Genomic DNA, 72,089 nt, shown 5'->3' with positions numbered 1-72,089 from the left:
TCAAATTTGTGATCGTCCTAGAGATAGAGTGAAGGACTATTACCAGCATTTCAATCATGTCATTCAAGGTACCTTTAATGCAACTCCATCTGTGAATAATTCTGAACTTTTCAATGCTTCTCTTCTAAGTGAAAATTAGTACCCTAACTCTGGCGCTACACATCATATCACCAATGCTCTTGAGAATCTCCATATTGTTCAACCCTACCATGGTTCAGATCGGGTTCAAGTTGGCAACGGTGTTGGTCTTCCCATTGGTAATACTCGTAACATAAATATTGGTACATCTTCTCTGGTCTATCTGAATTATGTTCTTCATGGGCCCTCTATTTGTAAGAATTTATTATTGGTCTCCCAATTCACTAAGGATAATAATGCTTTATTTGAATTTCATCCTAATATTTGTTATGTGAGAGTCATACAACGAGGAGATGTCTTCTTCAGGGCAGCATCAAGGATGGATTCTACCAAATTCAGTTGAACGCCAATCACTGTCCCAAAACATTGGTTGGAGAAAAGACTTCTTTTTCGAATTGGCATTCATGTTTGGGGCATCCTACCTCCACAGTTGTTAAATTTTAATTTCTAATTTTGAGTTACCAGTTATTTCATATGATTTTGTTTATGTTTGTGATGCTTGTCAGAAAGGGAAAAGTCAAAAACTCATTTTTCGCCCATTAAAATAAGTTTCTGATGGACCTTTGGACTTAATATTTTCTGATATTTGGGGGCCCTCTCCCATGAAGTCTCTTGAAGGGTTTCAATATTATGTGATTTTTGTGGATGATTTAAGCAAATTTATTTGGTTTGATCCTATAACTGTTAAATCTGAGGTTGTTGTCCTCACACTCATGAGCAAAATGGGGTTGTTGACCACCGTCATCGGCACACTGTGGAAACTAGATTGACTTTATTAGCACATGCCTCTTGCCCTAAAGATTTTTGGATGCATGCCTTTGAAACTACAATTTTTCTAATTAATCGTTTGCATACTCCAGTGCTGAAAAATCCTCTTTGTATTTCAAGTTGTTTAAAGTTTAGCCTGTTTATGATTCTTTAAAGATTTTTGGTTATGCATGATATCTATTTTTTAGATATAACAAACATAAGCTGGAATTTCGATTTGCAATACATGTCTTCTTGGGATACAATTCCGCCATAAAGGATACAAATGTTTTAATCCTATTCCTGGAAAAATCCTTATTTCTCTCCATGTTGTGTTTGATGAAAGACAATTTCCTTTCCTTGACAATGAGGTAACTCCCTCCCCTACCCCACTGCTTCTTTCTATTTTAGGGCATCCACCTTTAGTGGGAAACTCTACCCCCATTCCCTCAATTTTAGGAGCCCCACCTCAGCCAAACTCTCCTTGAGAATCCTTCACCCCTACTTCTCCCATTAGGTCCTACACCTCCTCCCCAATAGCCTCTTCTCCTAGTCCCCACGTTTCTAGGGTTTCCCCCACCCCCTCTGCCAAATCCTTTCCCTCCTCACCTCCCTTGGCCGAATCTCTCTCTCTTGTTCGTCTAGTTGTTGACCTAGCCTATGACTTCTAGGCTACTCTACCAGCCATCACTTCTCAACCTTCACAAAACATTCATCCCATAATCAATTGATCAAAAGCAAACACTAAAGCTCTTCTCACCCAAGTTGATCACACCCACATTGAACCTACTTCCTTTAGTATTGCCAATAAATACCCTTACTGGAGAAAGGCTTTGGATGAGGAATTCAATGCACTTTTGAATAATGGTACTTGGTCTCTTGTTCATTCTCCTTCTTCTCATAATGCCATTGGATGTAAATGGGTTTTTCATATTAAGCGAAAGGCAGATGGTTCTATTGAAAGATAGAAAGCCTGCTTTGTGGCTAAGGGTTTTAATCAAAAGGTTGGCCTTGACTATAATGAAACCTTTAGCCCGATGATTAAACCAACTACCATTTGACTTGTCTTGGCTCTTGTTGTTTCACAGTCTTGACCTATTCACCAATTAGATATTCAAAATGCCTTTCTTAATGGATTTTTGCATGAAACTATATATATGAAGCAACCACCTGACTCCCTTCATCCTAACCATGTTTGCAAACTTCACCGGTCTCTTTATGTTGTAAAACAAGCTCCCCATGCATGCTTGGTTCAACCGGCTTGGTTCCTTTCTTGTTGAATATGGGTTTATTGGCTCTAAAACAGACGCATCTTTATTTATATATTTTCCCCGGATTTGCTAATACTATGTTTATTCTAGTATATGTTGACGATATTATTCTGAATGGCAGTTCTAATGCTTTATTGGCCCAATTCCTCAATGATCTTGGCTCTGTTTTTGCCCCAAAGGACTTAGGCTCTCTTTATTGTTTTTTGGGCATGTTTGTCACTAAATCTCTTGATAGCCTTCATCTCTTAGAACCTCAGTATATTCAAGATCTTCTTAAGAGGGCAAATTTGTCTGATTGTAAGTCTGTCTCTACTCAGCCTTCACTCTTGACAAACTCAATAAGTTTACAAGAAAATTAATGGTGGATCCTACTCTATATCAGAGCATCATTGGTACTCTTCAGCATGCAACTATGACACAACCTAATATTTAATTGGCAGTCTATAAAGTTTGTCAATTCATGCGCTCTCTTCTTGTTGATCATTAGTCTGCCATCAAGTGTATCTTACACTATTTAAAAGGAACTTCCTCTAATAGCATTTTTATTCATCGTCACTCTCCAAATTCTTTATCGGCTCTCTCTCTCTCTCAAAAATGTCTCTCTCAAACCCTAATTCATGGCTTCTAATAATAACGAATTGATAATGATCTCAAAACAGCCTCAATCTGAAACCAAAACCATTAATCAACTCAAATCCAAACCACTCCAAATATAAACTATTACTTTGCAAATTGACTTGATATTTTTCAGTCTGAAACCGTTAAGCCCAAACCGAAACATTGACACTCCTAATATCAGTACTCAGAAGTGAGTTATCCTCCTAAAAATGTGATTGGAAAAATATAAGAAAAACACAATCCTCTACCTCACGAATGGAGAATCCTAACTCATTTAACACAACACAATCTTTTACCCCAAAAAAATAAAAAGAAATAGATAAAAAGAGCACGGAACAATCCGATGACCATCGGATCAGCTCACAATAGATTATCCAAATCCTTAGGTTTTCCTTTTGGCAAGCATCTAAATCCTTAATTAGGTGGTGTTGTGTTGTATGGAGAGATCAGACAAACTTTTGTACCAACATAAAACCAAACATGACCCACCTCAGCTAATAGATGAGCTAAATTAGCATGGTCCAGTGCACTTGTGTGCCTTTGCATCAGCCACGAAGCTCTCGCACGCAAACAAGCCCATGGAGCACGCTGAGGAGTCACCTTAAAACCAAACAACCAGAGGAGAGAAAGAGAAGAGAAAGAGAGAGGTGCTTGGTGAAGTTGAAGCAGAAAAGAGAGAGATGGAGTTTGTGGAAGGAAGGATTGAAGAAGAGAAGGTGTTTGAGAAGGGATTTGTGTTCCCAAAGACACTGAACCCTCCAAAGAATGTTACTGAGGGAGGAGATTATGGAGTGAATGAATTGGTGGAGATGGTGAAACAGAATAAAGAATTGCTGGATCAGCTGCTGCAAACACACTCGGCGATTCTGTTCAGAGGATTTCGAATCGCTTCTGCTGAAGAGTTCGGGAAAGTTGTGGAAGCGTTTGGATGGGAAGAAATGGAATATGCTGGGGTTACAACTCGCCTCAACGTTGTTGGTAGGGTCCACACCGCCAACGAAGCTCCTCTGCACAAACTTATCAATTTCCATCATGAGATGGCCCTGGTCAGTTCCCTCAATACCGGTTTGGTTTTGGGTATTTGGTTCGATTTTGGTTTGATCTGTGGATTCGGTCTTCTTTCTATCCGCTTTGATTTTGATTCTATTTCGTATTATATATATGAATATGATTTTTCTGTTTTACCTGCACTGTAATTTCCTTTTGAAATGTTTTTACAGGGTTTGATTGGCTCTTATATTTGAAAATTTGTTTAGATCAAGCAATTTCCTTCAAAGATTTTCTTCTTCTGTGCTCAACCATCACCAGAAGGGGGTGAAACATCGATAGTTCCTAGCCACATCATTGTAGAAAAGATGGAGGAAAGAATGCCAGAATTCATGACCAAATTATCGAAAATGGGTTTCGTTGTTCGGAGGTGTCTTCCCAAAGAAATTGATAATGGTGCAATCACTAGTCAGACATGGAAATCTTTTTTTCAAACAGATCATAAAGACGAAGCAAAGAAGAGGTATGTGAAAACTCACAATCATGCTTCGTCAAAAGATTTCTCTAAAGGTTTCTTTTATATCAAATACACTCATATGTTTCACTTAACAGCTTAAGGTCCCCGTTGATAACTCACCAAAAAACAGTTTGGCGTTTCTTGTTCCAAGAAACAAAATTTGGTTAAAAACTATTTGATAAAATTATTTTATTTCTAGCGATTTTTCTAACATAAATTGAAATTTATGAAAAAATTTCTTTTTGAGAGACACTTTTTGTTGTTGCATATGTTTCTCGAAGCAGAACTTGGGCACTCTAGGTTTAACAGTAATAGCTTAAGTAGGGGAATTCATAAAATTTAGTATCATAAATATAAGAACCCTGCTAAAACTTTCTTATAGTACGACAGAATTCTTACATTCTTTGCTTCTCAAAACCCTAATAATAGGGATTGTCGATTCTTCATCTTCTCTATCTATGATGACCAAAATTTGTCTTCGTTTTCTTTATTTTCAGTGAAACCCTAACCCTTGTTTTTGTGAAAAGAGTACATATTCTTCATCTTCTCTATTTCTGGTTATTATGGTAAAACGCCGGTTGATATTGTTTATGCTTCTAGAAACAAGTTTTATCTTCATATTTTTTATATTTTTGAGTGCAAAGAAACAAATTTTATCAAACGCCTATAAAAGTGTTTTTGCTTCTACAACACCCAAAACTGCTTGAGACATTTCTCAAAGCATAAACACCTAGTGGGTTGTCATCCTAAGTTTTTATATTGACCATTTATTTTCTTTTCTTTTTCAACTTTAAATGGACCATTTCAGCATACTACTAAAGCATAGTCAAATCGCCAACACATTCCATGATAAATCTATTGTGTAAATTTCAATTATATTTGAGATTTGATTTTGGGGGTTTTCAATAGGGCTCAAGAAAGGTTACCTTATGGCTCAATCAACTTCAACCAGGATGGAAGTGCAGAACTCATATATGGACCCATGAACCCGGTTCGAAAATTTGGAGAAAGAAAGGTCTGGTTTAATAGTATTTTGGGTTATGAAGATGACTTTGTTTTCACCTTTGGAGATGGAAGTGCTATTCCAACTGAGGCCATGGACACCTATACACAAATCTTGAATGAAAATTGTGTAGACATCAAGTGGCAAAAAGGAGATATCTTATTAGTTGATAACCTATCTGCTCAACATGCTAGGCGTCCTGGGAAGCCGCCACGTGTTGTTTTAGTGTCAATATGCAAATAAATTAGAATTGAATCATAATAATATATGCAATGTAAGCCATTTTTATGGATCAATAATTATAGTTTTATCATTTTAGTTGTCATTAAAGGAGATTAATTATCATTAAGTGTAATATTAAATTTTTCTATCCATTGTACATTGAAACTAGAGCTCTTTCACTTAGTTTGTACTGGACCCGTGAAGTGTATCGGTATTGATTGAGCCTAGGGGTGTCAATTTTGAACCAAAATCGAAATCGGCCTAGTAAAAACCAAAATTAGCCTAACCAATAGCTTATTCGAATGGATTTGGTTTTAATGATTTGTTTATGAATCAGATTTGGTCTTGAACTGGTTGAAGTGGTCGAACCAGTTGGTATGTACTAAAATTCTATGAAATTTGGCTCTTTATTGAAATAACTACTCTTTAATATGTAGATTAGTCGACAAGAATATTACTTTCTCAACAAAGAAAAAAACGATATTCAATGGTTATGGTTCTTAGATTTGGATATGATAAGCTTATTGATCCAATTATTGTCTTGATGTCAAGGAACCGAAACTATTTAGGAACTGTACCAATAGATACTCGTAATTGAGGCCGATACCGACACCTAGCCTATCCTAAATCGAGTATTTAGAATCGGATGAAGGGTAAAACCGTCAAAAACTTAACAGGAAAAGTAGAGAAAAAATTGATTTGGGTCTCATTCCATTAATCAATTGCAATGAAGTATACGGAATTTCCAGGCCCATTTATTTCATGACTTCAACCAAGCCCACTTTACAGTGGTACTCATCATGGGCTTTAGTTTTTAAAAAAAATGGGCCTTCATCATTTGTTCAAAATCAGATGTCCGTTTGGGAATAGGACTAGCAAATTAGGGACGGATAGAGATGAGACAAACACTCATCCTAGCCCTATCTATTAAAGCCAGAATAATTTGGCCTTAACCAGCACTTTACAAAGTAAAGGTTTGGGGTCCTTTTACACCTCTCCATCATGCATTAGAAGGCGACCCATGAGGATTATTGAAGGTCTCATATGTCGGCCAAATTGTAGATATACAAAATTAACGAAAATTGGAAAGACATGTAAACAAAACCTGAGCCAATAGAAGAAGAATAAACGAAAATCGTTGAGGCAATAAGGAAAAAGGAAGAATCGTTGAGATACGTCAGATGCTTTCCTTAAAACAGATTCGTCCCCTTCGGAGTGTGCTTGAGGATTTAACAGACGTTTGTCTCTCAGGATACAACGATGAACAACGGTATATTAGCACAAAGTAGATCGCTACGACAAACTTGATATGTGTCTTTCTTCTATTACCGGAATACCAAAAATAACAATACTCTCAAAATACTTATATGACTCTCAAAATGACTATAGCGTGACTCTAGAACTAAACTAGAGAATAGTCCCAAAACCTTCTACTCGTCAAGGGGGAACTGCAATAAAACATTAACAAGACTTACAAACCATTATGAAGACTCTCAAGACAATCTTAGCACGACTCTTAAATCACAAGAAAGAAAAATCCCAAAAGACTATCTTCATCAAGGGGGGGATCCCAATTTATAGCGGAGAGCTTTGGTAAGTACAATGAACATACCATATTACCATCAATGTCTCATTAACAAGTTTGGAAAAATGAAAAGTTTTTGTCATTTACAACCAAACTTGGAAACGAAGAGTTTAGGATCTTAATGAATCAACTTTAAGAAACGAAAAGCTTCAGTCATTTATTAACCAAGCTTAAGAAATGAGATTATCCTTTGGAATGAAAGTCCCGTAACATTTCATTCATGAACCTTGCTTGGAAAATGTAAAGTCCAAACGTTCATTAATATTTCATACATGAACCATCCTTGGATTTGAAACACTCAATCAACCATAACTATCTCATGCACTTATTTCCACAAAATCTCATCTTAATTAACGATTTTTCATTCATTTATGCTCATTTTCCAACAATCTCCCACATGAATGAAAATAGATAACGAATAGAACAAAGACCCGACATGGTGATAGAGTTTTATGGTTAATCCTAGGATAAGTAGGTTTTATCTTTGACCTTGTAAAAGTATATTTACTTTACTGGTTAATCAGTAGACACGATGTCTTTGAACTGTTCGTCATTTGTGTAAACAATGATATACCCCACACAGGCATTCCCCTGGCACAATTTCAGTTCTCATGATTATGTCCTTTGGCCATAGACATCATCCTGATTTTGCGAGAGTTTCTAGAGAATTGAGCCCTCACACTTCTCCTTTGAAGCAGCCCCTCATCTCTCTTACATAGGTGATATTTTAATGAGAGTAACCCACATTACTTTGTTTGAATCCAACATTTGTCCAATACATAAGAATCATTAAAAGCATAAGCTTAACCTATTCCTTACGAAAATCACTGTTTTCATCTTAGAAATGGGTAGAGGATCACCCCATAATGATCTAGCTCGATTTTACAGTTTAGTTGTCATATTGAACCTAAATCTTAGGATCTCGAGTCAACTAGGTTAGGTTTCCAAAGTAATCAACCTATTCATTCATGGGCTTGAGTCACATTCCTTTTGATTTTTTATTTAATTTGATCTCAAGCAACCTTTAGTCAGTGGATCCGAATTCCTTTCCTTTTGACCTTATATAGTCAAGTGTCATGACTTCATTCGAGATCAATTATCTAACGGGTCACGATAAACTACTCTTGACTTATCATTGTACATCACATTATGTGTTTTCTCAATAGATGCTTAGCTATACATATAACAAGCACAAGTAATGCTAGCAACAAAAATAAAATTTTCTTTGTCCGTGTGACTTTGAGATATTTAATATATCTAAGGTGGAGATGACCAGCCATAAAGTCCATCCCTAAATGAGATGCTAGACACTTAGCTTACCTTGCCAATTATTAAACTACCATAAACTAATTAGAGAACTACAATAAAGAACTACCATAACAAAACAAAACCAAGATGAAAATAGATTAGTTTTATTAATAAAAAAAAAACAATTTGCAAAACCATTTTACCAATAAATATTTTAAAAAGCAGTCTGTAGGTACGTGTACATTTTCATAATTGTCAAATTACTAGCAATAGAGCATCAACACAATCTTTACTTAGATGAACTCCACATATTTAAAGTGCATTGACCATTGAGGGACTAGTCCTCAACTCTCTCATAGTTTGAGCAATTTTAACATGCACATCTTAAACCTATCATAGTTTAATAATGTATGTTTAAGCAACTAATACATTAGGATGGGTGCGGTCATGTCAAGAACAATGTAATGGTTTAAACCGGATGATTACAGAGAACAAGTCCATAACATTCAAATAGACCAAATATTCACATCAATCACTATAAATAGTAAATGCTATAAAATAACATTAGATGTACCCAATATAAATGTGCAAGATACATAATAACCCATTTTGGAATATCCTCCTAAGTGTTCCATATCTGTTTGGCATCTTTGCCACATTTATCCAGGGCTACAAACTCAGATGTCATTGTGGATCTGGTTATCACATTCTGTTTTGAAGGATTTTCATAAGATCCACTATCAACAGTCATTGACTAATAAAAAATCTTCTATCACATGACTACCATGATTTCAAGTTGTTTTATTTTTACATGAAAATTTACATAAACCCCCACCATCTGGGTTTATTATGTGTAAAGCTTTAAGTCTTATATTTTTATATGTCCGCCATATGTAGGTCATAACCACTATACAAACGGCACTAATGAATTAGATTGCATGGATTATGCTACATCATTTATCTCTATCGGCCCTTTATCATGGCCAACTATGAATTTGATATAATTCACATAGTCTAGATACACTTAATAAATTTGCAACATACAACCTCATATGATTACAATAAGATATAATCAACAAGAAAAATATTCTAACACAACCTAAATTTGTTATATATGCATAGTGCTACATACAAATGAATATATTTCCACTGCATATCACATTTTTCAATAGACTAGTAAAGACACGTGCATATGCACGTGTGGTGTGTTCACGTGGATTAGCATCCATTCATAAACGTAGTGGTATGTTTTATCTAGTTTTTTGTATTTTTGGTAGCTGGGTATTCTTCTTTTCTTTGCTATAAAATTTTGGTATTTGAGGATTAACTTAGTAAGGTTCCTGTTTAAAATAATACCATTAATTTTCTTTGTTTGTTTGATGTGGAATTTGTCTTAAGAATAAATGATTTGCAATAAATTTGTTTAAATACGGAAAAGAGGGAGGAATCATGATTTCAGTAAATGTGTTTAATTTTACAATTGTAACAATGAAAACTGTTGTTTGAATGAAATTTGTTTTCCTATAATTCTAAAAATTTATGTACAATAATTCTTGTTTTTATTTCTTCATTCATAGCTTTCACGTTCTGCATTCTCAATTTTCTCCGATAAAGTTTTGATGTAAATCAGTATGTATGCAAATAATGAGAAATATTTGTTTAGTTTTTAGATAACCAAATTGATGTAGTAGAGTTAGTTACTTTCTTTGGAGTATTATGTTGCTTCTTTTCAGTCATTCGATATTGATTGGTTTGTAATCTTGTAATAAATTTTTCAATAATTTTCATCTTGACCCCCCGAGGTTTGGTCCATGTCATTTTTAGTCCTAATAAATGGACACTTTACATCTGCCTCCCCTGAGGTATTCAATAAGATCAATTAAGGATAATTTGTGGTTTTTATGACCAAAATACCCTCACATCTATTCTACTATAAAATTTGCATATTTTCTTCACAATTAAATCCAACGGTGAAAATTAAGAGTAGGGTGTTGACTAGATCTGCTCCTGTACTCACACCTTCCCATTACCGCTAGTTGGCCGTTAGATTTTAGACATGTGGATCATTCCAATCGAATGAACATAAATCCATATTAAAAAATACACATTTTTAGGTCTCAATTCTCTCTCATCTCCTTCATCGTCTCCATCTTCAGTCAGGCACACCGTCATCTCTGCTTTTTTCCTCTTCAACTCCGGCTGCAGAGTCTTAATAAAATGAAATAAAAAGATAGACCTCCTCAAAAAGAAGACAAACAAGCAAATCTAAGGATGGAGATCTCAACGGCCACGCACTTCGTCCTTCCAAGTCCACCATTTCTGTTCGAAAGGGTAAATCTATTTCCGCTTTTGAAAACTCCATATTGGTTTTGGAAATAATGATTTGTCTTTCAGTTTTGATTTGTTTCTTCTTCTTCTCCTGCAAACCTCAATTCTCAATGAATTAATTATTCCATCCACCTCAAAAATGATTCCACAACATTTTCTTCCGCTGTCATTCGTCGACATACTTACATATCGAACTTAGCTTGAAGAATGAATAACGAAAAATGAGTTATCGCCGGACGCGCTTCCATGAAAAGATGGATAAATCAAGCAGTGTTGTCAGAAAATGCCGTAATCATCTCTGGTGCTTTATCATCTCATCCGTTTCTTTATGGTTGTTATTGTTTACTTCCATTCTTCTTCTTTGGTAAGTAGCAAAGTCGTTCGATCGTAGAGAAAGAGTATTCTATTGCTGTGCGGAACCATTGGTTAGAGAACAGAGAGGAAACCTTTACAGGGAATGAGTATTATATAGCTGTACCAAGCCATTCAATGCAGAATAGAGACGAATCCGTTTTAAGAGATGAAATGAAGGTGCAGAAGCATCGGAGGAAAAATTCAGTCATAGGTGATGACGAAAATAAGCCATCCAAGAATGATATCATCACCTCAGAGGCCGTTGATCAAGGATACTGTCGCCAGCATTAAAGAGGAAAAAATCAGATACGGTGGTGACACCGAAACAAAGATGTGGAGACGATGAAGGAGATGAGAGAGAATTGGGGACCTAGAAATGTGTATTTTTCAGATGGATTTATGTTCATCAAATTGGAATAATCCACGTGTCTAAAATCTAACAGTCAACTAGAGGTAATGGGATGGTGTTAATACACGAGTAAACACCCAACTCTTTTGATTTTTACCGTTGGATTTAATTGTAAAGAAAATATGCAAATCTTATGGTAGAATAGACGTGAGGGTATTTTGGTCATAAAAATCACAAATTGTCCTTAATTGATCTTATTGAACACCTCAGGGGAGGCAGATGCAAAATATCCATTTATTTGGACTAAAAATGACATGAACCAAACCTCATGGGGTCCATATGAAAATTACCCTAAATTTTTTATGAATGTCATTAGTAGTATTTAGTTATGTTTTTAGTATTGTATGTAAATTCAGGTGTTAGTATTACCTTTGAATGAGAACTTCTTTGTAGACCACGTTATTTGTGTACTCTTCTATTTTGGTTGCTTTCGTCTTTTTTATCCATATTTTTGTGGTTGACATTGAGATTCTTCTTGATAATGCAACATATAGTTGTTCATGTGAGAATACTGGTTTTGGGAGATAGATACCAATTTTTGTATTGTTTGCCTTTGTGACTTGTTAATTGTCATTGCAAAGCTTAATCGAATTTGGAACTGCTCTCTTTTTAAACCAATATGATATATTTAATTCTATGCTAGGCATAATGGTATTCTTGGTATTAGAACCAGTTTTTTTTTGAACTGACCAACTGCAATTTCAGCTAGGATGACATTACTTTAAAGTTTTCGACAAACCAATTAGGATGACATTCTTTTGAATTGTAACATACATTTACAACTGTTATAGGTGATTCAAGGGTCAATAATTTTTTAGAATGGCCCTGTTACTGAAGTATAGTAAAATTTTCCAGTTAAAATTTGGGTAATTGGCTACGGAATGGTTGTTACAGATAATTTTCTATCAACATAATTTTCTATCTCTAGATGGTACTGACCAATATCCATACTAAAATCTATAGATAAGAATGCTAAAGTGAATTTTAACATACCTTTACAACTGCTGTATGTAATTTAGGGGTGGAGAAATTCTTAAAATAGCTCTGTTACAGAAGAATAGTAAAATCTGTGAGTTAAAATCTGGGTAAGTGGTATGCAGTTGTTGTTAGAGACAATTTTCTATCAAAATATTTGTCGAATTGGGTTCAATACTATGAATACCAAATTCTATAGATAAGAATGGTAAAGTGAAATTTAACATACATTTACAACTGTTGTAGGTGATTCAAAGGTGAAGAACTTCTCAGAATGGCCCTCAAATGTTCAGTATTTTACTCAAAGTATTTCACTCTTAATGCAAATCATTAACATACGTTTACAACGTTACAACTGAGATATAGGCAATTCAGGGGTCAAGAACTTCTCAGAATGAAACTCAGATGTTCATTATTTGACTAATACTTTTTTCAATTCAAGAATTTTTAATTCTGGATGAATGGTGTTATGTTGTTTAGTGCTTATGTTGTTTTCTTTAGGAAGTTCAACAATTACGTTGAAAATATAAACAAAAAATATAATGTATGGTTGTGTATGTATGAGATTAGTTTGAAACTTTTTCCAATTCAGGAGCTTTGAATTATGGATGTCTAGTGTATGTTGTTTATGTTGTTTTCGTTGAGAAGCTCAATAATTACATTAGAAATATGAACATAAATTATGGTGTACGTTGGGTATGTATCGGATTAGTGAAAAAATATTTTTTTTTTCTTTTAAAAGTTCAACAATCATATGTTGTGTACTATTAGTAATATTCCATGTAATTTATTCGGAGTTAGTAGTATGATGCTGTCATTAGTAAGTGGCTTAATTTATCGTTTGTTGTTATTGGTATGTGCTTTATTGTTATGATGTAATTAAATAATTTACTTCATCCTATGTAATTTCTTTAAATATTGTACTACAATGTTGTTATTGGTAAGTGCTTTATTTTATTATCAGAATAATTTACATGAGATTCTTAAATTTACAGAATCCTATGTAATTCTTTTGAAGAGATTAAAAAGGCTCATTGTTTTTAAGGAAGCTGTTTTCATTGATTAACATTTGTTAAATAAATAATTTCTTTGAAATGATGTAATTGTAAGTGACCATTATAGATGTCATTTCTTATTAATGTAAACATCTGTTTGAGTGAATACAGAGGGGTATTAGAGAAAACTTAAATTTTGTCATTATGTCCCTTGAGTTCATACATTATAATTGACCATTATAAACATCTTTTATTATTAATGCAAAGATCTAATTGAGTGAGTACAAAGGGATATTTATGAAAAACTAAATGTAACCATGTATCTTAAGTTCATACTTTTATAATAGTAGTATGAAAGTATAGTCATCTCTATCCTTTTGTACTTCAAATAGTTCTTGAAGCCTTTTCATGTAAAAGGTAACTTCTTAGTTATTGCAACTACTTAGAAAGATTTACTCAGGGTCATTCTCTCAGCATGAATTTCATGGATGATTAATAGGAATTCTAGAACTTGACTCATCACGATTTCTAAGTCCACCATTTTGAAATTTAAGAACTGACTCATCAAGAACTTTTCCTCATCAGTATCCTCAAATCTTTATTCAATATTCAAGGACTTCCATAGTTCTTTTTGCGGAATCATTAAGCTATACTCACAATAAAGTGCATCAATCAAACCGTTTAAAACATAGTTCCGGCATAGAAAATCAGATTGTTTTCACAAGTCGACAATCTGTACCGCTGGTGCATTTGACTCGTCCTCTCCAACAGTAGGAAGATCATATTTTAAGAATCATGCGAGATTCAGTGTTGTTAAACAAAATAGCATCTTTTGTTTCCAAGTTTGATGTTCAACCCTCCAAACTATCCAGGTGGGTTTCTCATGGTGATTTAGTTAAAGTCGTAGGTGCATTAACTACACTCATGTTGTCATCATATTTTTAACCTTATAATTTCTGAAACATCAAACATGTCATTAGCATGCCTTAATAATTCTAGCCATCCATGTAATCTTTCCATCTACTTACACTCAATAGAAATAGTACATAAGCTAGACAACAATAGATAATACTTCTAATTGTGGTCAGTATCCAATTTCAAGAACATATTCTTTTTGCTATTTAAAATTGGTGTTACTCATATTAATCACACTAGAATAGTGTCTAGCCACATGTTTATGCAATTCATCCGACCCAAAATGCAATTACGGAGTTATTACCTCTAAAACATGCTCTTTGGAAATAATAAGGTATTTAGGTATAGAAAACATGTGAACCAAGTAAATACATTTATTCATGAAAATTGTAATCTAGATGAATTGCTGTAGTTTTTAAAGAATCATACATTTAACACTTGTCGTGAAACAATGAATTCAAAGGTTAACAACTTTGATCATTTTGAGATTTTGCATTCAACCCAACAAAAACAAATGACATAATTATATTAAATAAAACATGACAATGTTTGATAAGTACCTTGAACAAAGTATCTCCCAAAAGAATAATATGTAGAAGATAAGCTTTAAAATCTTCTTTTGTGCCCAGACTCCTTAACAGGTTTAGGCCATCACAAATCAACACCTACTAGATGAATTAGTTGAACAAGTAAATTTAAAACACCTAGTATACCAAAATAATAAGAATCAATGTTTTTGCACAGGAAGATGTGAAACCATATAAACAATACACAACATCATATTATCTTCTTTTCAACTTTTATTCTCCTTATGGTTAATATATTTAGAAAGTAAAATAAATAAATTTATAACCTATAATGATAGGTTAACACTTCCAACAACCAAATAGTGAAACAAAAAAACTTATGGTAGTCAACCATGTATATTCATTCTCAAAATTTAAACAAGATTTTCCTGTCAAAGCTAAGAAATAACCACCATGTAATATCTCAATGAGTATGACCATTTTGAATTAAAAGTAGACATAACTATAATTGCAATATATAGCGGTCTTATACTAATGTGTCAAACATCTTAAGATTGATGAAAATATTATATGGTCTTTCTTCACTAGATCTTGAGGGGTTCTCCACAATTTCTAATTTACATATGAAGCATTCAACAAGAGTTTATCATCGAAAATAGAAGCATCAAACAACTTTGATAGTAGTTCATGTTTCCAGAAATTTAAATGAGTATTAAAAAAAGACCCTTCAAAGTTTCCATCTTCTGAGGCAGAGGTTGGATTTGTTCTATTCTATTGAATTAAACTTCAAATCAAACCCTACTTAGAACCTTCAACTCCATAGGTGGCCAAGACTAACTTTGGACTCGAGGTTATCCTTCACTAAACCTTTCAAATTACGATTCACGTTTGAGAGTTGTTAAATCATAAGCCTCTTACTTTCCACTCATGAGATCATGTCAATTCACTGGTTGATTATGGTTTGACGAAGCCATGCTGTGGAATTAGGCCAAACAAAGTTTTAAAATCATATCAACATATAGAGTCTTCCTGACGCTTTTGAACTACACAAGTCGGAGGTGAGACCTGCTGAATTAATATCTAAAGGTGGACCCACCACTATGTGTGGTTCAAAAGTGTCAGAGAGCACATTGTTTTTTCCCAACGGAGAGGATGCTTTGAACAAGAACCCATGTCTTATACCTTAAATAATCTGTTTTAAGATTCTTGGTCAAATTGTAGATATATAAAAGGAAAATAAAGAATTAACAAAAATTGGAAAGACATGTAAACAAAACTAGAGCCTATAGGAAAAGAATAAAAGAAAACCGTCAAGGCAATAAGAAAAAATGAAGAATTGTTGAGGTACGTCAGATGCTTTCCTTAAAATAGATTCGTCCCCTTCGGAGTGTGCTTGAGGATTCAACGAATGTCTGTCTCCCATGATACAACGACGAACAATGGTATACCAGCACAAAGTAGACTGCTACGACGAACTTGATATGTACCTTCCTTCTATCACTGGAATACAAAAAATGACAATACTCTAAAAATATCAATATGACTGTCAATAGGACTTTAACATGACTTTAGAACTGAAATAGATAATAGTCCCAAAACCTTCTTCTACTCATCCATGGAGAACTTCATTAAAACATTAATAAGACCCAAAAACCATTATGAAGACTCTCAAGGCAATCTTAGCATGACTCTTAAATCACAAGAAATAAAAATCGTAAAATACTATCTTCAAAGGGAATTTCAATTTATAGTGGAAAGCTTGGTAGGTACAATAAACGTACCATATTACCATCAATGTCCCATTAACAAGTTTGGAAAAACGAAAAAGTTCTTGTCATTTGCGACTGAACTTGGAAACGAAGAGTTTTCGGTTCTTAATGAATCAAGTTTAGAAAACGAAAAGCTTTGGTCATTTATTAACCAAGTTTGAAAAATGAGAAGTTCCTTGGGAAATGAAAGTCCCATAACATTTAATTCATGAGCTTTGCTTGGAAAATGTAAAGCCTAAACGTTCATTAACATTTCATACATGTATCATCATTGGGATTTGAAACACCCAATCAACCATAATTATCTCATGCACATATTTCCACAAAATCTCCTTTTAATGAGCGATTTTCATTCACTTATACTCATTTTCTAACATCATCTTTATTCTTTTTTTCATAATTCAAAAGTTGTCTCCTCTCCTAATATGTGATAAAAAGGTGCGATGAAAACATAGACTTCTACCTCAAAGCCTAAATCTCGTACTTGTTTTGGATTTTTAAGGGGGGGGGGTTGGGGTAAAAGTTAGATCCCTAGTTTTAACAGTTTAGCTTTTAATATTCTCATATCTCATTAGTGTAGAAGAGCTAATTGGGAAAATTTAACGAATTAGCTACTTTTAGATTTCCTTCTACTAAAATAGCCACTCAAGGTTTCAGTTAATAAAACTAGTCAAAACTAACTTTGGGTTTACAAAGCTAGCTAAAACAATTATTTTCATCTCCTATGGACATTTTTATCTCTAAAACTAATTATGCCAACACATTAGGCAACCACAAAAGCAATGAAAACAAAAGACAATGGAGAGTTTAGGATTGTAGGAAGAAGATGATATGTCTGTATAGTTAGTTTTAGAGGTAAAAATGGGCCAGTTTGGTTATATGAGTCTGGAGATTTCGAATATCTAGAGATTTCAAATCTATGGAATCATAATTTATAAAATTAAATATTTGGTTGTGGAATGAAATCTGTGGATTCATCTTAAAAAATTATTTGATGGACGTGATTTTTGTGAATGTGCAAATGTATAGCTTTGTTGAAATATCTGGATTTCACCCCTTACCCATAAATCTACAGATTCACATTTTTAGTGTTAAAAGGTGAATCTCTAGATTTTTACAACCAAACGTGTATAATTCTCAGATTCATGAATCCAGAGATTTCAAGAATTCATGTAACCAAACAAGCCTTTTTTTTTTTTGGTAAAAATAAAAAGTTTCATTAAAAAGATATTAGTGTCGAGAGCACTTACATATAGTGCCTATACTTAGACTAAAGTCATGAGCCTGTGTGGTTGCAAAATTTGCATGTTTTTCAAAAAACAATTGGAGAACTGGATTGGGGAATGCAACATATTTCATATGTTTAGTAGAATTAGCCAACTCCATTAGTGTTGGTAATTTGTCAAGGGGCTACTTCTCTGTTGTTGGGCATGGCAGGAGCTTTGTAATCATGTAGTGATTAGTCCAAATTTCATCAATTTTTATCCCCTTCTCTACAGCTTCTCCCATCCCCACTTGTAGTGCAAAAAGTGTGGTGTCCAAAATCCCTTTAGTCTTTTTTCCAAAATTGACGGTCTGTAGATACCCGTCTCTGCAAATCCCAGTACTCTAACCTGTTACTCCTAGTTGCTGTTAAGGTAGCCCTGCACAGATCAAAATGTTTATATTAATTTGAGGAAAATAACTACACCAATTTCTTTCTATTTCATCATCATTACCAATATTGAGTTCATTTTCATGGTTGACCACAGATACCCTATTTTCATTTATTAATTTCAATTCCTTAATCCAATGGTTTGTATTTTTTAATACAATCACTGGCCAAACAGCCCTTAAGAAATGAAAAATCATGAAAAATCATTAGTTCTTTAAATTTAAAGTTTTTTTTTTTGGGTCAAAAGTTCTGTAAATTTAAAGTTGAATTTGCTAACTGAAAGATTGAATGACTACTGGTGTAAAAGGAAACCTTACGATATCTAATCATATGATTTTCGCCAACTAATTTCGCTTAACTGGGTGTATTCGAATAGGTAGGGAAAGATCACTATCGTTCATTTCGAATCCACCACCGTAAAATGTGGGACCCATTGAAACACCTAATCCACCTTCCCCGTCATTTGACAAATAGTAGTCAATGGACACTTTTATCCTGTCCTAATCACCTTGCTTAATTTAAAAGTGAAGGAATAGAAAATATTGTTTAAAAAGAAACTTGAAAACAAAATAAGAAAATAAAAAAATAAAAAAGACTGGTGTGAGAAATGGTGTTCAGAATCTCAGATGACTTGAAAGACTCGAGGCGTCAGGGAAGACTTTTAAAGACAACTAACACAAAATTTCTTCTCCACCCATTCCACACTGCATTTGACGGAAGCATAGTTGGTGCCCAACTCATCTCTCTGAAGTCTGATCGAAGAAGTAGTAGCCACCGGAACAAACCCAACCCAGCCTGGTGAAGTTATAATCCATCCTGCACACCAAACAGAAAAGCCCTTCAATTTCATCATCAATCCCTCTTGGAATTGTTTTCTTCAAGATTTAATTTAAGTTTTCAAGACCCAGAATCGAATGGTTTCCTTTACTTGTATAGCTAGCTATACTTGAATCAAAGAGAGAAGAAAGAGTAGGAGTGGTACCCAACTCCTTAGATGGGTCTTCTACCTTGGCAGCGAGGGACAAGAACAGCTACGGCTCGTGATGGAGTTGGAATTGGTGCTCAAAACCCCATTAACAACAAGAAAAGATGGTCTAGTCTGACGCCCATCTTTGCTGCCATCGTCGTTATCACAGAGATTAGCTTCTTGAGTCGCCTCGACATGGCCGAGAAAGCTGCCATGGTCCATAGTTGGACCAACTCCTTCTATTCCTCGGATTCCACTTTCACCTCGACTGGCTCTTATTCGTCTGTTCGTGGGGCTGCGTCAATTTTGCCACTGCCAGAACAGGTAGATTCTTCTTCATCTAGTGTTGTAAAAAACGATGGGACTGAGAATTGCGAGGAATGGTTGGAGAGAGAAGATGCTGTGACCTACACACGAGATTTTCTGACTGAACCCATTTGGGTTTCTGGTGAAGAGCAGGTTAATTTTTCTTCTTCTTCTGTTCTCCTTCCCCGCCCCTCAACTGTAGTTGTTTTGATATGTATACTTCCTTTATACTTTTTCTCCTGCGAGCATTGAGGGTTCCTGATTATTGGTCAGAATAAAAATCCCCTGGTGGTGGATCAATTGATGGGGAACAACACCTCACAATTAAGAGGAAATCAGTTCAGTTCTCATTGAAAGTTGGGACCTACCAATTTGAAACGAGAGAAAAACGTTTGTCAAACTAGTTTTATATACTGGGAGTGGGGTCAATCATCATACACAAATAAAATACCAGAAAAAGTTTGAGTATGAATTTACATATGAACCCTCATGAGTTTCATGCTATTGTGGAAGCCATCGGCCATATCTGGTATATAGGTTCTGTCATTAGAAGGCATTTTGTATTGAGAAAATGGAGAAGGACCACATTTCTGAATGTGGTCAAACCCAGGACCTACTCTAAGAATGCATGCCAGATGCAGCCTAATCTTGGCAACATTGATTTACTGCAGTGTTTTTTCTTGTTATCTCATGTATTAAATAGCCTAAGACAGTGGGTACACTTGTACCTTTGCAGTTCTATCTCCTTGCAAGTTGAATTAGCTTGTATGCTTGCTGAAATTTCAACCCTAAAGTTTGTGTTATCAGGAGATGAGAGGATCCAGTAAATAGAATACAGAAAACCCTTGGAAATTTTTTTTCTAGGGATGGCTGCCTGGAAACTTTTAGGAAATGTTCAAGAGCCGGCAAAGAACTTCCATTTGTTGCTCCGAGTTCATTACTTGTTTAAAGTATGTCTGAAAACGAAATACATTCAGTGCTAAAACATAGAAGATATACATTAACATGTTAAGAGTGACACCCAATATAACTGCTGGGTTGCAAATGTGAGGTTGGTACAATTTACCCCATTGGCTGTGTTTGGTTGCTTTCTTAGACTGAAGAAACTACGGGTGTACTGCTTGATGAATAAGAGAGGAAAAGGTAAAATGGGGTGGGACAGGTGCACCTCTGTCGAAATATGAGTTTGTTAATTTAGCTGGGTGGGAAAATGAAAAGACAAGCTTCCGTTGATTTAGGAGATTGTATATTGAGGTGGCAACGAATTTTCCCACCCCATGCCTTTAGAAAATCCCACAAAAAGTAGTGAAACTTTGTAGAGAAGGAGATATGAACATAATTTATGATGGTGGAATCCTCAATTTTTATTTTTCTGAGAACTTCCTTTGCTTTCCTTTTATGTACCTCACTGTACTTAAGATGGGTCCCAAACATTTAACTATCCTATTCCTTATTCATCAACAGAGACACCCTAAAAAAAATGGAAGGGAATAATTTCCTTCACCTATTATTTACTTATATCTAGATTATCAAAGAAAAAAATGGTGAACTCAATCGCTATTGTATGGTTTTCCAAGAATTGCAGTAGCTAGTTTGTTATTCCCTCCATTATGATATAGGAAGGAGAAGCCAGGTATGACCAATTATCTCGCAACTTTATTTTTCCCTTGCTTTGCCCATCAATGGATGAGACAGAACTAGGGATAAACTTCGATGTAGCCTCGAATGAATCAGGGCCAATGCCAAGACCTTATTCACAACCAACTTAGATTTTCAGACTTAAGGTTAGGGTTTATTGGAATTTTAGGTAGGGTCGAAGAATCTAAGTTTGAGGGTTTTGGATTAAGTAAAAGGCAGCAGCTTAAATAAGAGAATAAGCTACTTGAACTGGTAATCCATACTTCATCGGGGTTGGTGATGACAGATGGTTGTGGTTTCTGGAAAACTTAGGATCAAGGTCAACAGGTAATTACATTTGATTTAGGACTACGTCAGGTGGTTAGAACTGCTGCTCTGCTTGGTTTCTGAGTTTTGATGTCTGCAATTTTTGGAACCCCCCCCCCCCCAAAAAAAAAAAAGAAGTCTACAAAACAACATGAAGAAAAAAAAAAGAGAAGAGGTAGGGGGTAGGGGGTAGGAGAAAGGTTGCTGACCTGCTTGGTAAAACAACAAAACACTTCCCTGCAGCTGCAGACCTTGCTCTGAAGTCTTCAAAAAAGAAAAAATAGAAGCAAGGGGTGAGACAGAGGTCCCAGACCTTGCCCCGGGGGGGGGGGAGGTGATGGTGATTTCCTTCCTAGGTCTCAGACCTGCTTGGCAAACCAACAAAGCCGGCTCTGCAGCTCCTTTGGAAGGCAGAAAGGTCCTACACCTTGATGAAGGTTCCTGCCTAGGTAATAGACCTGCTTGGTAACTTAACGAGCAGTGCGCAGCAGCTATTATGGGTGAAGAAGGTCCCTGACTTTAATGCTCTAAAGTCTAAACTCAATTTTATACAATATTTCAACTAAACTCTGGTTGCTTTATTCTTCCCACGATGGGTTATGAATAGAGCCTTGCAACTTAAAGGTGAAGTAGGAATAAAGAATGCTAAAAGAAATAGAACTTGAAACCTACTAGACAGGACCTCCTACTAGGAACATGACTTGGATGCTTAAGGAGCCTAGGAATTGAATAAAACATATTGAAATGACTCTACTGACCTTACAACTTAAGTTGAACTGAGACTTCACTAATTAGATGACTTGGATCAATTTGGAAACTATTTTTGTTCTCAGCCTAGAAACTCAACTCTTAGCCCAATAGGATAGGACCTTAACCACGCAACCTGTAGGACAAAGGGTCACAACCAATATGTATCAACCCTTGGTTTGTTGATTGATTCCAAAGGAAGATAATCCAATTCAGTGCTGAATCTGCATCAGCCTTTCCAAAAAGTAGTCAGTTTTCCCCAATTCTTCAACTAAATGATCATATTTCTGTTTGTTTTTCCTTTTGCTTTTCTTTCCCCATTTCATGCTCAAAAGCAACCAAAGACAGCATTATTGTTGGTCAGTCATGTGGAAAATCTGATATTTCTCAGACCATGTTTAATTTTAATAAAGAAAGAACTTCAATCTATGCAACAAAAATTTATCATGAGACATTGATGTGGATATAAACTTCAATGACAAAATTTCCCTCTTCATGGTAACAAATCTGAATCATCTGATGTCTTTCTTGTTGAGCACTATGAAAAGCTTATTCCTAGTAATTCACAGTTTCTTTCTTCTGCTGCTTTTTCCCCTACATGTTAGAATTCCATCCCTTTGGATGTATGTCTTGATTTCCAGTGGTAATATAAGATTGGAATTGACGTTGCTGTACCACACTTATGTTGTCAAACTTACTTAATTGAGTATTTTGAGACTAAATTAAGTGTCCATTTGAGTTATATTTCTAAATGGTACATATGTTTATCTGAAGACCTAGCTGTGATATAATGAAATTCTATACAGGACTGGCAAACGTGTGGTGTACGGTGTAGATTTGGGGGGTCGACAGGGAAGCCTGATGCTGCCTTTGGTTTTCCTCAAGACAAAGGGACAGCTAGTGTTCTCCGGTCCATGGAATCCTCTCAGTATTATCAAGAGAACAACATTGATCAGGCACGACGGTGGGTAAGCACAGTCTGAAATGGCTTTTTCTGCATATTGGGACTTGCTAGTGTTGGATAAAGTTCATTTTTATGTGGCCATTTCTGGCTGCTTTTTTTTGGAATGAAACATATTGACTATTGCATGCTGGTGGTATATTTCGTTTTTCTCGGACATGACTTTGACTACTTGTAATGTGCTAAACTCGGGACTTCGGCTGACCAAAAGTGTGCAAAGAACTGGGTGTGGTAAAAAGTAAAAAATTTAGGGTGGTGACATTCTCTTGTTCTCATTTCTCAACCTCCCTTAGTGAAGCCTTCCATAGTGATGCTTTTTCTTTTGGTCATTTTGGGTTCTCATGATTGACTGTATGAACGTAGATTAGAAAGATCATGATCAAGACTTGGGGTCAACTTTTCCTTGTGTACATTACTTTCTAATTATACAGTTCTAGAGGGGAAAAAGAAGAAGAAGAAGAAACTTACCCAATGACATAGCATTGACCTAATACCTTGTGTTGGCTACTATAGATAGAACAAGAACTCGCAGGATCTTGTGAGATGTGTCGCCTTTTCATTGGAGTGAGACGGGATGAAGATCAAAATAAGAAACTGCACTAACTCGGTTGAGATTTCAATCAAGTCTAGCTGTTGGTTCTGGCAAGATTTGGACCAAACCACTTCATAAAAGGTAGATGTTCTGCTTGAGTCAAGTTATCTCGACGGATCTCACGTGCTCTCGAGACAGTTTGCCTAGGTGCTTGCTCTCAGATCAAAACTTGCATTTTCTTCTGATAACCCAACCAAACCTTTTGGATTGATTTATTGATGCAGCACAATTTGAGATGGAGATCCGATCGTTTGTTATAACCGATCTATTTTTGAGGAATCTAACTGCCAAGAGGACAACTGATTTCAATGGAATTTTTCCCTTAAAATTATTGCTAATTGTTTGCTGATTTGTAAGAGAGAACAATTGATTATTTGGGCCCACAGCCAGATAATTTGTGATCAAGACTGAATCTGCTTTCTGAAAAAAGGATTCTTGGTTACTGTTCATTCCACAGTGATGTGAACAGCATTTCAAGTGATTTTTCTAATAGATAATTGGGAATTTTCTTGGTTATATTTTAGGATATTTATGTAAGCAGGGTTTCTTCTTCTTCTTCTTTTAAAAACTCAGGTAGGATACTTAGAATTAGTTTTAGTTAGTATTAAACTTGGTAAGAATCCTAGTATAGTTGTTTTCCGATTGGAGTATGTCTCTTTTATTATTTAAATGATTGTAATTAGCCAAAAGGACAAAAAAGATGAATTAAAGCTTGAGCACATCCCTTCCCCCCTTCCCCTTTTTCTCTCTCTCTTCTTCTTATGAGTTTTCTTTTCCCCCCTTACAACTCAAATTTCTTCTCAGCGTTACCTCTGTTTATTCTGTCCCCCATTATATATGAACTTCAAAGTTTGAACTCTAAAGATGTCTATTGTATAAACAAACTTGTTTGGACATTAATGTATAGTTAACTGCTTAGCTGGAGTATACGATGTTTACAATAGGGCATTTTAGTTTTACTTCAGCATAGCAGCTTCCAACTTGGGGTCTGAAATGGAACTCTCATTTACATTTGTGTTTCACACATCTGAGGGCACTACTTTACTCGAAAAGTCTGAAATGGGCAGAACAGCAAGTTTGAGTCAAAATGACACCATTTACCCCTTGGGCAATTGAGTTCTGGAAAAGAGTATGTACAGTTGAAGGGGTGAGATTGTCATTGAGTTTGAGGTCTTGATCTATGCTGGCTACATGAATAATGTTGCTTGAGGGTTAAAATCCTGAGACAAAATTTTGGATCAATGACCAGATTGTTTGACAAAAATTTGGCGCCTATAGCTAAACCTATGCAGGCCTCCTGTATTAAAAGTTTTAGGACTGGCATTGCATGACAAAACTAGATTTTGATTAACTGACGATATTCAAGAAACTGATATTTGATAAATTTTATTGTCTTAGGAAAGGGTATCATATTGTGATGACAACTAGTCTGTCCTCAGATGTTCCTGTTGGTTATTTCTCGTGGGCAGAGTATGACATCATGGCACCTGTACAACCAAAGACAGAGAAAGCTCTTGCAGCTGCCTTCATTTCCAATTGTGGGGCTCGTAACTTCCGTCTACAGGCCCTTGAGGCTTTAGTAAAATTGAATATCAAGATAGACTCTTATGGTGGATGTCATAGGAACCGTGATGGAAGAGGTGCACATATTAACTAAAATTTATCTTGCTTGATTTGATTACTATTCTGGTAACTTTTTGAGTATTTTGAATTTATTCTTTTATTTTTTTTGGTTTTGCACTGCCATATATCTCTTTAATTGTTTATTATAGTAGGTTTTCAATTCATTTTGGTTCATGCATTTACTCGTTGAGTTTTCTGTGTCCATACTTCTGGTTGTGGGACATGAATGGGATGAGTCGATAAGCACACGGTTGAGGTTTAAGGGAAGGCATTGTACATTGCTGACTATTTCATCATTAGTTTCTCCCACCTCTCTTAGGAAAGTTGATACCAGGCTAAAATTCGGTTAATTTTTGTCCTCTTTTGCTACTACACATGTTACTAAGATTATGTTTTCAAAATCAAATACGAACTTTTGATTTGATGTTTCTGTGACATGCAGATTTCCACAGCATGTATGCAAAAGTTACTTAGAAGGAAATATGCACAAATAAGAACCATCTTTTGCTAAAAGATCAAATAGAAATATTTAATTTGTCGATTGCCTTATTTCTGTATGCATACTGGATATCATTCTGCTCATTGTCACATAGAAAAACAAATATAAATGTCCATATTAGTTGATCACACACCTTTTAAAAAATCGTAGGAGAGGAAAGAATAACACATGAAGAAGCACTGCAGAAGACAAAGTCTAAGGTGAAATAAGTAGATATACATAAGAGAAGAAGACCACGGAAGAACCAGAGCAAAAGAAGCCAAGCAACACTCAGAAATCAGAATTGAAGAACCAGAAAATAAGATGAAAAATAAGAAGAATAAGTTGGAACAGGGAATAAGAAGAAAAACAAATACATAAGAACTTACCTGTCACTGGACTGGCTGTCAACCCTCACGGATCTTGGCTTCCCATAGTCAGGAGGGGTGAATGTAACACTGAATTTGGAAGACCCAAAAAAGTAGCCAAACAAGATATTTTTTAATAAAAAAATAATAATTCAGATTAAGGGGCAGTCCAAGCATATCTAGGAGAGGGGTAGTTACTAGTTAGGTTATTACTCTGCTAATAAGAATAGGATAAATAGATGAAATCTACTGATACCGAATTCAGATGTTGAAAAGAATGACTAAACACAGACTTGAAATAATGTATCAGTGGATAAAACAAATAGTAACTTATAGGGGTGCAAGGGTTGTTCCTGATGTCAAAACTGAATTAAAAAATTAGGTCTGAACTTTACAGTAGATTTTGTGCATACGTTCATAAACAGATAACATGTATAATATGCAAACATTAGTCGATGATGCTTAAATCAGTAGGTAAGATGATAGTGGCAAATTATGAAAATTCCTAATAATTCAGAATCAGCTATTTAAAATATGCTAAACTTATTGGATAAGGGTATGGATTATGGAACAAAGGTCAAAGGTTGAAAAGATTTTAATGCTGAAGTCCTGATATGTGTACAGATACTGTTTGGTACACTCAAGATACATGGAATTATGCTAGAAAAAAGTTATGGTACACCAGGCCTTTTCTGGAGAGGCAAAGGGAACTACATCTTTGGACTGCTTCATTTCTTACTCATCAGATTTATGAGTATTTTATTTTATTTTATTTTTTAGTTGATTATTGGATCAAGTGCTGGGTCAAGCTATGAATCTTCTCCTGATATTTCAGATCGATGGGACATTCTGGTGCAGAATTTCAACAAGTAGAGGAGATGGAACTGTTATTTTGGGGTCAAGTAAGGCTTTAACTAATACACCCAATGGGTTATATGGGCCGTGGACTAAGTATCGAGGAGTTCTCTGTTGTAATGGACCTAAAAGTGCAAATAAGGGATCTTGATCCTATAAGAAGTAATGTAGTTAGTTTCTAATTTGTAGTAGTTTAGAAAATTTTCATTAGAAAGTCCCCAGGAAGGTTTGAACCCCCCTGAGCTAATAATAATAGTGCAAAGTTATAATAAAGACTAAAAGTTATGATGCTACCTTGATGATTTTTGACAAGAAACCAAGGAAGAAAATTCGACTGAAATAGGAATTTTGACCTTGCAAAATGCCGAAATTTCGATGTTTCAGTCGAAGAAACATCGAAATTTCGGTCGAAACTGAACACTTTTTCTAAAAATTAAAACTTCAGTTTTGGGCCTCATATGGATTCAAAATGATTTGGATTCTTGCATACTACCTGTTTTAAGCATAATAAACACTATAATACTACAGTTTACCAAACAAACCATTGAAAATGTAACATCCAAGTATATACTACTTATGAGAAGAAGTGAGAATGTTACCAATTACAAGTCTACTCTATTCCATGTCTCCCTCTTCCGGCTGCACCCCATACAAATGACAATACAAGTCCCATGATGTTTACCCCATATGGTTGTCAACGTAGTCTGCAACTGTAGCCCTGTACATGGCCTCGTGCACATGCCTAAGATTTCCTGATGGTGGGAAGTTCTGAATCTTCGAATAAGGAACTGGTTCAACTGCATATGAAAAGGCTGGTGGTGGCTGTGCTATAAAGTGAAAGATCTGCTCAACAAATGAAGAAGCACCCTGGTTGTCAGCACAAGGTCCATCCTGACAATAAGGTTCCAGTGGCTGACTCCAATAGGTGACAGTGGGAGGGACACCATAAGTTCCATAACCATAAGGCTCCACTAGTGGTTGACCCTTAATTAGTTTTTTTTAATTTTTTTTAATATTTAAATATTTTTTTAATTATTTAAATATTTTTTTAATTATTTAAATATATATTAAATATAGTAAAAATAAATAATGAATAGAAAAAAAATTGATTCAACACCATCACAGAAATATTGTGTTTCAACTCTCACATACATTGATTTGAAGCTCATACATCTACTACACATATACATTTTTAGTAATATACATAATTTACAAAATAATTTTTAGTAACAGAAAAATAAAAAAATAGTGGGAAGAATAAAAAGTTAATTTTGACACTACAAATTCATAGATCAACACTCTAAAGTAAACATACTTAAATTTGGAAGCAATCCAAGAAGATTTAAGGCACAAACAAAACAAAAATAAAAAATGAGGAAGTTGGTTACTCACCTTGCAAGATTTGAAAAAATCCACAAATGGAGGAGCAAATCTAGTGTTTGAATGAAATGGAGTTATAGAAATTAGGTGAAAAGAGGGATGAAAGCAAGAGAAATAAGAAAAAAGTTCAAAATAGGGTCGAAATGTAAGAGGCAATATCGCTCAATTTGGGTTGGAACAACGATAGGTCGACCGAAAATGGTGATTTCTATAACTGCGAGGTGTTGTTTCGGGTCGATACGACATGATATAATACATTTCGTGTTCCTACTGTATTTCGTTTCAATCTGTGATTTTGCAGATGTTTAGACCGAAATTTCGATAATTTCAGTCATATTTTCTTCCATGCAAGAAACAAAATGTTGTCATATAGTAATATTATCTAGAAGGTAGAATTGCCTGTTATGGTATCTTACTGTAATGATCCCACATCGAGAATATTTTTCTTCTAGTTTACCATGTCCAATCTCTTTCCTTGTTAGAGCTGAAGTAGATCCTCCAATTGGCTTCAATAGATAAAGTCCATTGTCTAGTTTACCATGTCCAATCTCCTTCCCCGATCCTGGAAGATACAGTAAGATGGGGAAAAAGTCACTTTACAATTCAAGTCATGTTTAAGGCTACTGATATAGAGCAAGTTAGTAGAGAAAGAGGGAACGTGTAAAACTTTAGACAAAGAAAGTGATGGAGAATGCTGAATGGTCCCTTTTTCCAGCAATGGAAGAATAGGAGCCATCAGCAATTCGAATTTTATCTTTTTTCAGAAGTTGGAGCTTTATGTAAGAAGAAAGAGGATGAACTTGTCATATGATCTGTGGCTCCTGTATCAATGATCCAGGGAGCAGAAACTGAAGAAACATGGTAGCCTATAAAAGTTTTACCTGAAGTAGCAAGGTAAGAGTTGGTATAGGTAGTGGAGGAAGCAGTAGTGGAGTCTGTATCGGCAGTAGAAGACTGCAAAATATGTCGCAGAGTAGCTAACTCCTCCTGTGAAAAATCAATGTCTGCAGAGGGTGTTGTGGAAACCGTCTCAGAAAGATTAGCCTTCGGTTTTTCCCTTCTTTGTGCCCTTTTTTGTTCAAAATCAGTAGCTTTCCTATGGAGCTTCCAACAATTGGCCTTGGTATGATATGGTTTGTGACAGTGCTTACACTTGACAATCTCCTTAGTTGAATTAGATTTAGTGCTAATAGACTGTAAGGTTGATTTCTCCACAATAGGAGTATGAATCATGGCTAATCGACGACTTTTCTCACACTAAACAAGGGCATAAGATTGTTCTAGTGTAAAAAAGGGAGAATGACTTAATACTTGCATTCTGATCTAATTGTACTCCACATTCAGACTTGCCATGAAGTCATATACCGAATCTTATTAACATGCTTCATATAAGTAGCTACATCATCCGGATTAGAGGGGTGATAATCCCCATAATTATCCAATTCTTGCCAAAGAGATCACAACTCAACATAATATTGGGCCACAGTCAATTCCTTTTGGGTAATCTTACAAAGCTTCTTCCGTAGCTCATAAACTTGTGCATCATTCCCCAACTGTTCATATGTTTCAGTAGTAGCCTTCCAGATTTGGGCGGCAGTATCAAGTAATAGGTAGCCACGGGCAATATTTGAATTCATGGAATTCTAAAAGAATGACATAAGAAGAGAATCATTCTAGATCCATTTATCCTATAAAACACTTGTGGTGGTAGGTTTGATAGTGGCCATGTTTAAAAACTTGTCTACAGTTCTTCAGTCTTCACTCTTTCAAAATAACTGAAAGGCGCAGAATACAATAACCAAACCACCCAAACTAATGATAGGATTCAAAAGGTGCATATAAGGAACACCATGTTTTTTATTTTTATTTTTTGGAATTATGGGAAATTACAAATAAGCCCCTGAAAAATCTGAATTTGCAAATAGGTCCCTGAAACTATGTAAAGTTACAATTATGTCCCTGAAACTATACAAATTTACAAATAGCCGTCTAAATATATGCAAATTTACAATCAAGTCCCTGAAACTATGCAAATTTACAAATGAGGCCCCTGAAACATCAATATTTTTCCTTTTTTTTTTTTTGGGCTAGTAGAACCACCGGTTAGGAGGTAAAAAACCAAAATATGGTTTGGTTAAAGTTGGGCTGGTTTGGTCCATATTAATTTAAGGGTTGAATAGATGTTAAGAGCTCTCATTTCAAAAGAAGAGAAGAAAAAAATCAGGAGCATTGCAGCGTGGAAATTAAGCAAGAAGCCAAGAATATTGAAGGTTACCTAGAAAGTAAGTGGAGAATCACCACAAAATTTCCCTGATCTACAGATGAATCTCCAAAAACAGTGCTAGAGTCAAAGAAGCAGTTGAGATCTTTGCATTTGTAAATGGCGAGGGCTTCTACAATGCGTTTCAGGAGAAGAAAAAAGAAAAAAAAGAAGACGACGAAAGGAAGAGAAGGGCAGAGATGGGTTCGATTGTGGGTGATAGGTTTCAGCGATGACTACGATCAGTGTTGGTGATGGTTCTGCGATACATTTCAGAAGAAGAACGAAAAAACATAAGAAGAAGATGAGGTTGCACCAGATGGTTTCGGTGACGGAAAAATAGCAGCGGTGGTGGAGGTAGGTCTTTGTTAGTGAGAAATTTTTTCTTTCTCTCTCTGCAATCACCCGTCTTTGCGTACCCGCCACACCATACTGTATGGCCTGCATCCCCTCCAGAGATGCCTTTCCTGACCGCCATCACCTAAACGAGCATGGCGCACCCCCCACCTAGGGTGTTCCGTACAGCTCATTGCCGCTGTATGACGTGACATAGTTCCACCTCTTCTATTGTCACAGTGGACTCTGAGAGATCATTGCAACTCATTGAGTTCGAAGTGAGAGTCACCTGCTTCTTTCTACACTTGCCTTTATTCGGTAACTGAACAACCTGCAAATTCTGTATGCCTGTACCCCTTGCCCGAGTGCCAATTAGAGTTCCACTTGTTTCAACACTCCCCGCAAACCTGTACAATTTACTAACCATCTTTCCCACATTACAACCATGGATCCTCTTGAAACTTTAAGAACTCCACCTTCAGATGACCATCTAAAACTTTAGAATCTAGAGTACTCAATGAAATCAGATTCTTCCTTAGATCTGGCACATGTCTAACCCCAATCAAAGTTCGCACAATCCCATCAAACATGTGAATCCTTACAAGTACCAACTCGATAATCCTGCTTTCCACATTATTTGCCATTTTGATAGTACCACCCTCACATGTATAATATATAGCGAACTAGTCCCTGACTGAACACATGTGAAACGAACACCCAAAGTCTAAAATCCAATATGAAGTATCCAAACTTGATGATGAAGTCAAAAGGACATCCACTTCTAATTCATCGTTCCATAAGACAACAATAGATGATTTATCACTCTCCTCGTTCTTTTTTTTTCCTATACTCCTTACGCCTTGGACAATCCTTCTTCATATGAATTTCCTCTTTTCAATAGTAGCCGACTACTTTTCGACTAGTAGACTTTGAGTGACCCCTTGTCTTGCCAGACTCCTCCATTCTCCCACTTGATCTTCCTCTACTATGACCACCCCTTAGAACCAAGGCACTACTTTCATCTGACTCCCAATCATTGCTATTTTTCCACCATGTCTTATTCATCAGCAATGCAGTAATAACATCATCAAGTTTCAAAGTATCCTTACCAAAGTAATGTGGTCACAATGTGATCAATGATTAAGGCAATGATGCCAACAAGAGTAGCGTCTTGTTCCCCTCCTTGATCTCCTCGTCAAAAGCTGACAATTTCATCAAAGTCATGTTGAACTCATCCAACTGCTTGTCAAAATTCGCTCCCTCTAACAACTGAAGGCCATATAACTGTTTCTTTAAAAACAACCAATTTTTCAATGACTTAGACTTATATCTTCTTTCCAGCTTTGCCCAAACTTCCTCTGGATCTGCCAACCCGACAACTTCATTAAGAACATTATCCACAAGATAAAACTGGATTGTACTATTTGCTAGATCCCTCAACTCTTGCCACTCGTCTTCCTTCATCGCCTTTGACCTTTCTTATTTTTTCCTAAGAGCCTTAACAGTCCCTTCCCGCATAAGGATGTTCTTCACCCGCTGTTACCATAAGGCGAAATCATTATGATCATTAAAAAGTTCTATGTAGAAATTAAAACTCTTCACCGCCATCTAATTTGTGCCCTTCATGCCTGTCATAAACCTAAAAATCTTGTTCGTTGATCTTTGTACGAACCCACAAATTCAATACCAATAAAACAAATTCTCCTCGATTCGTCACTTCAACTAAATCCGGAAAGCCCAAAAACCTTAGGAACACCTACCCCTGTACAAAAAGTCTTCACACAAAATCCTATGGAAACAATCTGTTAAGTAAAAAGTCCAATAAAAAAAAAAACACTTTTCCCCTTTGTCTTTTCTTCCACCAAACCATTTGTTTTTTAAATTCCACTTCCACATTCCAACTTCCAATGCAACCAATCAATTTGTTTAAAGTAAATCATCAAAAAAAAAAAAAAAAAAAAACTGAAAATGAACCTAAAAAAAAACGCCTCAAATCTTTCATCTTCTTCTTCTCCTTTCTCAAATCTCTCTCTCTCTCTCTCTCTCTCTCTCAAAACACATTTGCACGCACCACCCACCGTGTTCACTTTCGGAATTATCAAACCAGATCGTCCCTTCCTAATGATCAATAATTGATCGTCACTCCCCCTTTTTTCATTCACAGATCCTTAATTTCGATCTAAACAACCACAAAAAAAAGGTTATAAAAAACTTCACGATCTCCAAACTAGAAAGTCGTGCCTCCGATCAATCCGTCGAAGCCTTCTTCATTTTCCGTACCCTGACCTCTCCTTCTTAGATCTTCACACTCCTCTGGCGACTATCCATCAAACCTTGCTCTAATACCACTTGTTGGGGATATAGATGCACAACAACGAAGAAGAACATAAGCAAAAACACACAACCGCAAGGAATTTTAACATGGTTTGATAAAACCCTGCCTAAATCAACCAGAGAGAAGAAGTTTCACTATTCCAGAAAACCTTACCACTCTTACACATCACAAAGTGCTACTTGACTTGTTCCCTACTTTATCCTACAAAGACTATTTATAGTGAAACATAAACCCTAATCCCAATGTAGTTATAATTTTAACCCAGTGCTACTAATTGACCCAAACCCTGTTTCAATTACGAATACAACCAAAACTATAATTATATGGACCCACAGAATATAAGACACCCAAACCCAACATGAAGAACTTGGGAAATTGGGATGATTTTAGGATGGTGTTGAGCTTCGTGGTTTAGAAGATTAGGAGAAGGCTTTTTTTTTCTTTTTCCTGGGGTTGGATGGACCAAACTTATTGTTGTTGCTGGTTCTCCCTGGCTGTATTTGTTTGGTTGGAGGAGCTGAATAAAGGCTGGATTCTTGAACTTGGAGAGTTTCAACTAGAACCACCGAGGCATCCCACCAGAAGGTGTCAACTAGGCTAGCACCATTTCCACCAATCTTGATCAAACACGAGAATAAGTCTTCAGCAATGAGGTAGTAGTTCCAAAGCAGCTTGTGAAGAAGAGTTAATTTGGAAAAATTCAGAGATGTCTCTATCTCCGCACACACAACACCCCCCCCCCGGCAGGGTGACGAGCCCGAAGTTCTCTCTATTTTTATGTCATGGTCAAAGGCCTTCTCCTAATAGGCCTATGAGTGGAAATCCTTGGCTGTTTCTAATTACACAAACACATCCTTTCTTAGATTCATGGAGAGAGAGGTGTCCTTTTTCAACTTAAAAGGAATATTACCTAGGCCAAAGTCATTGAAAATGATTTTTGATTGAACCACTGGTTCAAAGTCAATTTAAAACATAAATTAAGAAGTATCTTTTTTGGTTGATAAAGCGCTTTGCAATTAATTTAAACAGCAAGTACAAATTGAATCAGCTGTTACCCACTTCCAATCCCTTACTGGGCTTGGGTTGCTAGACTATTAAACCATTGTGAGCTATGCCTGGCTTGAAACATTGTAATTTGTGTGGTGTTTAACAATTTCAATATTTGGATTAACTTAGGTGTACCGTGTACCCTCCAGTGGCCAGGTGTGTTGCTTGGGGTTGGGTAGCAAGTCCATGAGCCTTGGCTCATTGCACCAGATCACGTCAACATGAAACCATTCCTGCATCGCCTTCCACAGTCCTTGCAATACACCATGTAGTACTGCATCCAGTGTGTGAACGCCCTCCATAGTTCCCCTAGAAATGACACGAAATCTATCCATAATGAAGAGACCCCATGGCCTTTGTGTATGATTTTTCTTCCAAATTACTTGTCAACTATTCAAAGGCCCTGGGGTCTAACCATTTGAGCAGATGATCTGAACAACATAAAAATTCAGATTGGCTAGTCATTGACTGGTCAGTAATGTACATAGTATCTTCAGTTCTGCGGTGATGTAGACCACTTGAGCTTGGAGGCAGAGTTCCATTCATTCTGTACCTGTTCACCATTCCAATGTTCTTAAAGATTTATGTCACTTATTGATCTCCTCACATGCAATTTGTTGTCCCTCTTAGCTTAAGTAGGTTTTACTGAAGGAACCTACCGATGATTGTTCCCTACTGAGGCGACGAATTAGAGTCTTCAGTATCATTGGTCACAAGAGAAAACCCTGGGAAATCCAAGGAAGCGATCAAATTTTAGGCCTTTGCGATAAGCACCACACCTATTAAAATATCTGTCCAAAGTTAGTTGCTAGATCTGCTAGATTGGACAGGAGTCAACCTATATGACATATACCAAACAGTATTTCTAGTATCACAACCAGGAAATTTCTGAAGGTAGGTCCTGGAAATTAGATGGTACAGACCAAGGTGGTGATATGTTTTGTTGGGCTTCACGGTAGTAAAATATAAGAATGGAATAAGGAACTCATATTCACATACGCTCATGTAGAGGTTCACTTATAAAGTATTTTTGCTTTTAAAATCTTCATTCCCTGTTTTCCAGTTCACAAAAAAAGACTTGTGTGAAAATAGAAACCAAACTAGAATGGACACAACTTCAAGGAGGAAACTAACCATATCTAAGCGAAGGAAACCGACTAAGAAGCCCTTGTGTAATCTATCCCTGCCAAAGAAATAAAGTAAATGTTGTTTCCTAAGTAAAGCTGATCCTAACTGCAAACAAATACATCAAGGATCAACTTTAAGCCCATATTTTTTTTGCACTTATGATGGATGAATTAACCAAAGACATTCAAGATGAGGTTCCTTCGTGTATGTTTTTTGCTGATGATATTGTGTTGATAGATGTGACACAAGTAGGGATTAATACCAAGTTAGAATCATGGAGAGCAACCTTGGAATCAAAATGCTTTAAATTAAGTAAATGAAAATGGAATATCTAGTTTATAACTTTTGTCTTGATCAGGCGGATGATAAGGTGGTGAAACTTGATGAGAAGGAGATTCCTCAAAGCGATTGTTTTAGGCAACTTGGCTTATTCATAAATAAATAAAAAAAGTGATATACAAGATGATGTTTCCCAACAAATTCAAATAGGGTGGATAAAGTGGAGAGGTACATCTGGGGTCTTGTGTGATTGATGTATTCCTTTGAAGCTTTGAGAAAAATTTTATAGGATTGTTGTACGATCATCTATGATGTATGGTGTGGAGTGTTGGGTTGTTAATAAGCATCATGTAGATAAATTCAGTGTAGCTGAAATGAGGATGCTAAGATGAATGAGTGGAAAAATTAGGAAGGGTAAGATAAGGAATGATCATACTAGAGCTGGTCTCGGAGTAGCTCCGATAAGTGATAAGCTTCGAGAAAGTCATTTGAGGTAGCACAATAACGTTCAATGGAGGCCTGTAAATGGTCTTGTACGAAGAAGTGATTTAATCCAAATTGAAAGAATTATAAGAGCTAAGGGTAGACCTAAAATGACGTCAAGAAAAGGGGTGAGAAAGGACATGCATAGCTTAGGGCTTATATCTAGCATTGCCTTAAATAGAGCTAATTGGAAGGCAAGAGTCCATGTAGCCAACCCCATTTCGTTGAGACAAGGCGTGTTGTTGTGAGTCTTGTGACTACATCCAAACTAAACTGTCCATGATTGCCAAGGTAGAAAACCGGTTTAGGACCAGTCCTTCGTTTCAGCCAAGTGGGTCATGTCAGTCCAGTCAATCTAAGGCAACTGCATCACTAGAAGGTTCAGCCATTGAAGTGTCCTATGTTGACTCTGACATCTTTGGACTAGCCTGACTTCCCTTTTAAGGCCATTTAAGTGTAAGGATTGCCTTATAAGGTGCACTTTTTGTTTGAGTTGCCAGCAAACTGAAAACTCACAGTAGACCAGTGATTGCAAAGGTGAATGTTTGATCATACTGCCTTGCTTTGGAAGAATCATTGAATTATGTGCACTTGCATTTCCTTTTTTGCTTTGGAAATGTGGACATTTCCTTGGATGAACCAATCTTATCCGTCTGCCAGACCATGCCAAGCACCCTTAGGAACCTGCTATGTGCATGTTTGCTAATGCTTCTATTCTTATTTTTGTGTTTACCAACATTTTAGAAGATAAAGAAAACAAATTTTCAATCCTATTAAAGACATTTCTGGGGGGAATCGGGTCTAAAACTAAATACTACTTATGCCCAATATTTGCCCACAATTCATGACCCTTGTAAAATGAGGAGGTCTCCACTACTCTTCTATCTGAAAATGTTTGGAACAAATTTACCAAACATGTATGGCCTAAAATTGTTTTTCTTTAGCACGGAAACAGAAAAGTAAGCATGCCTTTGGTACGTTTCCTTTTAGGGAGACTAGTTCTTGTGTAAGACCGTTTTAACATGTTTCTGTGTTTGGAGACAGTTCTTGTTTGGAAATGGGCACTAAATAATCCTATTCTAGGAATATTTTCTAATTAGGCCCATAATGTGAAAAATCTAGTTTTTGAGCAAGGGCGGGGGGCGGGGGGCAGGAGAGCAGGAGAGCAGGAGAGCAGGAGAGCAAGGTGCAGGGGGTTTGTGAGCAGTGGAGGGGGTGCAGGTGGTTTTGAGAGACCTTCACCATTGGGACCATTTTATCAAGTTTTTGTTCCCCGAGCATGTTTTGTGAAGTCCGTTCTTCGGGCCACTTTTCTCACCTGTTCGTTCTTCAAGAACAAAAGAACAAACGGTCTTAACAAATGCCTACCACCCGTTCTTCTGTTTTTTGAGAACATAAGAATGCCCAGAATTGTTCTCCGAGATCATTATGTGATGCATCACCAAAGACCAAGGATAAATCCTTTGCAGACATAAAGACCGGCTATCTTTATTGAGAAGCTCTGCAAATATTTCTTTATCTATATTGATGATTGAAGTGACCATGAATCATGATCAACAATCAGATGACTCCATGGCTGATCCCAGTCAGACTCCAGCTTGTCTAATTCTTATCTAGATTACCTCTTCACTAAAACCTTGAACAGAGTTGCACCCGATGATCAAAAATAATATAATAAGCATAGTAAATTTCTGATCAGTAAGATAAAAATACCCAAGGAAACAATTCCGGATTTGACTCTTCTGATGCTGTGGTGAGTGACTTGTGACTATACCCTTCTAGATTTTCAGTTCGCCATCTTGTTCGTTATTATTGTGGAGATCATGTAAGCGAAAAGCCATAAAATACCTTGAGGGAAATGGCTTGTGTAACTCTTCATTTCATTGGGATCCAATGTTACTTTTGTAATTAATTACCTTCGATTCTTCTGAATAATGCGGAATAAATGCTAGTGATATAATTATATAAATAAATACATATTTAGATACAAGTATGACAATTTAAGTGTTGCAAATCGGTAAGCTGTAACCAGGCTTCACTGCTATAGGACTTAGGGGAACTGCTACCACCAACTTTTAACTGATTGAGATCTATGCAGAAAAATCAAATTTTCTAATATTCCCAATTGTTTGATTGGTTAAGTAATATTCGTATTTTATCCATTCAAGTAAGAATTTTATTAGAACACTCATTGGGTGAGGGAGAGAAGAAATGTTATAGCTTCAGAGGGGGCTTTCTCTATCCTAGGTCTCCCCCATCGCCTTAGAAGAATATGACCTGATGAAATGAGAAGTTCGTTTAACTTTCTCTATAAAATAAAGGAATACTTTACCTTAATTTATTTTGCAAGTATTGTGTGCGTGTGTGTGAGAATCAAATGCATCTCTTGGGAAAGTCAAATTACTTATATGCTCTTGAAGAATGGTTTACTTTGATCAATTTTATTTCAATTCCGTGTGCCAATATCTATTAGATTGAAACAGCTCTCTCTTCTGGTGAATGAAGCTCTAAATTCTTTTCATGATTTTTACAGTGGACAAAGTGGAGACACTGAAGCGTTACAAGTTTAGCCTAGCTTTTGAAAATTCCAATGAGGAGGACTATGTCACAGAAAAATTCTTTCAATCTCTGGTTTCTGGTATGGCTGCCATAGTTCACCCCTAACTCGACCCCCAATCATATATTTCTTTTCTGCTTAAGAAATTTTGGGATATATGCTTATGACTGAAGTCTGAAACCTTTGACCTGTGGAAGGTCGAGCCAACTTGTTTTACTGGCTGGGCCAGTCTGGGTTTCAAAATTCTGGTTTTGAATTCATAAGACTTGATCTTCTCCAAAGAGGTTCCTGTCCCCCCCCCCTCACCCCAACAAACAACCCCTATTTAAAAAAAAAAAACATCGTGTGGCTATGAGTTAGCCTACTATTGTCAGTCTGACTTTTTTGTGAAATATCTCTTTTCTTCTAGGATCCGTTCCTGTAGTTGTTGGTGCTCCTAATATCCAAGAGTTTGCCCCATATCCTGGATCAATTTTGCATATCAAGGAGCTAAGTGATGTTCCTTCAGTTGCCAAGACAATGCATTACCTTGCACAAAATGCTGATGCATATAATAAAACCCTAAGGTAATAATCTTGTCATTTATCGCAGATTTAACAATTCACATGATTGTCTTTTGTCATTGAATATACGTAGTTTTTTTTTTCTCTTTTTTTTTTTTTTTTTTGGTTGGTGGGGGGGGGGGGGAGGTTTGTTATTTGGGTTTGGATGATCATTTTGTCACATACCATTATGTAATTTTTCACTCTCTTTGTTTTGGTTCGCTCTATTCAAAGTGAGTCTAATATGGTGGTGTACAATGGATAGGTGGAAGTACGATGGTCCATCTGATTCTTTTAAGGCTCTTGTGGACATGGCTGCAGTCCACTCATCCTGCCGCCTTTGCATTCACCTGGCAACGAAGATCCGGGAAAGTGAAGAACGGAATCAGAAACGTCCCTGCAAGTGCATCAGAGGCTCAGAAACTGTATATCATGTTTATGTACGAGAAAGAGGGAGGTTTGAGATGGACTCTATTTTCTTGAGGTAATCTCATGCAAAGTTTTTGGCTGTGATTTACCAGTTTGAATTTTCCAATTTTTCCTAGTCCTACGGTCTTCGAGTTGTTACAACGAGGGGTTTTCTTTCATTTGCCCATCTGTTGAGCTGAATTCTAGCCTTTGTTAGCTAGTAGGATCACTTCTCCATGATACTTGGTATGTGGATAATTTGAGAGTAATAAATCAGCAAAAAAAAGGGGTAATTGATACATTGAAGTGATTTCCATTGCCATGTTGAAAATGATGTATCAAAATACTGGTCAAGTGATTGATGCATCTATGGTATTCTTACCGAGCTGGAATCCATTTCTGGTGGAAGCAACGTTAAATGTTATCAGATATCTACTTGATGCTTGAATTTGCTAAACTACCCTCGACGCCCTTTCATATGTGAGTAGTGCTATCCAGAATACATGACTTTATCAGGGCTCATTTTTCTATGACAATGTCAAGAAGTGAGAGAGTGGTTTAGTTTCAGTGCTTGAGTTTGGTCGGAATTTGTTAGAGATCCATAAGCTTTATCATTTATCTCAGTGAAAGAATGAAACTTGCTCTCATTCCTTTCCATGGTGGACAGATCCAGCAATTTAACCTTGGTGGCCTTGGAGTCAGCAGTTCTTGCGAAATTCAACTCTGTGAAACACATACCAGTGTGGAAAGAGGAAAGACCTGAGAGCATTAGAGGAGGGGATGAACTTAAAATTTACAGAATATATCCACTTGGCTTGACGCAGAAGCAAGCATTATACACTTTCAGGTTCAACGGGGATGAAGATCTGCGGAAACATATTGAAAGCAACTTATGTGCCAAATTTGAAGTCATTTTCGTCTAGAAAATGAGGAAGTGATTGTACCCAGAGCTGCCCTCTTTTCATGCTTCAAGCTAATTGAATCCTTTTTTCTGAGAATTAACAGCTCCCCCTGGAGGAAAATTAACAGGTTGCAGGGACTCCTGATTCAAATGAATAATTAGAAGATATACTAGAACTGTAGCATTGAAGATGGATTATTCTTTATTGTGGCTTACTTATCTTTGCCTTTTTTTTTTTTTTTTCCCGTCGCAAGGGGGGGTGAGGGGGGGGGGGGGGGAGATTTTTGTTGTAATTTTTTAAAAAATTTTTTTAAAAATTGGTGGGGGGTTTTTTTTTTTTTTTTGAAAAGGGGGGAATTAAGGTGGCGTTTGGTTCCACAATTCCCTGAAATCCGCTTCTGTGGGAGTCATGAGTCTGTAGGAATCAGGTTCTGTAGAATCATATTCGTAAAAAAAACTGTTTGGTTACCCCGATTCGGAAAGTGAATGTCTCGAAAAACCATTTGGTTACCCCGATTACGAAAGTGAATCTGTCTGAAAAACCATTTGGTTACCCTGATTCTGAAAGTGAATCTGTCTGAAAAACTGTTTGGTTACCCTAATTCTGAAAGTGAATCTATCTGAAAAACTGTTTGGTTACCCTGATTCTGAAAGTGAATCTGCTTTGTTATTTGATTTGATTAATGACTGAGCATAACAATTATTTACAAAATTCAATAAATCAACCATGAAGAAGAGGAAGGAAGGCCAGTAGCCTAACACATAGTCACTCCCAAATTGCATCCACCAGTTCCCTTCTTTTGGGTCCTGCATTGCCATAGGAGATAAATGAACTTACAGATTCAAGGCAAAAAATTATAGCAACTGCATACCATCCATGTATACCATGCAGCTCATCTTGACAAAAATTCAAAATGGGGATGAATGGAGAACCAAACGCCTCCTTCTAGAATCAATCGGTCCCAAAAATCCATAGGATCAACAGTGACTGAACCCAACCTGGATAGCCAAATAACCAACTTTATAGGCATAAGTGAATTTGTACATTATTTGTGTCTAGTGCCAAGTATGACCTCAGATGAGGCCTATTAGAGGGCTAGTATACATATCATTGGCACCATATAGTTGAGACTTCCCTGATTTCATTGGGGCTATTCTTTTCCCTCTTACCTTCACTTTCATTGGGGGTGTTGGTAGCCACATTTACATTGGGATTTTTGGCAGGAGAAATGTTGTAGAAAAATAAAGAGAAACTCCCAATTATTGTTAGCTATATTTATGATGAAACTCTCAATTATTTTTCATACTCGGATTGGGAATGTCAAGCAGTAGGATCTCTTTGTTTTTGTTGGAAACAAATAATTTTATATGCATTGTTGGTAAGGACCATTCACATCTACCACATGTTAGAATTGATCGCTTATTAAATTTTATTTATGCTACTATCTGAAGATAGTGACTCTTTCAGATTTGTTGTTTAACAAATAATAGTTTATGTTGTTTTGCCAACCACATAAATCTCTGTTTATCCAAATATCAGAAACACAAATTTTATCATTTTGCCAATGATCTTCCAACCTGTTACATACCAGAGAGAGAGGCAATGACTATCCCCAATTGAAGTACCTATATATACTATGATTCATCCAACTTTGTTTCTCACCTGCTAAAGTTGTGAAAAAGAATAATATTTTGAACCATCCACAAAACCAAGAAATCCAATCGATTTCTTTCTAGAAGGCACCATTCATAACTCAATATTAATGTACCCTTAACAATACATGTTGAAAAGACAAATGTTTTTACCTATTTGTTGCAAACAAAAATACATAAGAAGAAAGTAAAAAAACCCACACACATAAGAACAAGAATCCATGATACAACATTGTGATTCGGTTTTGATGAATTTCAATGTGCACGTGCTCAGTAGGTGCTCGGCATGCAACACCCAAATTCTTGTTGTTGATGATGTGATATGATGTTGAAGCTGTAGAACCCTCCTCCATTGTATGAATCTCAGACATATTATCTAGCCAAATAAAGGAATTTGGATGGTTACTACCACTTGGGCACTTATAAAATCTTCGACCTGGATTTTTCCTAGTTCTTGAAGTCATTAGGATCATCCTTCCTTGCCTACAATAGCACAATGGAGGCTGTTGTTCCATTCCAGTTGAAGTTTGATCTTCACAATAGTAACCTCCCATCACTTCACCTGTAAAACAAATTCACTTGGTATATATCAAATAAAGAATACTTTAAATCAGAATGCTCCTCTATAGATATAAAGAGACTCCCACTAGTTTAAATGACAACAATAAATAATTCTAGATGTGTATCCTATCTATATAATCAGTGATACCAAATGAAAAGAAGATGGGGACTGGCATAATTTATAAGAATTTGATAAACGTATAAAAATTCCCAGCTCAGTCGCTGCTATTACAAAAGAACAAAACAAATAGTGAGGTTCTTTGGAATCATTTATAAGCAGTGAACAGTATTCAAGAAACAAAAGGCTAAATATAATAGAGTAAATAGAGAGAGAAAATGAGGAACCAAAACGTAACTCCCTAATACCCGTAATGAAATGGCCTAAGTACCGAATCAAACCATCCTACTTTTTCCCAAGCACTCATCAAGCCAAACATTAAGTACAGATTTCAGGGATGAAGGATATGAGATGCTAGAAAATTTCAAACAAGCCGAGAATTGGAAGGAGTAGCTCAATTGACAAACTAATTTACTCAGGCTTTTAGAGAAAATATGTAAAATAGAGAGAGCTAATTGCAACGACCATTCTGACGTTATCCATGCCTGAAACCACATCATAATCACCGGAGAAGATCACCTCTAACAGCATCGGCAATGGCAATGCAAGACCTCCGTTTCTGCTTGGGAATCGTTTCTGTTGAACAATCCTCAGGCTTTGAACAAGGTAGAGGTTGCCAATTCTTATGAGCCTGCCAACCATACTTGTAGTCTCCAACTATTGGTGTTCTCAAAACCTCAGCACAGTGGACACGGAGCTATTTCACCAGGAAAAGGGATGGAATATTGTGTGCCAGTGAGCAGGTAGCTAATGGGCTTAAAATATTGTGATGCAATTCTGTCTACTTTTACAGGTTTCAAAACCATACTTGATGCTTCCTACCAGTAAGTGGACACAATTCTATCCATGTAAAACCTGCAGAATTACAAGCAAAAATAAAAAATACAAAAGAAAACTTGCACCTTTAAGTAAGAAATCCAAAAGGGTTTGCAGAAATTCCACTTGAAAGGTCTCACACCCCCCTCCCCCGCCCCAAGAAAAAGATTAAAAAAAAAAGGAAAACAGAGCCAATATAAAGCACATATCTAGAGTTTTAACTTGATTCTAAATATTGCTCCTCCAAAGAAAACTATAACTAACCATGAATATTATAATAGCAAATAGAAGCATATAAAATCTTCAACGTGCAGTCCGGCGTTGATTGAGATGCATGTAACAATCAGGGTAACCAGATTGACTTGGGCATTTGTTTTCCTTGTGAGAAACTTCATGCAGATAGGGTGGTTGCACACCAGCCAAAGCAAGTATTGAGCTAGGCAAAATCCATATCCCATCTCCACAAATCAAACTGGAGGCTAGTGCAGGCCCAAATGCGTCTGCTTTGGGTTTGTTCAATTATCGTCATACAAATAGTATAAAGCTCCCAATACACATATCTGTTGCAAAGTAGCATCCAAGGTAGAATGGTATAGCCATGGCCATTGGGAGTGGAATATATTTTGCCCATTTCTTTTCAACAGCATCTCTGATTGAGTTCACAAGGATAGCAGCAGCGAAGAAGGTGTAGCAAAGTTGAAGGCAGTGCTTTGGTAACCAGAGAAAATTTGCTTATCAGTGCAGCTTCAATTGATTGAAAAGCACATAGAACAAAACTTGGTGAGAATATTAAAGAGGGTGGTTTGAGATAATGAAACTATAGTTTGGACTTATTCTGCTACAACTTTTATTATATTTGTGCAGGGAAAGGTTCTATCTGAGAAAAGCACAAGCCAAGTCAAAAACTCCAAAAACAGTAAATCTTAATATATGATGATGATCTCTCATCAAATAGTAACCAATTACAATCCTGATTCTGTTTAGAAGATTTGAAATGTTTTAATCATATCTGGGTCCAAACTTTCTGGTGGTGATTGTATCTGTAAGGAAGTTTCTGTCGCAAGGAACAGAACCTTCTTGCCTCTACTGGGTAAAGAGGTTTGGAGGGAGAGTTGGTCAATATAAAAGAAAAAAACAGAAGTTTGAATTGGGGTCTTAATGAAGCGACATTGACGCTTCACCCTACAAGTGCCAACACAGAACCCAGAAGAATAACCTATTGGGGGTTTCAGTTGGTTTTTGATGGATCAGGCGAAATTGGTTGACATAATTATCATTTTGGGAGGTCATGGAGTAAAATGTCAATAGTGTTGCTGCCAATAGCAGGTGAGCTAGGCATGGATGTGTGTGTATGTCCACATCCACCTGTACCTAAATAGACAGGGACATTCAAATTACAATTAGAAAATAAACAAGAGAAGCCTGCTACGACTATTACTTAATATTATATTACCTTATAGGCTATGTCAACAAACTAAACAGCATAACAAGGTTCAGCTGAATAAACCAAGTTTTAATTAATTCATGAAAACTTCAACTAAATTGGCAGAACCATAACCATTGTCCCCCTACCTGGGCAAAAGCACACAAGGAGAAATCGAGGATGCAACTAACCTGATATCCATAGGCAATATTCATTTTCCTTTTCAGTTGTCACACAGGAAACCCAACATGAACCCCCTTGGCACCATGAATGTGACAAACAACAACAATTCTTTTTTCTCAGCTGTTAACATTAGGCAACTGATATCTCCATTAAGAGCTAGACAATAGAAATGTACAAGAAGCAAGTCCAAACCTGGAAGTAACATCTGGTATTGCCTGTCTTTTTTTTTCTTTTCTTCCAACTAAATCACATTGAAAAAATCCACTGAAAAGCTATCAAAAGAGAAGTGCCACTGCTCATACTGTTACAAAATGTACACAAGAATTCAACAGAAATCTTAAAACTGGAGCAGCCACAGTGAGTACTAAATTCAAAAACAAAGTGCTTTACCTACCTATACACACCAGAAAAAGAAGAAGAAGAAAAAGAAGCAGAAATGAAGAATTTCTCCGTAGATTCAAATCGAAAACGTAGTATACTCACCAACAATGTTGTAAAGGATGATAAAAACATAGATTCTCCCCATTGGAGGATTGATTAAACCCATCAAACTTGGCTTACAATAGTATAGTTCAACTTCTTAAAATTTTAATACCCTAAATTAAATCTTAAAAGTCATGTTATCAAAACATTATGATTGTTTGGGTGATTCAACAACACTAAACATCAGCCATATTTATCTAAGAAGTACTTGATGACGGTTGCTCTATCCTCCTCTTTCTCTGAAAGTAGTGCATTCCTAAGCCGGATGTGATTTCCAAAGAGGTCTTTTGCACGCAGCCGAGTCTCCAAGTCAAGCTTTGTCATTGCATTAATGGCATTTTGTAAAAGTTCATCCTTGTCTTCAGCCTTATGAGCAAAAGCCTTCTCAGCAACAGCAGCAGCCTTCTCAGTAGAAGCCTTCTCAGCAACAGCAGCAGCCTTCTCAGCAGCAGCAGCAGCCTTCTCGGCAGCAGCAGCGGTTGCCCTCTCGACAAAGAATGTCTCACCGCCGACTGCCCTCTCGGCAAGACCGGCCTGCCTCGGCGACAGCCCTCTCAGCAGCAAGCTTCTCATGAGAAAGCTTCACCATGTCTACCAAAGCAACAGATATATTCTCCAAGGGACCCACTACTTGATCAACTCCTTTCTTCTTCTTCTTGTGGGAATCATGAGACTGCTCACCAGCTCTTGGCCTACCTCGAGATCGACTACTCTCATGTGCTGTAGATTGGGTCCACGACATGTCAGGTGTAGTGGTCTGAGGTTGAAAACTCGAGTTGCCAATCTCATTGTCATCCAATTGGATGTTGAACTCATAGGCTTCAGGTGAATTCAGTTGGGATTCATTCAAGAAGTCTTGACTGTTCCAGCCTTCGAGCCCGTTGCAATCTCATTACCTAGGGCTGCAAGCAACCTCTAAGTGAATGGGGCGCACCGAATGGTCCTTCCAATATTTTTGCTCTTTCTTCTACAAATTCAAAACATAAATTTGTAAACTTTGAATCAACTATAGGGGCTCATATTCACTCACTTTTTTCTACTAATGTGCAGCGGTGAGGAAAGTGTTGTAATCTATAAAAAATTATGGTTTGTGAATATTAGTTTTTACCTTTACTTCAGACTAGAAATGGGGAGCAGCATCAAACCTCTTTTCACTTGGATTCCATCCAAGTCCACTTTGTTTTTGCAAGTCTGATAGCGCTCGCAACCTAGTTTTCCAAATCCTAAAATGGTTGCGGCATTGCTCCCAATCATAATTGGACCCATGCTTTTCGGAGATTTGTCTACTAATTCCCAACCAATGCTCTTTTCTTAGTCCATTGTCTCCTGCCCTCCCACTAGCATGTACTTGCAAGAAAAACTCTAGTAGAGAAAGAGACACCTCTATAGGCCATGAGGCTATGTCTCTTCCTCTTGCATGTGATGCATTTTGAGAGTCCATCTGGTAAAATCATAATTAAGGGACAAAAGTAAATACATATGATGAACTGTTAGTTATGATCAATCAAAATACATATGGTGTGGTGCAGAAGTGTAGCAATCATATGATGACATTAGTATTCATGATCAGTTGCAATTCTAACATTTGAAGCTAACATTTGAAGCAATCATAACTTGAGTTCTGACATGAAATAATACCACAAAGTTTGAGACAAAGTAAAACAAAATAAGGTACAATCCAAACTCAAACTCAAACAGTTGGGAGTCATTCAAATTGAAGTACATAAAAATTTAATCATTTGATTCTGACTCAGTCTCTGATCCCATGTCTTCATCATCTGCAGCATTTGTTGTTGCATATGCATTCCACATCTGTGTTGCCAAGTCATCCCGGAATGCTTCTGCTTCAAATGACTCTGCATGGTTGTCTTCATCTTCGTCAGAATCACTACTTTCCTCATCATCTGCATGGTGTGGTGCGGAAGAGGAAGCTGTTGTTGGCCCTAACCCCTCCGTCGACTCATGGGCAAGCCATTCCTCCTCTTCTTCCAAAGAGTCATGGTTTAGAATGTGGTTGTGAAGTAGTACACAAGCTATCACAATCTTAACTTGAGTTCTGAAAGGAAACTCCGCTCGAGTTGCCAATATCTTAAAGCGACTCTTCAACAAACTAAAAGCACCTTCAATGACTTGGCGTAACCTAGCGTGCCTCAAGTTAAACAACTCCTTTTCATTTTTGGGTCTTTGATTTCCCCTCTTCCATTCCTTCAGATGGTACCTAACATTTCGATATGGCCTCAAAAAACCTCTTTGGTTGGCAAACCCAGCATCACCAAGATAGAATTTACCATTTGGAACCACTAATTTTCCATCTCCATCTCTATGGAGAGCATCATCCAAAATGCGGGAGTCAGATGCAGACCCTTCCCAACCAGCAAGTATATACGTGAACCTTTTGTCATGGTCGCATGCAGCTAAAATGTTTTGTGTAATAAGACCCTTCCTATCTCGAAACGTCCTATGTTTTTCAACAGGAACCCATGCTGGTATATGCGATCCATCAATGGCTCCAACGCAATCTTTGAAGAATGGGAAGAAGCTGCGATGGTTACCTGCAATCTTCGGATGTGTGGTGAGACTAGGGGGTTTTATAAGCAACGGGGTCAGTTTCATCATTGCATTTAACACTTTATTAAAATGTCGACTCACTGTCTCCCCAGAATGCCCAAAACGGTTCTTTAAAGTCGAATTCTTAATGTGGTGTGCAAGACAATGTAGAAACATCGTTACTTGTTCCTCAACTAACACCAATTTGTTGTCTTCTAACAGCCCCCTCGTACGCAATAATTTTACCAAGTTGTAATATGATCTTTGGCTCATTCGCAATTCCTCACGACATGTACGCTCGGTGCCACCAATAAAACGTTGGGTTTCAAGAAACCCACGCCGGACATCTACTCTATATGGTTGCCTCCCCGCGTATGTTCTCCTAATGTATTCAATTACGTAGACAACTGCTGCGCCCACTAGAGCAACTACCAACTCTTCGTCATCCATGTTGAACAACGTGCGTATGCGTTCTCTAAATTTAGGTCCTGAAATGTGATCATATAGACTCAAATTGGATATAGAGTAAAATTGGATATAGATCTGAAATTAAAGCAAAGGATTATCAAAAGGAAGTCAAGGGCCTATTACACACGGTCATAGCAAAATGTGCAACTGCCAACATCAAAACAATACATTGAATGTAGCGAAGTTGATAAACCAATGCAGCAAAAAATCCATCTTAAAATGACTAATAACAGCCAAGTTGATAAACCAATGAATCGTAGATCATTCATAAAGTCTTTAAAACTTCTGCTATCCCTATGAAATTCCATTCAAATCTTTTCTGGCCATACATTTTTGTTGACAAACTTCTTGTTCCTAAGCTATTTGTCGTGTTAGGAACACCGTCGGATCTTTCTATGTGAGAGAGGTGCACTTCTAGCAAACTCCAATGTTGACTTTGTAATAGAAATTAATAATCTCTAATCCTATCATGTGTCAATCACAATAAATGGATTGATTTCAGGTATGTGACAAGTAAAAGTCTCACATACACATTTGAATGGAGACTTAGAAATTCAAATGAAGACAATTTTTTTCTTGATAAAAAATGAAGATAAATTTCAACAAGGGTAAGAATGACTTTGGAATCCACTCCAGCCAACCATCCCACAATATTAGAAGTTTAGAACAGCATGTTGAAAAACTGAGGAGAGTAAGAAAATCAAGAAGACAGAAAATAAAGAAAGAATAAAAAATAAAGAAAAGACTTTACAGACAATAGATGGTGTTGTCGGTATAATTGCTTGTGAGCACCTCAGACATATAATCCTTTTCTTACACTTTTCTTCCAATTGGTGTTTTTATTTTCTTTTTCAAATTTTTTATTACTAAAATACAATCAATCAATGATCTATGATGAGCTCTATGCAAGTCAAATGGTAGGGAGGGTGGTGTGCAGAGTGTAATGGGGGAGGGTGGTGTGCAGTGTGAAGTATTTAGAAAAAAGACAACTATTATTATTAAGAATTCATGAAAAAACAATACATGAAGGACCCTCAAGTGCCTCAAACCAGAGTAAAACCCTTGCAAGTGCTTCTATTTCCTAGGAGCAGTTTTTATACAAGTACAGCTTAAAATTATTGCAAACAGTGATAAATTTATTTAGTAATCATCATTACAAGGAAAGCACTCACATGGAAGGCAGAAGTAGCCTAGTTAACCCTGGGATGGATTAAGGACCCCAAGTTGGCAACAACCGTAATCCCAGTGGCCAAACCGAATTGTTTTCCACCATTGTCGCATAATTTCCCTCAAATTTCCATCCGCCAAACATTCTTTTCTTTTTGGGGGGGGGGGGGGGAGGGAGGGACTTCCAATAATTTCTGAAATTTCATTTTGCATAATTCTGTTTTCTGAAATTCAAATATGCAATATATAACCGGAAAATTTGAGCAACGGCACCAGTTAAGGGCTTGTCAAATAAGTTAGGCACCTCATAGTTTATCCCACATAAAAGCCCATTGCCAAGAGGTCTTGGGTTTGGGTGGGGAGACGACCTTCTGTGTATGGAGATTTGGTGACTTTCTTAGATGTGCCAAAGTACCCCTATCAATTGTGATGATATAGACAGATCATATCTGATGATCTGATTTGACCTTTGGGTAGTGGCTCACTAATGAGATAGGATGGAATTTGACAGAACATAGCTGTGGATCTGTTTTTGTGACTCTTCAGAATTCAGATATGTTTCTCTGGATGGCTCAGACCTCACCTTTAATCCGATGGTAGATACAAGCAAAATCTGAATCCAAATCGGCTAAGAATTTAAGATTGACATTAACAGATCTAAACAACAGATTTCCAGAATTTAGACAAGAAAATAGAATAATCAAGTATTTGAAATACATAACAAAAATGGCAGAGAGGAGAAAAAAGATCATGAGTAACATAGAGCTGGATATTCTACCAACACCAAAAAAAACCAAAAAAAAAGAACATAGAGTTGGATCACGAAGGACCTAGCCCCAGGCAGGATCATCTTGAAACTAATGCTGGTTTAGTCTTAGACAAAGCTAGGAACAATTGAAGAACTTAGAGCAGATCACACAATAAATCAAATTGAAACGGAATCAAGAAGAAAATAAAAAAATAGAAAAGAATGATAAGACTATTAAGTAACTTACAATACAACTCTATGGGGTCTCTCACACTTCCACCATATTTTTGTCTCTCATCAACTGCATCTTACCACTCTCTTATAAAAACACAACCACCTTTGAATCATGAACCATGAGAGATTTTTCTTGCCTTGTCAAAGCCACCGGAAACCCTTAACAAAAGCACTCAATCCATAATTTATTTAGCCCCAGCACCGTACCCATTCTAATATAAACTTCAAAATTTACAAAATCCCACGAGAACAAGCAAACACCCCTTTCACCCTTGCTGATGAATCCCAAAACACTCCTCTGCTCCAGTGAAGTTAGCTAAAGAAGAAGAGATTCTTGAAAAATTACTTATTACAACCTTGAACACTAGCCCCAAGCCAAAACCAAAATCGATATCGAATTCAAAATGCAAGAATACCAAGCCAACAGTAAAACGAAGATAGAGAATAAGAAACCCAACACAAAACTAATCCAATCAGGGAAAATAAAGACTATGCAGAGACTTACCGCCTATTTCGATGCCAAAGTCGAAAACACGAACAAAATTTTGGGAACGCTGGAGTTGCAGAGCAGAGAAGCTCTAGCTTCTTCTTCCAGATCTGCCGAAAACACCAAGATTTGGGAACGCTGGAGTTGCAGAGCAGAGAAGCTAGGGTTCTTCTTCCAGATCTGCTGAAAACACCACGATTCAATAAATCTGTGATAGGGATCCTTCGTCGCAAGGTTGGTGGTGTTCGTCGCCTTCTTCAGATCAAGAAATGGCTCGCCTTCTCAGCAATAGAAGTGCTTCGAGTTCTCAGCAATTGTAAGTAGCGGAAGTGCTTCGAGTTCTCAGCAACAGGAGTGAGGAGTGCAGAAGTGAGGAGTGCAGAAGTTGAAAGTTGGGAGTGATTCGAACTTCTTAGCAGCAGGAGAATGGATCTTCGACTTCAGCAGCGGGATGAAAGTGTCGAGTGTCGAGTAGGTTTCGATGAAAGTGAGTTTCGCCGAGTCAAGTTCATTTTTTCCCTTTTATATCGAGCCCAGAATTCGCTGACTCGATTTGGAAACCACCTCAATAGGTGGTTTCCAACTCATTCACATTTTTAGGCAAAAACGTGGATTGTTGGAGATTCATGACTCACGAAGAAACCGATTCAATTTTTAACCAAATGCTTTTTTTTGTTGGAGTCATGATTCCCTGGAGTCTGATTCTGCAGAATTGCGGAACCAAACGCCACCTAAGTGTTTCCCAAATGATTAGTAATTTGGGTTCTTTGGATGTGGTAGGGTGGGAATTTGAGCAAGAGCTATCAGTACTAGACTCTGGTTGGGGACAGTAATTTCATCTATTAATCGTCTTATTGGTACACATATTCCACTCTATGAATCAATGTCATGTTTAAATTCTATGCATACTTGGCTTTTTTATTTTATTTTATTTTATTTTATATTTTTTTATGTAGGTATGTTAGTAAATTTGCATCCGACTGTGTTTGGCCAAATACATGTAGGGATGATGCACAAAGTCATTTGATATATGTACAAGTTAAATATTTTTTATTAAAAAAATTTATGTGTGGGTTCTCTTAGTGAGACTTAAACTATTGTTGGGTTCCTCTGATGGAAAAATTACGCCGAGTACTGAACTAATGTCTCAAATTGTAAATTTTATTCAAATGAGCAAATTATATATAGACCCTTTGAGTTTGCAATCAATTATACAATTACAAATGCACCATGAGGTTAAAGATTAAGTGACGATGTCGTCGCTAAACAAATATTTGAAATATCAAATTTACCCTTTCTTATTTAAGGAGGTAGTGTTTGTTTTTTTGTTTATTTATTTATTTATTTATTATTTTTCCTTCTAATAATAACTTTCTTATCTTCTTCCTCGGAAACTTACAACGTTACCACTAGGTATTGATTGCCACAGGTTGATTTTCCTTGCAATAACTAGGAATCAGAGGGGTGCAAGTTTAGCCCTAATAGCCCTAACCCGACCTAAGCCCACCCTGAGCCCGAATAGGGCTTGGATTCAAGATTTTGGCACTGAGGGCAAGTTAGGGCTAAGGGTGGGCCTGTGATTACTCTTTGGTACGCCGGGCCTATCCCGACCTGTTCCTAATTTTCTGTCCTGACCTTAGCCTTCATTTTGGCCCTAATATTTGCCTTAATTTTGTCCTTAATGTTTGATCTCAATGAATTAGGAACAGAGATAAGGATAGAGTCAATCAAGGCCATGGCCAAGTATAGGGTCAATCAAGGCCAAGGTTAGGGATATGGCCAATCAGGGCCAAGGACAAGGCCAAATATAGGGCTAGGGTCAGGGATAGTCCAATTAGAGCTAGGGACAGGCCAATTAGGGTCAGACAGGGCCAATTAGGGTGGGAATGGGCATAGGTTGGTCCTATAAGGCTTAGGGTTATAAACAATAATCATTGGCCTTGAATTAAGGTCAGGGTGAGAATGAGCTTAGATTATAATATATAGGATTGGGCTTGGAATTGCAAAAGTCTGACCCAACCCGACTCAATTGCAGCCCTTCAGGATTAACCCTCACAGCTACAAGGCATTCCTTCTCATGGCCTCATCTTGTTATCTCGAGTTACTTCATTTGAAATCTTCTCATCTTGAACTGTTCATTGCCTGCCATCTTCACCTCCTCTGGCTTACCCATTTGTATTATTTATCTTTGCCTCTCTAAGCTGATTTGCTCTCTTTCTCGCTCCTCTCTGGTGGGTAGTAGCTAGGGGAAAAAAATCATAATTCATCACTTCATCTGATCTTGCGTTTTGCCCATGGCTCCCGAGATGACCAGCGCGGAGTGTTTTTTCTTCAATGGCAAGTTGGGGGCCGGTGAAACGGAATTTGGATCATCTTTCCGTCCCCATGGCTTCTTGACCACAAAAACCAGTGGGTCCCACTAGTGAAATTTTTTTTTTTTTTTTTTTAAGTGTTTTTCACCGTGGCCCTACAGGTTTTTGTGATCAGGAAACGTCGGAGAGCACAAAATCGGAGTCGCAGATCCGGACTTGGTGAAACCATGGAGCACTACTACTTTCACTTCTAGGTTTCAACCATAGTTCGAAATTTCGAACCGTGTCGCCGTGTCGCTCCTTGGCGACACGGCGACACGGCCGAAATTTCGCCAAAAGTCGGGCGACTTTTGGTAGGGGTTCGATGAAAAATCGAACCCCTGTTTCGATGGGTTTTTTTGGTCATTTTGACCTGAAATTTGATGTGTAGCCTAATTTGAGGCTAATAAACACATTGGTAGTGTTATTTTGATCTAAAACATTACCTAAACTAATGTTCTTAATCGACCCATGTCTTACTATACGCGGACGAAAGCCCCGAAACTAAAAACCTAAAAACTCATAAAACCAAATCATATAAAGTCTACAATTCATTGTACAAATACTGTAATACATAAAGTCATCCAACCATATAAAATCTGAAACTCTCAGTCTCAGTACCAAGTACTGTGCCTAGGTGGATCGAATTCCTCTGACTCAGACTGTCTCCATTGATGCCCCCCCAACAAATTCACATACTCATCCCATCTCATACGATATTGAAAATTGTTTAAGTAATCATTCACTGCAGTTCTATAGCGGTCATCTTCCGCTGCCGTGAGAACTCCAATTTGAGGGAAGTGAGAATAGGGCCAAGGAACGTACTGCATGCCATCAGATGCCCTTGTTGGTACGAATGACTCTGATTGTGAAAGAGAGAGAGGGACATCATAGCTCCCATGATACGAAGAACTGGAGGGGACACCATAGCTCCCATGATACGAAGAATTAGAGGGGTTACTAATTCCCATATCATACTGTCCATCTGAAGGAGGGAGAGGGACACCATAATTACCCGTAGGCCAATAACCTGGTGTGGAGCCTACAGACTCATCCAAGCTCATGGACCCCATTGACGCAATCGCCGCATCCCAAGGATTAACATAGTCATGGCCAGCTCCCCTCTGATGGTGGCTCGGCCTCGTATCAGGATATTGACGACCACGCTGATACTCACCACCATGATCATAATCCTGAGTGGCATGATCAAAATGACTCTCCCCAGTGTATCTGGGTGGGGGCTCCTGTGTCTCTGGTAGTGGAACATGTATACGCTCTCCAATTCCTCCACCACCACCACCACCACCACCACCACCACCACCACCACCACCACCACCACCACCACCACCACCACTACCACCACCACCACCATCATCATCTCCACCAGTCTGACTAGGCGAGAGTGTGTCATCGGGAGTGTTGTCCTGCGGCTCCTCCGTGCCTGGTGCCATCATCCAATCCTCATCAGCAGTGGCAGCTGCCTCTCGCATGTGCCCGACCCTCTTCAATGGCCATATACTCACCCACATTAACCCCCGCAGCTTGAGCTAGTTCTCGGGTCGGGCCTCCCTCCAAAGTTGGTCCAATACCGGCTCACCCCCGTCCAACATCCACCGAGTGAGGGGATCTTGGTCATCTTCGGCAACATCAAATATATCATCGAGATTGATGTATTGCCTTTCATTCTCGAGCCTCGCTCCCCCGGCATATTGCAGCTTCAACCTCATATTATAGTGAATAAATACGAGGTCATTTAGACGCCGGCTTCCCAACCGGTTCCTCCTCCGGGAGTGGATCATGCTGAATGTACTCCAATTCCTCTCACATCCAGAGGCAGAGCAAGTCTGAGACAGGATCCTGACTGCCAATCTTCGTAAGTTTGATGAACTATTGCCATAGAGATACCACCATTCAGCTGCATTATCACAAAAACATTAAGTTAGAAACTCAAAAGTCAAAAGACTCAAAACATTTATGCATCTAAGCCCTAAGGATCTAACTATATAAGTATCTAACCTGGATCCATGGTTTCTCCGCCCGTACAAAGACCAGCTCCACTAAAAGATCCAAATGCATCTCTAAACAATTTGATCTGCAATAATACAATCATTAGTATTGATTGGTTATCTAAATTATTTAAACAATTAATACAACTCACTAATCGTTTGAAATTCCCAATGTCTCACCTCATTGTGGCAAAATGATTGGACCATCTCATCTGGCTCCAACTTCGTTATCACCTGTATCAGGGCATCCAATAGGTTTGTGTCCAACCCTAAATGTTGACTATATTGATACTTAGGGTTTAGAAAATATGCCGCATAATTAAAAAAGCTTAAAATTAGTACCAACTACCAAAGTACCAATACCTACAATTCTACAAGCCCACAAGTCTACAAGACTACAAGTCTACAACTACAAATCAACAACCCGTAATATTTACTTACCGGCCCTATGAAGAGGATGCATCGGATGAGCCGTCCATCGTGCATCGACAATATCTAAGAAAGCCCGATGTCCTCTAGGGTTTGTTGCCTTTATAGCATCCTTCATACGCTCAAGGGATGCATACAAGTGTGGCATAGTGGGTCCCCTCAAGGAAGAGTCCACCATACGCAAGACCTTTACTATAGGATCTATGGTCCGCAACACTACAAGAACACATCTCCGTAAATCATCGGATGATATTGTGTATCGTGCGGCGCGCCCATTGGTCGTGCTGAATTATCACAAACTCATTAAGTCAATAGACAATAAATATCATACAAGATAATCATAAACTCATAATATAAATATAATAATTTATAAGATGAAATAGTAGATAGTTATCTTACTTGGATCCAGCCCAATCAAACCACTCTCGCGATGCAAACATGGATCCGAGGCCCGACTTCTTATCTTGCATGTCGCTGCTCAAGGCGACGAAATTTGTCGCAAATCTTGTCGGACCAGGTCGCACCAACTCACCTCCACATGATCTCCGCATCATTGCCAAAGCAACGTTATGATTGTAGATGAAGTTGGTTACCTGTCTTGCACTCTCAACGGTGTTGTGGACAATGCTGATTTTTCCAATGTCCTTCAAAGATTAGGTCAATTGAATGTGCAGCACAAGGTGTCCACATAAGGTTATAATCAGGTGAAGCCATCAACACTTCACCGGCCTTCTTATAGTTGGAGCCATTGTCGGTGACAATTTGCACCACATTCTTCCTACCAACCTGGTCGATCACATCCCGCAGGAGACCCATGATATATCCGTGGTCTTTCGTATGACAGAGTAGCATCCACCGATTTCAAGAAGACAGCTTCTCCAATCACAAGATACCATGAAGTTGATGATGGACTTTCTCGTCGGGCCGGTCCATCCATCGACATGATGGTGCATCCATAAGTATCCCAAAAGGGTTTCATACTATCAATATACTCCCGCAGCTCTTGCTTCTCCTCTTGAAGGAGGGTGGTCATCAACTCGTAGGGTTGGGACCACTATATCCGGGGCCTCGCCGCTGCAATAGTATCAATCATATTCGTATAGTATGGACCCCGTGTCTGTGTTTGTCGGGATGTGATTGTAATAAATCCACTTTGACATTGCCTTCTTTACCTTCTTTGCCATACCTTTCCATGCACCGATATCTTGGGCTGCTTGGCCCCTTTTCTCCCGAATGTATCGGGATCTTGCTCCATGGTCGGGTCCGGACGGCGTGGATAATCGATGGTTGCCGTGGTAGTGGCACCGAACGGTCCGAACCTCGATGTATGAGGGGCCCGCCGACTCGTGATCCGCCAAACATGCCAAATACACCACCCCTCCCCCGGAATCGAAGGTCTAGCCCCCGTAGGCCTAGATGGACCAGCTCCCGTAGCTCTAGCTCGGCCATATCCCGCTCCCCGATGGTGCAATCGTCGCTCTCTCGCCATGGCCCGCCGCATATCCCTCTCCTCCCGATCTCTCGTCCACATCAACAGGATCAACATCCCTATCATCATCCGAATCATCCACATATGATGACGGCCCCCGCACCGCATCATCTAGTGCTCTATTGACTTTCCTTCGATCATCTTTCTTCTTCCCCTTTTGTTTTTGTAAATCCCCGAGTAACTTGATTACATCCGGATGGGCCTCTCGTGCATTTAGTCACATCCTTTGAACTCCCAAAGTGATGTGACCCTTGAACCTACCGATGCCACCCGAGTATATTCTTTTGTGACAAAAATTACACTCGCTTTATTTTTGTCTCCATCAATAGCCGTACAATATTGCCATGTTTGGGTCGGTCCTCCCTCCTATCGCCGATCTCTCAAGTTGTCCCCGACCTCGTCCTTGACCCTGTCCCCGTCCCCTCGTCCTCGTCCACCCCGGGGAAGACCCCAGTTCCCCTCGACTCCCACCACAGACATGATGATCGTTGCATTCAAATAACATTAACAAATAACAACATCATTATAATTGTTTATACTTTATACACATATAAACAATCATATATGAAATTATGAATATTGCATGTATGATATAATTATAAAAATAGCTGCCCATATCAAAACCGGCGATGAAGCCACATGGGCAACACAACCAACAGTTGAAAAATACTTATATAATTATTCCATAATTTTCAAAACATTTCCCCCATTTTTCCCTATTTTTTGCATTTTTCATAATTATTGATATTTTTATTAATATCAGGATATTTTTTGAAAAATAAAATAACTTATTTTTCGGTCAAAAAATATTTCGACTCCGTGAGTCCATAGATCGGCTCACGGAGTTCCACATATGTTTTTTCTATCATCATACAACCACTGTATCACTTAAAAAGTAATCATACAAGATAATCAAAATATCATTTTTTACCCACAAAAATAAAAAAATTAAATACTTTGTGGAAAAAAATTCCGACTCCGTGAAATCGTAGATCGTCACATGGTATTCAACATATATTAATTTCAAAATCATCCAACATCATATAGCATGCATTTTGTGAAAATTTACTTGGATAAGAATGGTTACCTGTTTGACGAAAAAACTCTCAGATCTGTGCGAAACGGCTATCGATCGACGTAAACAACGTGATATCCGGCAACAAGGAAGCAAGATGTACCCGTAGATGTCGAAGATCGGACGAAAATATAGTGAAAAGTGCGAAAAATGAGAGAGAGAAGCTGGGGGAGAAGAGAGAGAAATTAAAAAAAATTCGAACGAAATCGGGCGAAATTCGCCCGAATTCTCGCTCTTTTATCGCGAGAGTCGGTCGATAAATCGCCGACTTCTCGCGATATATCGCAAACGGTCGAAATTTCGACCGTTAGCGATATATCGCGAGAAGTCGGCGATTTATCGACCGACTTCTCGCGATGTCGGTGTCGCTCGGGGGTGTCGTATCGCCCCCCAGCGACATGGCGACATATCGCCGTGTGTCGGCGCCCCCCGGGGATATGTCGCCGACATTGGGACCAATGGTTCCAAAATCCCTTAAGGGGCCCCGTGTTGTTTATTTTTAAAAAAAAAAAATAAAATTTTTCCCTCTTTTTTAAAAAAAAAAAAAAAAAAAAAAAAAATTATGACATACAAAATATTGGGAATACTAGAGGTTCTTTTGAAGATATTTGCACCGTTGGCTCTATGTGCTAATTGAATTATTGGAAAATGAGAGAGCAAATAGAGACATGCATCATCATTTTTTATAAGTTCGGCCTTACTTAGGATCTGTTCACTCTAACACAACTGTATCAAGCCGTTTAATTACCGACTGGTCATAATAATCATAGACAGGTAGAATGTATATTCAAACTCACTCACTCAAGACTTCAACTCCTGATTTCTAGACTTAATTAAGTGGCATTCGTGAAAACTACCACCATTTAGGTGCACTTTTTTTTAGGGAAAAAAATCTCATATATTTACTTTTATTGTATTTTGGGATAATTACTATTGTCCCCTGTACTTTGATTTTATTACTACTGTATCCATTGTACTTTTCAAAATTACTAATTCAACATTTAACTTTGTTTACAATTACTAATGTCCCCTACTGTTAAGTTTCGTTAGTTTACTAATGATGTGGCACCTATATATTTTTTCAAAAACCCTAAATACCCATATACTTATTTCTTTATTTATTTACCCTTTTGTCTAATTACAGTAGTACCCTTAATTAACTGTGGAGAAAAAAATAACTATAATCCGTTTCATTCTAAAAAAAAAACTCACCAAATAAAGAAAGAATGATTGAATAAAACTCAAATAGAAACTGAAGAGGAAGGAAAATCGAATTCAACTCAAATTAGAAACTGAAAATCACCTAAAATATTTTCAAAATAAATGAAGCTTAGTGAAAGCGGGTAATCAAATCGGATTTGGATTTTGCTCATTTCTTTATTTCAAAATAAATGAACTTTAGGGAAGGTGGGAATCAAAATGGATTTGGATTTTGCCCATTTCTTTAATTCAAATAAATAAAGTTTAGTGAAGGTGGGAAACCAAATCCGATTTGGATTTTGCTCATTTATTTAATTCAAATAAATAAAGTTTAGGATAAAATTGACATTTAATTTGGTTTTTATAAGTGGGGTAGCAACGTCTTTTGATTTCTTAATTATAATGAAGGACAAATTAGACTTTACATATTCAAACTTAAGGGCTACTTAACATCGTTATAAGGAAGGGGAGCAACAGTAATTTCGTAAAGAACAAGGTTTTATTAGTAATAAAATCAAACTACACGAGGGCAATAGTAATTATTCCTTGTATATTTTATTCTTAGAATATGAATACTTTAGACAAAAAAAATCCAAGAACGGCTAAAATATTCTAAGCAAACAATTTAGGAAGTACAAATACGAATATATAATATTCAAGTCTACTTGGATACAAAATATACAAAAGATATAAAGTTGTAGTCTACTTGATGTTAATTACGTTGCTAGTGACTCATAACATGCTTCATTCCAACACCATGGGTTAAAAGTGAATCTAGAATAGTTGCTTTAGAGCCTGTTTGGTTACATGAATCTAGAGATTTCATATTTCTGGATTCATGAATCTGGGCCCATTTGGTTGTAAAAATCTCTAGATTCATGAAATCTAGAAATTCACCTTTTTACACTAAAAACGTGAATCTGTAGATTTATGGGTAATGGGTGAAATTCAGAAATTTCAAAAAAGCTATACATTTGCACATTCACAAAAATCACGTCGATCAAATGGTTTTTTAGGATGAATCCACAGATTTCATTCCACAACCAAACATTTAATTTTATAAATTATGACTCCATAGATTTGAAATCTCTAGATATTTGAAATCTCCAGACTTATGTAACCAAACAGGCCCTTAGAGCTTCTCCTCTGCAGCACACCAAAAAGTTTTGTGAGATTTTTAATGCCTCCATATCTCAAGAAGTGAATATTGGTAATTTTGGAAAGGTATGATTTGTTTGGAAAGAAGTACCTCTTGGGAGGAACCATTATGAAGGGTTGCGCTTTTTGAAGGTCTGGGTATTCTGGTCTAGTGAAAATACATACCATTACTGTGTCAAGTTTTTCTTTTTATATGATAGTAATATGATTGGTTGCAAACCTAAGGGGTCTATATATATATATATATATATATATATATAAGGCTTTTTTGTTTATTTATTATTTATTTATTTATTTATTTATTTATTAAAAAAAATTTTTTGTTGCCAACCCCGGTTTCTAAGGCTTTGCCTTGACTAATCCGATGTTCGACCCGGGTCGCACACCTGGTTGTGGTGGGTGAGTCTCCCAACGGGGTCTATATATTTATTCCATTTAAATTTCATTATTTGGGGTGAAACTAGTGACCCACCAATTATTTTCTTATAAATTACTAAGTTACCCACAGTTAAGTTTGCTGTTAAAATGAATTATGAATTCTTTAAATGCCCTTTGATGCCATATCCAACTCCTAAGTGGGTGAACGGGAGAATCCCAAGCAACAGGAAGGGTCTGGTCATCAGCTGTAGTGGGGCGGTTTTTGAAGAAGATGTGTGAATTCCCTTCACCCATCACCTAGGGGTTGAGTATGACATCAAAGGTCATTTATGTAATTTCATAACCCATTGTAACAACAAACTTAATTATAGATAACTTGTAATTTGTATGTGGGTGCCATGTAATTTATGAGCCAATAGTGGGTGGTCATTAATTTCACCCCAAAATAGTGGATGCTGTGTAATTTGCTCTTACTTATATCTAAAATAAATTGTAATTCTAAACTCTCACCATTATTTATGTCTTTTCCATTTCAATATATATATATCTAATTCTTTGATGTCTTCTTATTTTTCCAGTATATATATATATTCTTTTACATTTTTATTGCATCATATAGAATAATTTTGATACAATATTAGAAAGGTGTATGAATCAACTGTAACACGAACTTATTTCTTGCACTTTTAATTGAGTCATTTTTGAAAACTGAAAAACATTAACGTAGAATAAAGGGAACAAGTCATCTTTCGGTTCTCATCTTTCATAATTTTACAAGTTAATTAGCAATGAAGTTGACAATTCTCTCCAACTTCACACAATCTTTTTCAAGGAAATAAAAGTGCCCTAACCATCTAATCTCTTCAATTGCATTGCCATGATCTTTGTTTCCATATATATATACACAATTTATAATAGTTGGTTTTCTCCGATGCCTGAAATTTTTCTTTAGAACTTTCCTTTGTTACAAAATTTTTCTTCTTTCGAAATACCATTACATACAAATTCAGTCCGGGACAGTAGATAAACTTAAGAGTTTATTGATTGATAGTAATCATATACAGAGGTAGCCTCACACATCAAATGAAAACTTATGTTTAGAGAATTTTTATTAATAAATCTCATGCCCATAATGTTCTAACTGATTCTTTTATTCACTTGTCACATAAAATTCGTGACTTTAAAGAGCCAAATGAATGAGTTGAGAACTTCCTCTATGGTACTAGTAGATGACAGTGATAATAAAGAAATGGAAGAAGTTCTATATTTATATTGATATTAGTCAATCATGATATGAATTACCAAAATCTTGATTTTAAAAGAAGACCTAAACAACACTGGATTGGCCTAATTTTGTAAAGTGAAACATCGAGTGGCTATTTTTGAAAGGGGAAACCTAGATGCAACTAATCACGTAATTTTCCCAAAGTTCTACTAAGGATGCAAGTCTGCATCCAATAGTCTGGATTCACCCGACTTTGAATTGGATTTAGATTCAAAATTTCTAGTATGTTAAATACTTTTCTCATATATTTCCTTTGATAAACTTTAGATGTATAAATATTATTCTTAAGGTATTTAAACATCCCAATTTGTGTGAAGTGCATTGATTGTTTATACCTCTAAGTAAAAACAACATCATATGAATTACTCAAGGAATCCAAAATCCATATTCACCGATCTATTTACAACAATACGGTTAAAAGAAAAACAGGATTCCTAGAAAATAATACTAAAGAATGAACAGTACCTCCATCCTTTGTATAGAGAAGAATAATAAACATCACTTATAATACTCAAATATATCTTTTTTTTTCTTCTTGGGACTTACTTAACCATTCAAAATAGTCTTTTCAAAACACATTTATTAGTTATTTAGGTGTAGAAAACCTAACCTCTGACAAATGAAAGCATATTAGTGGAGGTGGTGCTTTAGTGGTCCCAAGTTTAGTACTCCTATGTAGTTTGATTAATTTTGCTTGGGTCATGTGCATGATCGTCAAGCCGAGATTTCGGACCATCAGATTCGAAATCTCGATCGAAATTGAATCTTGACCGTTGAATTTCAATGGTTGGTCAAAATTTCGATCTGATAGCTGGCTTAACGGTCCTGTGCATTAAATACGTAGCACCCAAGCAAAGTCCCAGTTTGATAATCACTATGTCTTAGCTCTTTCACTGGGCATGGGACCACTATCTTTTGACTGAGCATGAAACAACTACATTAGGCTTTCTTCTTCTTCTTCTTCTTTTTTTTTTTTTTTTTTTTTTTTTTTTTGATAAAAGGAAAAGATTCATTACATTACTAAAAACACTTACATATATGCTTACAAATATTAGCTTGAGTTCCACTACTTCCTACTTCTTGATTAGATGTTGTCATGGCTAAATTAACAAACAATTTTTGGAGCATTGGGGATGGGCATGCATCATATCTAATATTTGTGTTGTTTTAGCAACCAACATTAACTTAAATATTACGTTAAGGGGCCAGAAACTTGTTGTTGGCTTTGGTAAGAGATTCAGTAGTGCTAGGTGTGTACTCCAAATTTCTCTTAATTCTAGCTGTTATTCATTTGCTTCATCAATTCCTGCTTGTATACCAAAAAGTGTTGCCTTCAATTCATCTTTTGTGTTGAGTTTTTCAAAATTGATGAATCTCATATGTTCATCTCTATAGACTCCCATGGTCTAGCCGAAAACTCCTATCCTTTTGTTAAATATCCTTACACATTAACACATTATTAATGGTTTGTGGTATATAGAGACAAATATGATTTTCAAAACTTCTCGATAACAAAGTATCAATTTGTGTTGAATTTTGTATTGTGTGAGGAATATTATTTTTGTTCTTGGTTTCTTGTAGTTGCAATGCTACTATCCATTGATTTACTCAAGAAAGTACCAACAATGGCTTGGGTATTTTATGTGCAAATACCTGAGAATTTCTTTTTTGCCAAATAAATTAACAAGTAATTATAAAAATTGTAAGTAGCATTTTACTTGTCCATTTGAGAATGAAAGTTCTGACACACACTCAGAAGAGATGTATCAAACTAATTTTTTGTTTTTAAGCCTAATGGTCTAGCAGTATGAATTCTTTTTGTCTAATCACAAGAGACAAAAATATGCTAAGGTGTTTCATTTTCCTTGTTGCAAAAAACACATTCAGGCCGAATGTTTGTCCATTGAGCGACTTTTGCTCTAACGGGTAACCTTGCATTCAAAACATGCCAGAATTTTTTTTTTTAAATATAGGATGGATGCATAATTTCCATATAAACTTCCACCATGCCGCAAAATTATCTATAGTAGGTGGAGAACGTGCATCAACTATTGCGCGGAAGGTCATCTTAACCATGAATTCCCCATGTGGGGAAAGCAAAAAGGATTACAAATCATCTTGGTCCGTCAAATTGAATGGCAGATTTATCATGGGGGCAAGGTTAAAAAGAGTCGAAGAGATCTCCCTCTCAAGCATTTGCAAATCATTGAAAACCTCAGCTACCGTGGCCCGCCGACGCCAAAGAGAAAAATCATGTAGATTGGATAATATTCCGCCTTATGCAGATAACCATGGATCAAACCAGAAAGATGTTTGAGTTCCATTTCCCAATTTACGGATCACCATAGTCCTTAATTGAGGAATTGTACTGGAGATACTGTTCCACACCCATGACCCCTTTTTTGTTCTCACTTTTGGATTAAATAAAAGAAATTCTTGAAATATCTTGCTCACAGTACTCGAACCCACAATGCTTCAGGTTGGATCAAGCATTTGCAAATCATTGAAAACCTCAGCTACCGTGGCCCGCCGATGCCAAAGAGAAAAATCATGTAGATTGGATAATATTCCGCCTTATGCAGATAACCATGGATCAAACCAGAAAGATGTTTGAGTTCCATTTCCCAATTTACGGATCACCATAGTCCTTAATTGAGGAATTGTACTGGAGATATTGTTCCACATCCATGACCCCTTTTTTGTTCTCACTTTTGGATTAAATAAAAGAAATTCTTGAAATATCTTGCTCACAGTACTCGAACCCACAATGCTTCAGGTTGGATCAAGCATTTGCAAATCATTGAAAACCTCAGCTACTCGTGGCCCGCCGATGCCAAAGAGAAAAATCATGTAGATTGGATAATATTCCGCCTTATGCAGATAACCATGGATCAAACCAGAAAGATGTTTGAGTTCCATTTCCCAATTTACGGATCACCATAGTCCTTAATTGAGGAATTGTACTGGAGATACTGTTCCACATCCATGACCCCTTTTTTATTCTCACTTTTGGATTAAATAAAAGAAATTCTTGAAATATCTTGCTCACAGTACTCGAACCCACAATGCTTCAGGTTGGATCAAGCATTTGCAAATCATTGAAAACCTCAGCTACCGTGGCCCGCCGATGCCAAAGAGAAAAATCATGTAGATTGGATAATATTCCGCCTTATGCAGATAACCATGGATCAAACCAGAAAGATGTTTGAGTTCCATTTCCCAATTTACGAATCACCATAGTCCTTAATTGAGGAATTGTACTGGAGATACTGTTCCACATCCATGACCCCTTTTTTGTTCTCACTTTTGGATTAAATAAAAGAAATTCTTGAAATATCTTGCTCACAGTACTCGAACCCACAATGCTTCAGGTTGGATCAAAATTCTCCATCCTTATTTCAATAATAGGGCTGAGTTGTAATCTTCAATCTTCTTGTATCCCATTCTTCCCCTATCTTTCGATTGACAAAATTTCCCCCATGAGATAAGATTGAGTTGTCTATTCTTCCTTAGTCGTCCAATCCAGAACTTCTGGCACAATGCATCAATTTTGGTACAGATTGTCTTCAGAAACCTTAGACATTGCATCTAATAGAGCGCCAATGATTGAATTGTCGCCTGCATTATTACTCCTCTTCCAGCAAAGGATAAATTTTCTCCTTTCCAGCATGCCATCTTTCTAGTCATCCGATCCAAGACTGTTTGTAAAAGTTTTGTTTTCCCTTTCTTCACCAAAAACTTTGTTCCCAAGTAAGTAGTTTCCCCTTTGATTTCTGATACTCTCAAAAATGACAATATCTGACTTCTTGTTTCTCTAGGCACATTTCGGTTGAAAAATACTCCTCTTTTTTCGAAGTTGATTTCCTAACCTGTTATATCAGAAAACAGTTCCAGAATTGCTTTCAAAGCCAATACTTCCTCAGTCTCTTCTTTGCAAAAAAGAGTTGAGTAATTTCTAGAGCCCCTCGTCCCATTTTTATGCCATGCAGTAGATTAAGAGATTTGTACTCATCAAGCAAAGGGGATAAGACTTCCATAATTAATAGGAAAAGATAAGGACTAAGAGGGCATCATTATCTTAACCAACGAGATCCAGAAAACCACCAAGACCCATTAAGCTTGATCGAAAACGTTGGCAATGAAATTAAAGCATTGATGAGATACACCACTTTTCATCAAAACCAAGAAAATTAAAGAGTTTGACAATAATATCCCTATCCACTCTATCATTGCTTTGAACATATCCAATTTCAAAGCAATAAACCCATTTTTGCTTCGGGACTTTTGCATATAATGAAAAGTTTCATGGGCTACTATGACATTATCAGTGATTTGTTGGTTTGCCACAAAAGCACCTTATTTGGTGAAATGATACTAGGAAGGTGGGGTTTCAGTCTTTTAGCCAAATTTTTTGCTATGATCTTATACAACACATTGCACAGGCTTATAGGTTGAAAGTTAGAAACGATTTTCGCCTCTTCCTTTTTAGGGATAATGCACAAAAGGGTGTGGTTGAATCCATCTGGTAGACGACCTTCAAAAAAGAAGGAAGTGACAAAGTTAACTATATCCTCTTTAATTAAATCCCAAAATTTTTGAAAGAAAAAATCATTATACCCATCAAATCTAGGGGCTTTAAAAGATCCAAGAGAAAAAAACTACACATTTTACCTCTGATTCACATCATTGATGACTAGAAATAAGGGGAGTTTAGAGCCACACCTTATCTACGTAGAAAGAAAGGGGTTGACCTGGGGGTTGGTCAGCTTCTTAGTTGAAGGTGCTCTATTGGGTTTTGTTGTTCCACCCCTTCAATAAGGCTGAAGTTTGGCCCTCGTCTCAGTCGAGCTTCTTCGCCGCTCAACCCTAGGGGGCATGGGTAGTCAACCCCACTATGAATGAAAGGCTCACGCTTATGAAATAGCTGACTAGATAGAAGGGCGCTTACCCCTCAGCATGGACACGAAGAGAAGAGCTTCAAAATCAAGAAGGAAGCTTGAGAAAGCCCGCCAGTTAAGAAAAGGCTGAGACCCGTGTAAATGAACAACTCTGCTAAAACAGTAAGGGGGCATTTGACGGGCTAAAGTCAAGAGGCGAGGACATTTTTCCAAGCTGGATAGGCTAGGGTTAGGACTTAGGACAGGTGAGGAGTGGTCCCTGCACTTTACGGACGGTATGAGATTCAAGTTGCAGGTGTAACCATTAATGTAGTTGAAAGCGTTACCCCAAAGAAAAAACAAAAAATGCGATTGAAGAGGATTATCTTTTAAAGAACGATGTGTGAATCATGATTCACGACTTGATTTGTTGATTATATTATTTTGGATGACTATGATATCATATGTTACTAGAAACAAGGGGGTTTTCTGAATGACATTGAAAGTGGTTCAGGGAATACTTAAGCTCAACTAACCTCCATTAATTGCGCAACAAACCCTATCTCAATCACTACTTTAAATCTGGACCATAGGCAACATAGGCAAAAGAAACACACAACAGCTTCAATCATGCAGAAAACCTATTTCTAGACATGGGATGAATTCATTTTAACCAACTCATCAATATTGCAAGAATTGAAATAAAAAGGACTATGCAGAAATTATAAATTAAAAAAAAAAACACTCAAGAGTATTTATGGTATGGGAAGACTTGGGGGATGTCAGCCATTGGTTCAACAACTACATTTTAGAACACCACTTGAAGAGCTTCTTGAGTTGGAGCCATCTTGTAACAACCCCCGTATTTCTAACCCAGGATCCGTATTGCAAGTCCAAAAACCCGAAGGTCTAGCCAAGTAAATTTGTGGGGTGTCCGAATAGAAGTCCACGATCTATACCTTGAACCCATGGATCTGGATTCTCTTGTTGGAGAGCCTGCCTTGTTTGGTAATTGGACTTCTGGAAGGCAAGTGATGTCTAGAGATGTACGGAATGAAGGTAAGACCTCCCCCATGTGTTCATTAGGGTTAGGTTGTACTTAGACATCAACCCCCTGAGCAAAGCACCCTTGTATAGCAATATACTTGGCGGCGGTTGCTAGTGGCAGTTGATTAGACCAAGCGATCGCCTGGTCCTGGCTGCGGGGTTTTGCCCTATTTTGCCCCCAAACTCCTATAAATAGTAATCCTCGCCTATTTTACAAATATTATATTCGAGATTAGTGTTTTTGGAGGTTAGATGGCTATGGAGACGTGCTGGAAGGTGATCTGAAGTGCTGTCAGTGTTCCAGAAGGTTCTACTGTCCTTCATAGCTGATCTGGTTGAGGTAAGTGATTCCCTGTTCACTCATACTTCACTTTAAGCTATGATAAAAGTAGATTAGTGTTCCCCTTTGGTTGTTCTTGATACTTCTATTGCATTGTCTACATTTTTGATGATCTTGGTGAGATTAGATCTAAAAACGAAACCCTGTTTTCGTGAAAAGGGCTGATCTAATCAAGAGGGAGGATTTTGGATAACCAAATTGATGTCATTGGTTAGGTTTAGTATCACCTATGGTTATGGGAGTGATAGAATTGAAATTTGGACTATGATCATTCAAAATTCGGATTGAAAACGGATGATCAGAAGCTTGAGTTTCGGATTGAAACTCTCTATTTTTGGGGTGGTCACTAGTGGCGGTCACTCAGACCAAGCGACCGGCTGGTTTCCAGTGACCAAATGACTTTGGGTTTTCATCCGATTTGATTCATTCGACTTATACCTTATTGTAACCCTGTATATAGGTGTTCTCTATTTCAAATAGAAGTCTTATAATTGTTCCTGGTTTGCAAGTTAGAGGAATTATACATAATTACAGGTAAGGACATACAATCCTATCTTTATGAAATGACTTAAACATGCTAGTCCAGTGTCTGTTATTACTATTCTTTCATTTCATATGTTGTTGTAACCCTGTTTAGCATGTTGATCTTACTATATGCTTATTGTTTGTATTGTCTTTACTTATACTTTGTTGATTATGAATATGATATGATAATGGTTGATGGTTTGTGGTTCTGATGGAAGGGGATTCCGCTGGGATATCCTAGCTTGGGATATCAGAGGGCTGTGGTATGGGACACATGCCTGCTGATGTCTCTAGTACTATCATAACTACTGAATGGCATACCTAGGTAGAGTCTAGAGTTTCATGGCTAGGTACCCCACATGCTACTACCCTTTCGGTAGGGGAATTGAAGTCGGATGACCCGTGACGGCAGTGATGTGACGATGGTCCACTGTTGATCATATAAATGGTAGAATTTGCATATGTTAGGGTTGGGCTCATGGACGTCCAAGGAACGGACCGAGTGTCGTGAGGAGTCATGAGAGCATTCCGCCCCAACAATATATGGATGACCATAGGGTTATGGAATGGAGTCCAATAGCGGTAACCATTCCGTGAGGGTTCTCATTCCTAGGTTGCGAATGATACTGAACCGAGTTGGTTGGTGCCACAGGGGATGTATCTAGACTTCATGTAATATGTTACCATTATTACTTGTAACCATTCCGTGAGGGTTCTCATTCCTAGGTTGCGAAGGATACTGAACCGAGTTGGTTGGTGCCATAGGGGATGTATCTAGACTTCATGTAATATGTTACCATTATGACTTGCATTGAATTAAAAACCCCGACATGCGCCGGTACTCATGCCAATGGTCGTGGTGAGAGAGTGTTGACTTAACCCCAGTCATGGTTTGAGAGCCAGGTGTGGACTTTCCATTTTACCCAGGATCCCTACAAAGGTAACCAGTCCTTGCCGGATCAGAGTGACTGGACCTACCCAAAGGAGGGCTGGTGTATATCTTAAAGCATGTCAACTGTTAGAGACTTGCATGATTAGATCTTAGCGGTATTCATACTTTGCCTTCATACATATCATATATGCATTTCTGATTGGTTTTACATATGGATGGAAATCATTGTTTGTTCATATTGAGTTCTCCAGATCACATTCCTTTATTTGTCTATGTTTTATTAGCTTATACAAATGGAGGATATACGCCGAAAGATGGATTGGTTTCCTATCAAGGAACCTTCCCGTATGAAGAAGATGTGGCACCGGCAATGGAAAATGGAGATAGCCTATACGGGAGCTCCTGCGAGTGCATGGAATGCGCTTATAGCACCCATTGGTGGGTGGAGGAGACAGGTTGCCAGGCAGTTTGCTCACTGAATGGAGAAGAACTAGAGGACCCCATTTCTAGAAATTCATGAAAAACATTATTTAGATTTAGAGAAAGAAACTGGAAAGAAAATCATATAACTCTTTTTGACTGCTTCCGTTGAATTCTTATTCTTTTTGATTATTTATTCTTTCCTTGATTATTTTATTGGAGTATTTGGACTCCTATAATCCTTTTATTTAATTATTTAACTTATTATTGCTCATGATTGTCTTTACTTGCATTTGTTATTATTGATAGACTAAAATCATGGATCCTATGACAGATCACTCCCACGGGTTGCCGAGCGGGTAACTAAGACCGGCAGGTGGGGTGTGACACATGTGCTGTATCGGTATAACAAGGTGTGGATTAAGGAGATAGCGAGCTTCCATGGATCCCCACACAGCCCAAAACAGAGTGTTAGGGTCCATAGATTCCAACATTAGTTAATCAAAAAAGTGATTAAAGCAATCAAGAGGTAGAAGTTGCATGAAATTTGGAGATGTCCTGCGACATTTGCGCATGGTTAGAACAGTGATTACAGGTTGTTCTTCCACCCCACCCTCCATGTGAATCACCTCCTCAGTTTGAGTTTGAGCATCAGCAGTAGGAATTCTATGGTCGGCCCCATCCCATTAGTTTTCTTCTCGTTTTTAGGGTAGTCACATTTTGACACTAAAGTAACAGATGTGTTAAGTGTATGGATTGTCACCCTTTCCAGCTTTTCAATTCGTTCCAACGTCATTTGCATCTTCTGCTTCAGTTGTGAATCAGTTCCAAGTGTGTCATCATGCCTCATCTCCTTCCCTTCTTCCATCTCCATATTTTGTTTACCTTTGTTCTTATTTTCTTTAGCCATCACTTCGGTCAACTCTATCATCATGCTCACATCCATCCCCATCCAGTTTTGTGTTACTGT

The 72,089-nt window shown here is 37.3% G+C and overlaps 3 protein-coding genes across 3 annotated transcripts; 2 read left to right on the top strand and 1 right to left on the bottom strand.

The window, feature by feature from the left end:
- The first annotated feature begins 3,421 nt into the window (after nt 1-3,421).
- Nucleotides 3,422-5,691, top strand: LOC149016127 (clavaminate synthase-like protein At3g21360). The gene is made up of 3 exons (XM_089157256.1): nt 3,422-3,820; nt 4,031-4,284; nt 5,188-5,691. Exons 1-3 carry the CDS (start codon nt 3,455-3,457, stop codon nt 5,522-5,524), a joined length of 957 nt encoding a protein of 318 aa, XP_089013382.1. The 5' UTR covers nt 3,422-3,454; the 3' UTR covers nt 5,525-5,691.
- A 13,179-nt stretch (nt 5,692-18,870) lies between these two features.
- LOC149016126 (glycoprotein 3-alpha-L-fucosyltransferase FUT11-like) lies at nt 18,871-40,988 on the top strand. Its single transcript, XM_089157254.1, has 7 exons — nt 18,871-19,688; nt 23,033-23,190; nt 25,178-25,419; nt 38,885-38,989; nt 39,318-39,474; nt 39,716-39,934; nt 40,526-40,988. Exons 1-7 carry the CDS (start codon nt 19,257-19,259, stop codon nt 40,779-40,781), a joined length of 1,569 nt encoding a protein of 522 aa, XP_089013380.1. The 5' UTR covers nt 18,871-19,256; the 3' UTR covers nt 40,782-40,988.
- A 6,437-nt stretch (nt 40,989-47,425) lies between these two features.
- Nucleotides 47,426-49,092, bottom strand: LOC149016125 (protein ANTAGONIST OF LIKE HETEROCHROMATIN PROTEIN 1-like). The gene has a single exon (XM_089156226.1). It carries the CDS (start codon nt 48,991-48,993, stop codon nt 47,728-47,730), a length of 1,266 nt encoding a protein of 421 aa, XP_089012352.1. The 5' UTR covers nt 48,994-49,092; the 3' UTR covers nt 47,426-47,727.
- Nucleotides 49,093-72,089: the final 22,997 nt, after the last annotated feature.

This window comes from Hakea prostrata, chromosome 5, assembly GCF_041222555.1.
Source record: "Hakea prostrata isolate BN-2017 chromosome 5, UWA_Hpros_2, whole genome shotgun sequence".
In the NCBI taxonomy this organism is placed as follows: Eukaryota; Viridiplantae; Streptophyta; class Magnoliopsida; order Proteales; family Proteaceae; genus Hakea; species Hakea prostrata.
The sequence above is the reverse complement of the archived record's forward strand: the minus strand, read 5'-3'. Positions and strand labels throughout refer to the sequence as shown.

Bases quoted from the DNA above. Each gene is read 5' to 3' on its own strand.
- LOC149016127 (XM_089157256.1), top strand. From the start codon at position 3,455: ATGGAGTTTGTGGAAGGAAGGATTGAAGAAGAGAAGGTGTTTGAGAAG. The intron at 3,821-4,030 runs GTCAGTTCCCTC...AAATTTGTTTAG, and splicing joins TCCATCATGAGATGGCCCTG to ATCAAGCAATTTCCTTCAAA. The intron at 4,285-5,187 runs GTATGTGAAAAC...GGTTTTCAATAG, and splicing joins AAAGACGAAGCAAAGAAGAG to GGCTCAAGAAAGGTTACCTT.
- LOC149016126 (XM_089157254.1), top strand. From the start codon at position 19,257: ATGGGTCTTCTACCTTGGCAGCGAGGGACAAGAACAGCTACGGCTCGT. The intron at 25,420-38,884 runs GTGCACATATTA...TGATTTTTACAG, and splicing joins TAGGAACCGTGATGGAAGAG to TGGACAAAGTGGAGACACTG. The intron at 39,935-40,525 runs GTAATCTCATGC...CATGGTGGACAG, and splicing joins ATGGACTCTATTTTCTTGAG to ATCCAGCAATTTAACCTTGG.
- LOC149016125 (XM_089156226.1), bottom strand. From the start codon at position 48,993: ATGGATGACGAAGAGTTGGTAGTTGCTCTAGTGGGCGCAGCAGTTGTC.